Source organism: Musa acuminata, chromosome BXJ3-6, assembly GCF_036884655.1.
Source record: "Musa acuminata AAA Group cultivar baxijiao chromosome BXJ3-6, Cavendish_Baxijiao_AAA, whole genome shotgun sequence".
In the NCBI taxonomy this organism is placed as follows: domain Eukaryota; kingdom Viridiplantae; phylum Streptophyta; class Magnoliopsida; order Zingiberales; family Musaceae; genus Musa; species Musa acuminata.
Window position 1 is genome coordinate 12531274 of NC_088354.1, and position 68978 is coordinate 12600251.

Sequence of the window (68978 nt, forward strand, 5' to 3'; positions counted from 1 at the left end):
AACTAAGCTAATTGATATATAATGAGATCTCGTTGACTCGACCTAACACAAACGAGACAAATACATCAAATATTAATGTCTCTAATCCTCAATTCAAGCCAAATGATCAGGTTTATTAGCTGTGTGCCTTGCATGGGTGCAAAGGCTTCTATTCCACAAGAGATGACATGATCCAAGGATGACAAACTCATGGGACCAATCTAAACCAATCCATTTCAACAGCAACAATGCAAAGTGAATCTTGTCCCCCACCACAAAAGTATAGCATGTAACCACAACCATTATAGTTTATTTTATTTTGACTTCACTATTATCATAACTATTATCTTTTTACAATTGAAAAGATCATAACTACATCTGAGAGTACAAGATAACTCCAATTAAAATACATAATTTTATGTGTGCAGTCCTTTGCAGCTCGAAAATCTTGTGTCCCCGATGAATAATATAGATTGTATGAGATGACACCTAACATATGACTCGAAAAGATCTTAACTTTCCACTTATGAGGTTTTGATAAAATCATATTTGGTCCCATGTTGGTTGGAGAGTCAAGGCATAATAAAAGATCAAAAATAACCTCTCTTGGCCATTTCCAAATGATAATAAATTCATCTCATAATAGATAACCCTTAATGACTTCAAAGGTGGCAACCAATGATCAAACTTTACATCAGAATCTCCACTGATTAAACATAATGATCATATTAATATTTATCGAATAATAGTACATATATAGAATGTGGAAAGCATACAGATTGTAAATTAGATATGTTTATTTGATACCTAGAGTCTAAACATAAAGATCAATTTTCCCCCATATACCCCAAAAGTCATAAAGCATTATTGTAGGAGCAGTCTTTGCAACACCCTCAGCACAAGTCCCAGTAGTGATTACCTAATCCAAACCAGGATGTAGGCGTCACCCATAATGGATCCCACCACCCAAGCAGATGTAAGTGGATATTGGAAGTGCTATGCTTTGTAATCAATGGATACGAATGGGGACAATATATTTATATAGTATGAGCTTGGAATGAGAATCGCATGGTACGCAGATGTGAATATCATATAACTCTAAATCATTTTATCCGACATGAAAAATCTACAGTGGATGAGTTCAATTTTGATCGTTTGTTTGTCCAATGGGAAGACGATTCAGCCACTCATATCTATTTTCTTAAGCGTCCACATCTCGAACTCAAGAAAGAAACACCACTAATCACGCTAAAAGGTCATTTGTATTAAACAAAGAGGCATTAGGAGGTTTCCTGATGATTCTTATGTCACAACAGTTATACCTTTATATATAGAATGTGTGCAATGCCATGTATATACTCTTAAGTCATATTTTGATGTGTTTCGAGAATAAAGACACTGTTATATATGAGAAATAAAGGAAGGAAAACAAGTTTATAACTTTATTCCTGGGTTCCTTCGACCTCTAATGTAGTTTTCGATCACTTGTTTACTATAGTAATAACATTGGTGTGAGGAGAAATATAATATAGGATAAAAAAATTATATAATCAGATTATGACAGAGGAATATGATCATAAGAAAAACTTCGATACCATATTAAAAAAAATTATAATTTTATTGATATTAATTATTTGTTTATATAATCTAATCAATCTAAATTAAAGGAGATCAAATCCTTATTAGTCAGTAGAAATCAAGAAAAATATATGATGATTATATCAATAAATATGAGATCTCTTTTATATTATAACTTCAGCACAACACGTTGAAAGAGTATGTTTTCTGATATAGATCATATTTATGAAATACTCATGCTATTATTACACACATTCTATATATAAATAAAGGTAAAGTAAAAGAAAAGAATAACCCAAATTCCAAGTCGTCGAGTAAATGGAATCTGGTGGGTTGAAGATTGAAACATCCAAAAAGAGGAATACAGGAATCTGGATGAGGTTGAATGGCTCCAACATGGCGTCCGCCCATTTGCCCTCCTCTTTCTTCTCGGACCGCAGGAGTTGGGTCAATAAAGCTCCGAAAATGGTGGGTCTGCCGCCCAAAGAATAAAGCAAAACCATGTCAAATATTCTTGGAGACATTTTGAAGAAACCGCAGCTCTCACTCTCAGCCGACAAAGGCAGCAGCTTCTGCTACTGCTGCCCCTTTGCTTCCAGCTTCACGTGACGCCCCGCTCGATGCCTGCGAAAAAAGAAGCCTTTGCTGCTTTAGCTTTTATCCGAAGACCTGTTTGGGTGATGATCCATGGCTTCCTCGCAACGAGTGACTTGTAGCATCTGCTCAGCCATTTGTCCTGTGGAATCCATCCGGCCATCATTTCATCAAATATCTGGTGGGGAAGATTGCGTGACGTTTGGATCAACTCAACTGGTACTGCAATTTGCATCATACACGAACAAGGTCAACTCCAAAATCCTTTCAGATCATGGAATAAACCTTGAATGGAGTCTCTCGAGCCGAAAAGTACCAATATACTGCGGAATAAAGACGAGCGTACCTTCTCGAGGTCTCTGGATGGGGGCGTTGGCTTGTGAATGAGACACTGCGGTACAGTCGAAATGCAACTTGCAGTCGAAATAGACTGCCACTGGCTAAGCTTATAAAGCTTTATGGAATGGATGCGGATGCTTCATCCGGTAGCATAGATTCTGCTGATCTCAAGCCACTGGGGACAAGTCTTCAACTGTTGTTTGACTTCTGAGATCGTCAAATCATGAACATATCTCCACCAAATCTAGAATTCAACCTTTTTGTGTGGTTCACTGCATCTTCGCCAAGGATGTTGAAGATAGCATGTCAATCTTGATTTGATTCTGGCAATGAATCAAACACCTTCAATGTCGATATATTTACATTGGAAGCTGTACTCCAATGCCGACAGGAACAACAGGCCAAGGCCTAGTAGCTCATGGACTTCCAACGCCGCCACAAACACGGCATCTAAACATCAACAAGCTGCAGATGTGGCAAAGCAGCGGACTCTCTTAAATAACATTAATGAGAGATGCGAGTTGCATGGTCAAAAGATCATACAATCTAGAGGTGGCGGTATCGAGAGGGGAAAAGGAAGTGAAAGGAGAAACCATACAATGAATGAAAATGAGACAAACTTCTATCTGATCTTCCCATTTAGACATCATTATGAGGTGCAAGTCAACGGTGTTTTGGAGCAATGCAATATCCTGAATTCATTATATCCAAATGGACAAGCAGATCAGCTTGTTGTTGCTTTATTTCTGTTCTTGCTTTTCTTGTTCGAGGACGTAACTTCTCTTCATTTCTTCCAAGACACTGTCGTTGGTACTGCCAAGGACAAATGAATCAGTATATCTGTTCAAAATCTTTCAGCTCAAAATCATACTCTTTCGTCAAGTCTAAAGTACCAGAAAAGATAATTAAAGATTGGATGCAAGAGGATGTTTGGAATAAGAGATTAATTTAGAATATTCAACAATCTAAGTGATTAAAGAATGACGCTGCAAATTGACTAAAGCTTTCGTATACAACTTGACTTGCAAACTAAAACTTTTTGTTTTGGTGAAGCAGAAAGCATTCATCTGATTTGATACTTCATGTTGGGGGCGAGAGTTATACATCAACCATCCTTGACAACTCAAACATGAAGCACAGTTATATTGATAACTTCAAAGATTAGAAAGATGATTATACATCTGAAACTAGAAAATATGAAGCTAAAATCCCATCCCAGGACAAAAATGTAGAAGAATATACATCAACATTACAAGAAGAATCAAGCCCACAGAAATATAAAAAATAAAAAATAAGAAGAAGCCAGCATAATAGTGAAAGAAAATGCTCCATGCTGCTCCTCTAGAGAAATCATTTTTCAACATGTATTGATATATTTATGCTGAAAAGGCATGGATGTCCAACATTGATGTGAAAGAAAATAAAATTGTTGAAAATAAACTTACTATCGATGAAGGCATTCATTCAATTCTCTTGCTTGTTTTCGACAGCGCCAAACAACAGAAAAGGTTCTTCCTGTAGCACATTCAGCATACTTTGCACAGTATTTGTCACATTCTTTCAGTGCTTTTTGCTTCATTTTGCTGCGTAAAGCTGCAATTATTAAATTAGTAAATGGCAAAAGGTTGTTAGACAAGGTTAAAACAGCTTAACCAGAATCTGATATTACCTCACTGCATAATACACAAGTGCATATGCAACAAAAACAATCTTCAATAGATGATGTTATGACAAATTAGTAAGAATCTATAGATAAAATTCATAGTTTGGTTCAAAAGACCTAAGCAAGCCCTACCTACTCTCCTCCGTGTCATTTCCATTGCTCATCAAGTGTTTCATCTCTATGACATGTTTCTTTCTGCTTCCAAAGTTATTGGATATTGTGCTTTAGTAATCTATCAGATAATCACCTTTGTTATGATTCCACAAAATTTGTCATCGAGACTGAAAAATGTGTGACAAAAATGATTGCATGAACCTCAGCCTCCTCATGAAGGAAACTAGGATATTGTTGATTTTCTGGTCAAGACACGCAACGACTTGTATTTCCTTCTTCAACAAATAAAGTCATGCATGAGATGATATTGTAGAATAAATGTATTTTTATGAATGTAAATGACTAAGCAGCTTTTGATCACTTCGCAGAGTTCAAGTATAACTAGTGGGATCTGCTGATAATAGAATCCTACTATGATAAACATGCCATGACCATTGATAATGGATAAGTTCTATATCTCAGTATCCCTAGCTTGCTGCTACTGAACAAATGAACTGTTACTATCAGTAGGCCAGCTACATGAAGTAGTTGGAACAGGTTCCATATGTCCTTGCTTTATATTAATGCCCTTCCTTCAGACATGATATAGTTTTACATGCAATATTATAATACCATCCAGTCTTTCTTCAAGACTCGTTTGACATAACTATTCCACAAACTGATAAAATTACCGATATTACTATATTACCATCCCGAGCTATACCTTGAGTTAATTGAGACTGACATAAAACAAAACACATGCATCGGTTTGAATTTTACAAGAAGATAAATTTGTGCTTATTATTGGCAAGCCATAGTAATTGCACCTAAAGAATTAGTTAAAAAAATAAGATTTCCCTGGACACAGTGCTTCTAAATTGCATTGTTGAGTAAGGAAGAAAGGTAATTAGAACAAGGGATTGTAACTAGAACTGAATTTGTTTATCCTTCAGTAGTATTTTATTCTAAACTTGGCCCCTTTATTAAATCCATGATAATTTAGCACATGCTACTTCATAAACACACTTCCTTAACTCAAGGTATTATAGGTAATACCATCTGGGAAATAGAACAAATCAGTAGACAGATAAATGATCTGCATTAAGAGTTTACTTCTTGATGGATGATCTATAGAATTAGTGTAATTATTCCTAGGATTAGCAGATACTGCCAATGGGATATTTTGCTTCAGTAACAATTTAGTTAAATAGATTCCTAGTTTTCCAAGACAGAAATTAAAACATGGATAAATATATACTAAACTATAAACAAACAGAAGAAGAAATATTAGTGGAGAAAGAGATAATACACACCTTTCCACATAATCACTTAACCATGTATAATTGATTAGTGGAGAAAGAGATAATCTATACTATTCGACATAACATTCAACCATGACTAATTTATAAATGATAACCATTTACAACTCTTCCCTTGATTTAACTATTCATTTTTCTAGTTCCTTCAAGTGGATAGTAGGCCTTTAGCTAGGTCGAGCCATGACTTCTAATCTTTTGGCAATACTACTTGTGAATGTATGATACATGGAGAAATGCTTTTCTTGTGGCTTGCTTTCTAATCACGCTTCTATTGATATCCTTGATCATTCAGTCATTCACTAACTTCTACTAAATTAGTTGTATTCTCTCTCTCTCTCTCTCTCTCTCTCTCTCTCTCTCTCTCTCTCTATATGTATGTATGAAAATTAAAAAATTATTAGTCCTCCTATTCTATAATTAATAAGATCAGTGTAGCTGCATGAAACAAAATAGTGATAAAGAATTAAAAATAAAAGAGAAAAAAAAAGATTAGTCTCCCATTTGGTGCATTTATTTTCCCCACTACATATTTCCTGACTGCTTATCAGTGCAAAGTTACCTAGATGATAATGGATTAGGACAAAACATTGAAGGCAATATGGTAGCTTAAACACTACCTCCTCCAGATTAACATATCCCTGATAACTACTCTCAAAATATCTGGCCTTTTATCATCACCTCCAACAATGACCATACCCCAAGGCTCCTGTTCAATTGGATGCCTTAGTTAGATGGCCTTTGCCCCATTAGTCTGTTGGTAGAGACATTCTCTCTCGTATGGAGGTCCTTGGGTTGATCTCCATTCTAATACAAGCTGCAACTTACCTAACCTTCACGTCCAGAAAGTTGTGGGAGTAACATTTTCAGTAGTTCATGCATGATAAGGATTCTGAAGGTGCTGTGGGATTAAGGCTTCGAATGGTTCCACATATATAAAGGTGAGAAAGTCACAATTTGTGAACAGTGGGCATCATAACCAAGACCTTCTACAAAGGTATCTCTATCATCCAGGATGTCGACCAAGCCGATCAGTTTCTGTTATTCCACTATATGTTTCCTTAGTCACTTGCTACTGAAGAACAATTTTTTTTGTGATTATCACGGCATTACCAGAGCAGAAACACAGACCATCACAATGCTTAAAACTACAATGATAAATGCAAGAGAATGCACTCCAATCCTTCCAGTAGTTATGCTAGCAAAATCTGAGCCCATATGTCACCCCAACACATTTCCAAATTAAACATTGCAGCGGAAAGACGGAAATGTTAAGAGACAAATTGCACGATTGATCAGAAAACTAATTTAGGCAAAATAAACAGGAATCAAGATTCCAATTCCGATCCAAGAGAAGAAATCATAGGATTGGGAACTCGGGAGTGAGGAAGGAAGGAGCGCGCGTACCTTCTTCCACCTTCTTCTTGACATGGTTTTCTCTGGCCTCTTGGATGTATCCCATCTCACCGAAGTCAGCCAAACAGAATAGGGCTTTCGAATGCAAACCCTACGGCCGATGCGTAAGCGTGGCTGGAGGCTGTGTATTTGACGGCAGTTCGCCTGCGAACGCAACTTGTTCTGTGAGCTGTTTATCTATCGGATCCATGTGATCAACCCGAATCCGCTCAATTTATATTAGTATCAAGTGTTGCTGGCTTAAATATCTAATTCGCTTATTAGGATCTGATGGATGAACCCGGATCCGGATGCGCGAATAGAGCAAGTCTACTGCGACGGGATCTGTTTTCCAAGGAGACTACTAACCGATATCGCCACACCAAAAGCCTATAGCGAGGCGCCCTCCTCGGCTCCTCCGTCGCCGTGGTGACACACGAACCCAGCGCACGAAATGACGAGGATAGCAGCACCCGACGATGACGACGGCAGCGGCTCCCCTCCTCCTTCTACTCCTCCACCTCCGTCTGCTGCCTCCAAGAGAGATGCCTTTCTGTTGGTGACCCCCGGCAAGCACTCGGTCTCCTCATCTGCTTATGAGGGCGGCTGCCGCTACGCTTCTTTTCCTCCTACCCCTCCTTCAGTGGATTCCGCCAAGAGATCTCCCCTTCAGTGGGTGCCTCTCGACAAGCACCCGTTTTTCTCCTCTACCCAGAGCAGCGGCAAATCGCCCAGAGATAGCCGCAGAAATAGCAACCTCTTGGCTTGGGATGCCGCCTCTTCGCTGCTCTACGCGTGGGATCCCGTCGCACGTTGCGTTCTTCGTCTCTCCTTACGATTCCGGGACGCCGACCCTCATTTCTCGCCTTCCTCCTCCCCTTCTTCAGCGGTCTTGGAGGCAGCCATTCCCCCTGAGGTCGTCACTTCCCCTTTTCCTCCTACGTTTATTCGAATCCATCTCCCCCTTTATTCCTTTTGAGTCATGATGAGTGGAAGTCGAATTACTACTATTTTCCGACCGTGAGTTATGTTGTCCGATGTTGTCTTCGTTTAGATAATTTGTCGAACAATTTGAGTGCGACTACTTTGTTTGACTTACGTACTTGATTCTTCCATGATTGTTATGATATACTCCAAGTGTGCGTGTGTTGTTATTATTGTTACTTGTATAAATTATTTTGTAGTGGGTGCTTGCTTTGACTCTCTACATTGTCACGGAGCTCAGTTGTTTGTTTAACAATTGCTGGAACAATATTTTAATTAATACAATTTTTGATAAGACAATGAAAGCATTAAGTGAAATCTCTCAGACTTAAGCAGAAATCTCGTTGTTTATGTATCAAATAATTGCTTGGTTTGTCAAAATGAAATATTGCAATGTTATGATTTTTTTAGTATGTCTGGCACTACAGTTTAAGAAATAATCACACTTGTATAGATCGCAGCCCTCTTAGTTAGTCAATCTATTCAATTTGTGTGCTACTTTTCTAATCTTCTTGGATAACTTGCCATAATTCAGTAGTATTCTTGAATAAATTCCTTCTGATATCCATCATATCCGGTAATGTTTATCTATTGATGCTGTGTTTATTCCATTTTTTGTAAATAGTGAGCTTGATGAGACAAATAAATGACAGAAGCTCCAGAAAAAGTGAAGACATAAGCCATATCAGGATTAAGTTTCCAAATCTGAAGAGCCTGATTCAAATTGTAATTATTCTTTTTGACCTTTTCACTTTGTTAGGTGATATTTTGTTTCTTGGCTTCATTAGCTGACCAACTAGCCACTCGGACAAGTAATTAGCAAAATGGAATGCTTATACGGAATGGAGCTACAGACTCAGAAAAAATGATGACCAATCGGAACTAGTTGCCAATTGAGTCCCAACATTATGTGAATCCACTACTGGTGTATATATTTGTCTTTATTGTTCGGTTGATCAATCATTATGACATTGCAGCTATTGGCTTGTATTTGTTATCTATTGGGCTTTTGCTAAGGTGAAGACAGATAGAACATTGTTATTACAGCGGTGATATTTGTAGATACATAACCAAAAAGATATGTTTGTTGCTTTTGATTAATACCACTTTGATAAATCACTTTGGAACTATCAAAATCTATCTTTATAGCTGCATCTAAGAGATTGGCCTTGCACTCTATATATGTCTACTTATATCACAACCCCAGAATTGTGAAAGAGATGAGAAATAATTGTTGAAGTTGTCAATAGTCTTTCATGTAGATATGCTTCTCAAATTCCAGTATTGATTAATTGGGCCATCTATGCCGCTCATTTGTCAAAAGATGTCTTTTATTTGTTTGGTCATAAATAAATTTTGACATGGGCTTTCAAGAGTTGATATGCTTGGAAGATTCTATTTCTCAGCCATTTAATTTTCATGGAGCCATAATTCATATATCTTTCACTCATTCCTGTCAATAGACACTGACATCTCTTTCTTCTTTGTATTTCACATCTGTACAAATGTTTTCTATATTAATCAGCTGTAGTGTTGTTAGTACTGATTTTTTTTTTTAATGGCCAGGTTTTGATGCCAGATTTCCAGATGGAATCAGTGGTTGATCAAATTTCTCTCAATGTAGATGGATCATTATTGCTTCTTGTTGGATCTGACAGTCTGAGAGTCATGTATCTATCCAAAAAGACCTCTCCAACTGATCAAAGATCTTGCAAGTAGGTCAAGGGAACAGTATGTTAGATTTCTATGGTTTTTTTCATCTTATTTTTTTCTTTAACTCTGTTAGATTCTTAATGGTGGAAGTGACAATTCTACTATCTAAGAAAGGTGTTGATAGAGTGTGCAGCTTGAGATCTGTAATGTTTCTAACATGATAGTTTGAAATTATTCATGTTTGCCATTATTGTCCTATTCATGTTTGTCAATTCTCCTATTCAGTTTGACAATTCACCTATTCATGTTTGCCATTATTGTATACACTACTAAAACAAAAGCAATTTGTAATGTTTCTAACAGGACAGCTTCTGTTGCTTCTCAAATATTTTCTGGCAAAAACAATGGATTACAAACTTTACAAGCATCATGGCATCCATACAGCAGAAGTCATTTTGGCGTTTTGTCATCAGATTCTGTCTTCAGGTGTGTATTCGAAATCGTAAGTTACATGACTGTGGTTTTGTTGTATAATGAATTTTAAGTGCCAAAATATCCATGAGCTTTAGGTTTTTACATTTTGATGTCCCTGTTATTTGTTTTTCATATTCAGTACATCATCATGCTATATGTCATTGACTCCTGTATCTGTGTCCTTTATGTCCTGATTCTGAATTGGGCTACTATCCTCTTGTCAAGCAAAACATCATGTATCTAGTGGATTGAACTAGAAAGCTTGAGACCGACTGTTTATGTTGAAGTTTGCTTAAATTATCTCGATATGCCTAATACCATCATTACTACTTTTATTTGGATGGTTTGTTTCTATTTCTTGAAGCATTTTTTTAAGGAGTTTAATTGGTTTAGACTAATCCTAACACAAAAGCACCTTTCAGCTCTCCCATTCTTTTCCAGAAAATAAAAATAAAAACATCTTTAGCCTATTGAAAAAGTCCCATTGGCATTTTGTTTTTTCCAAGTTAAATTGAATTCTAAGAAACATGGAGTGTTTGTATTAGTTCGTCTCAAAGTTTCTCAATTCTGTAAGGATTCCATGTTATAGTTAAATCTATTTATGAAGGTTTTTCATTTGAAACTGAAGTATGTACGTGATTGAGTATCGATCTGTGGGATTGTCCCCTCATCCACATTTCCCATTGCAATCTATGCAGCCTCTTATACTGAATCTGAAAGGGGAGGAAAAGTAGTGGTGTCTGAATTCAACCAAGAGTAACAGACATGATATCATTAACAGAAAAGTTGCCTTTGTCAAAGCTGAGGCAAGAAGGAATACATATAATTGATCCACATAGTTTGATCCAGAAGCTGTGTTTATTTTGTTGTTAACAGTTAATTAGAACTTGGAAATATCTATTTTATGGATGCATGTCTTCTAATGATATTGATAGCTATTTGTTTGATTAGTTTTGCCTTCTTGCATAATACACTGGTTCGATTGTGAATATAGGTTATTAGCCTATGTGGTTGTGGAAATATCCTGAAATGCTTTTCTTTCAGAATGAGGCAAATTTACTAGCACTACAATTGTAATGCCATGAATATCATTCACTTTTGATATCTTATACATGTTCTATCAGTCTCATTAAAAGCTATCTAGTTATCTCATACTGTATCTTCCAAAGCCTCATTCTGCAGAGTTTGTTGATATAAAAAGTTCATGTTTCTGATATAGGAAGTGTTAATTTCTGTGTGCAGACTATTTGATTTGTCATCTGATGTTGAACGAGCAGAGCAGGAATATTATCTGCAGCCCGCTGAACCTGTAAGATGTAAAAAGGCTGCTTCATTCTGCCCTGTAGCGTTCTCATTCGGAGGCCAACATCTATGGGACACATTTTCAGTAAGTATATCTTTAGTACTCGTCTTCCATGCGTCTGTTTCCAAATGTATTTCTTTTGGTGGATTTATTTCGATATTACTTGCATTTTTCTTGTCAAGCATCTATTTTGCACAGTGCTGGTTCTTACTAAATTTTTCATGAACTGCTGTGTCATAATTTATAAGCACAATACTGATTGTTATCGAGTTCTTTATGAACTTCTTTGTCACTATTTGTTTGTTGGCATTAATGTAAGCTACACAAACTGTGCTGACAATTGAAATGGTCAGGTGCAAGAGCAGGGCCTCGTCATTGTTCTTAATTTTAATCTTTTTTTTCCATGATTTCTTCGTCAATTACCCCCTACTCATTAAGATCCTTTAACTTCTCTATTAATATCATGTGGTTGAATACCCAATGAAAATATCTCTTTTGCGCACTTGAATATCCAATGGAAATGTATTATTAAGAGATCCCAACAATCTAGTATTCTGGGACTAAATAACTTTAAGTTCTATTATAACTACAACTTGGAAAATGAGAACATAAATATTTCCTAGAAAAGTGAAAAACCAAAACTGGTTGCCCTTGGCATTTACTATGAACATAAGTGACCTAGGTTGCATGATCTCTCAAGCAAGGTTGATCTCTTAGGCTAGAATGATGTGTGCATCTTTAACTCTTATCCTTAATAGTAATCTCTTAAGCCAGGTTGAGCTTTTAGGCTAGAAAGATTTTTGCATCTTTAACTCTTCAAAAGTTTATTTTCAGATTTGCTGACAATCTACTTGTGATCGTTATAAAAATATCTTCATTAACACAACAGAAAATTGAATAGTTAGCATCTGTCCTTGGTTTAAGTTTGGCCATGCTGGGTTTATTGGACTTTCAGATTGCTTGAAACTGGATTCTGTGATAAAATCATGCTGTTTTCACTTTTTACTTACAAAAGGCATCTGAGGTAGAACTTGTTGATGATTTTGAAATTATTAACACATTCTAGCTATGTGGAATTTGCCCTTTTACATCTGCTTATCCAATATGTTTTATCTTTTACCTGCTTTGGGTGCAAAGCAATGCCAACTTAATATCTGTATTTTTTGTGCAGATTTTCATTGTTTTCAGTGATGGCTCGGTCTATATCCTCTGCCCAGTTGTTCCTTTTGGAAGGTTATTTCGACTCTTTCATACAAGTTCTTCATTGTGCTATATAATACCTAGTGAGATAGGAGATATCCACACCCATCAAAAGGGATGAGAATCAAATAAACCAAGAAATTAAAAACAAAGAGAGAAAGAATTCCATTAATTGAAATAAATGATTCTTCAAAATGCATAATTGCATTGTGGTCAAAAGATCCATGTCATTTATGTAACTGATTAAAAACATTCGATATTTGTTCCTTGCAGTATCTGCCGTCGGACACACATTGAAGAGATCTATGAAGATATTAATATGTTTGGCTTGAATTCATCAGATTTAAAAGCTGTTAGCAACTCCCGTTTGGCCATTGATTGGTTGGAAGCTACGTTTCCTGAGCTGGCAGATCAATCAGCTGAAGGAGGCAGCACACTAGTCTCGACAGCTCATCCTTATGCCCCAATCGATGCATCACTTTCATTGCAGGTATGCCTTTTGGAATAACTTCCCTGACATTATTGCACTTTGGCGCCATAACTCTGTTCTAATAGACATGAAACTCTTTAAATCTGTGGAGCATTCATAGTTTCTGTAGTCCAGTGAACCGTGAATTTCTTTTGCAAATAAACAGTATTCATTAACCTTTTCTGTAATTATCGCAAAACATTAACATATTAGATTGAACTAACATGGATCTTGAATGGTGATTGTATGTTGAATCCTGATAGCCAATTATTTGCTCATTAGAAGTTAATATGAGTTGAAATGTGCTCAATTGTTTTCATTTGCTTATGCTCTTAATCTTTCTAAGATGGCTTGGCTTGGCTTAATATTGTCTCTTATAAGTTGTAGCTTCCTTCTTTATCACCATATGTACACCTGTAAAAACTAGAAACAGAGTTGGCCTGAATTTTTTTTTTTTGTTTGCCGAAGCAAAGATATCAAGGACTATCAAGATCTTATTCTATTAAGGAAATTAATTAAAGATGGAATGTCATCATTAAAGATGTGGAACCTTTCATATTTGTTTGATAGAAATCGTCTAATTTAGATCTGCCTCCAACACTTGGGAATGAGGATGACAAACCAAGAAGTTGGGGCTTTTCCTTATCCTTTTTCTTTTAATGAGATTTCATATTTTTGATAATGCTTAATGATCATGTGCAGACAATATGTACCATGGTCTATTGCCTAGTTTAGATTTATACACTGCAAACTTGTTGTTGACATATATCCAAGATATAATATGTTGTTTGGAGCAGTAATTATCTATTATTTCCCAAAATCTATATCTTGTTGTTAGTTGGAGGATGCATCAACACAAAAAAAAAATTGTAATCTCAGTTATTTGGGGTTGGCAACTACTTGGATGACGGAACATTTTGTTGCTACTTTTCTGCTAGTTATGTGGCCTCATAGCAAAGGATGAGCAATCTGGAATATTTATGGAGTTTAAGATTGATTGGTCAACCAATTCATTTTTGTTTCTTATGTCTACATTTTCTAAAATTCCAGATTCTATAGATCTTTTGATTCCAGTTATGTGGGTAATTAGCACTAGGATGTCAAGGAAGCTATTTACTGGATCAACACAATTTGACTAGACTTTTGGCATTGGGGTTGTAAATTTAATATCATACATTGCTTGGGTGGAAAATAGATTAGCCTGTGAGTCAACGTGGACAGTTCAGTTATCCTCATACAGTCTAAGGATCTTTTAGTATTTCCTTTTTATTAATTATCAATATTTATTTGGCCGGATGATTATTTGGCCAGTTTGAAGCAGGCAATAACTAAAAACAATGTCACTCAGAAGTGGCTATATGATGATTTGTTCAAGTGCTATAATTATTAAGCATTGGAACAATTGGAGGTCTAGAAATTTTAAGACAATAGTACTTATGATCCATGACTATCTTGGTATCCCTAAGATACATTAAAGTTTAAAGGCTTTGTTCGCTTGCAATCATCATGAAACACTTCTAAAGTTGACACCTTTTTCTACAAGCATGACAGTTTGAGCTTGTGTAGGATATCATTTTCTTCCTTCACCAATGTAACAGTATTTGGCATCATAAATCCAGGGTCCTCTCACCAAAGTTTATCTCCGCGAGGGAAATAACAAATCTGAGGTTGAGAGCATTGCTGGTGGTGAAGGCAGGGTCGTTGATTTTCTTTACAGATCTATTGGCAAAGATTCAATTCTTGTGATTGCTTGGAGCAGTGGACAACTACAGATAGATGCTCTTGCAGATGAAGTCCAGCCTCAGTGGAATGTTGGTCCCTCTCCCCGTCTTCATCTTGATTCTTATGGTCATATAAAGGGTGTTGCAATGATTTGTGATTCAAGCTCAGAAGAAATTCCTATTTCAAAGTTTTGTCCTCCGGGATCAAATATCTCTATGGCAAATAGACCTAATCTGGGACATCCACCTCCTTTGCTACGATTGGCTATTGTAGATTTGGCACTATCAAAAAATGTGTTGGAGAGTTGCCCTTTGTCATTATTTCCTGATCCTCTTCTTGATCAGACATTTTACTGTCTCCATGGTGGCGGAATAGACTTAATTGCATTGCAGTTTCTGCCATTTACAAATCTGATACCTGACATAGATATGATAGGAAAGCCTCCTTCTGTATACCCTATTCTAAATACATGCAGTAGTGAATCTAGTGAATCTTGCTCGTCGGTGCTTTTTGGATTTGTTGCAATTGCTGACTTGTATGGTCACTCACAGATACTTAGCTTGTCAACATCATATGAGTTTATTGTGCTAGAAGTGAAGGCTTGGAATGAATTACTGCATTTACATTATGATAATGACAAAAGGTCTGCAGTTGATGTGGAAGCTTCTCTTCCTGAGGTCATAAGCAAAGATCTTCTCATTGGGCCAAAGGCCATTGCTATTCCTTCCTCAACAACTCTTCGTTCATTGACTGCTGATTCGATAGAGGGCCGATCAACTCTTCACCACTATATCAAGCTTTTCCGTGAGAACTATGTTGAATACGCACATAAGGTAACAAATAATGCATTTCCATCTGAGTTGGTACTGTCACTATAGTAAGGTTGATATTCTTCGTTCAAGATAAATTCTAGTCAGATGCTTTCTGTAGTTTCTATTAATTTTTTATTGTTGACCACAGAAAAATCCTGTGTCTTCCACATATACATCTATATTTGTACATAAACGTGTTCTGATGAGTATTTTTATCAACTCTTCTATATTATGAAGCTGGCATTTTTATCGTTATTTCTACTTTTTTTTTTGAATAATCTAGTTTTATTTATTCATTTGCTATATATTTGACCAGAGATGCTTTTGGACTACAGTAAATTTTGTGTATTTAGTCGTCTTAAATTTCACCTCTCTAAATCTACACATGCCTACTTATCCATGCTCTTCATCTCAACCCTTATTTCTCTGACTGGATTGTACTTCTGTTTAATGTATAGGAAAGTTATGTAATTCCATCCAATTGGTGATTTATGTTTCTAATTGAGCTATGAGAAATGTTGTAGTGACACCTGAACATTGTTGATTATTTTCTTTTTAAACTTGAGAATTGAGATTTGGCTGTCTGTTCATTTTTAGCTTATTCTCACATGTTTAGATGTTGGATTGCATTGTGATAACATCTTAAGACACTTCCCCTCTTTTGGGGTTTCCTGCAAACACAAAATTTGTAGTTAGTGCCAGTTCTTATATTTTTTGGCTTGTTTCTGGCTGCTCAGGTCTATGTGGAGCTCAAAGAACATGCTGGTTATCTGCAGACATTTCTCAACGACCAAAACAAACGCCTACGTGAAGCAAAACAGTCTATTTTGAACATTGAAGCCAAAGAAGCAGACATACGGAACCGGATCGACCGCTCCTTCAAAGTGTACGAGCTTCTGGATCAGCGTCTACAGAACTTCAGAAATCTGCCTGCCACAAACAAAAAACCATTGTCGAGAGCAGAACATGAATTCAAGGCCGAGCTCGGTATGTGAAACTCATTAAGCGAACACGCCAATCTATAATTCCATCAGCTAATATGTTTGATATCTCTGTTCATTTACAGACAGGTTTGCAGATGTCGAGTTGGATGCATTACATTCTGCTATTCAAGCTTTGAATGCAAGGCTAAAGAGATTCTACCAATCTTCTTCACCAGCTAGTGCGACACCGAGGAGTCGGAAGAATGTCTCAAACACTCAGTTGTCGCAGATAAAATCATCCCTCGAAATGCTCTCACTTCTGAACAAGGAGAATTCCAAGAAGGTGAAGCTTATCGAACACGGGTTGAAGAGCCACGAGAAATAGTGCAGTTGTGTACATATTCAACTTGCATTAAAGTTTTCTTATGATGTGCTTCCAGATCTCCTTCTATAAACCTTAGTTTAATTGCTGCATAATTATTCGTAAACTGTTTGGTAGTCGTAAATTGTCTGTCGAGTATGATTGATCCGGTTGGTCGCCGATCCAAGGTTCTAGTATCATTCAAGTGCTTTGATAAACGATAAAGATGGTATTTGATCCTAAGATCTAATTATCAACCGGTAAAGTTTTTATTAGTTAAGCTAGACAATATTATTTTTTTTATCATCGATATTATTGTTATTATTACAAAATATTATATTTGAAATAACTTTACGAAAATGAAAAAAATCTTGTATGGATGGAGACAATCAAAAAAGAAAGGCAAAAAAAAGGGAAATAGAAGCTGAAGGCCTACAAATTGACGACCTCGTCTCCACAAAGAAACTGCTCTAATGGATGAAGACGAGCGCAAACGAGCAGCTCGCTAAAAACTCAGGTGCTCGTTCATATGCCTCTCGAATATGACCATTACCGGATGCCATCTTATTCGATTGCATTATAGCAAGCAGTCGAATGAGCTACTTATCTCCAATGATTGATTGGAATCTCCTTGCCTTTTATCTCGACAAACAAGCTCCCAATTCCAAACAATGGCATCGATCATATTCGATTGCATTATAGCAAGCAGTCGAATGAAGTACGATGATTGATTGGAATCTCCTTTGCCTTTTATCTTGACGAACATGCTCCCAATTCCAAACAATGGCATCGATCCCCTCCAAGTGAATGCACCCGTGAATACCAACCAAGCGCAGGAGAAGCTACACTACCATGGTGTAGAGCACAGTAGAAGGTAGCATGTAGCGACACGTTAATGGCGGAAGGGCAGAGAACACAGCGACAACCATGACATCACCACCCCTTCCCCTCCATTTCCGTGTCTTCTTTCGCCTGCTCACACCGCGTTTTCTTCCGCTTGTCCACAACCACAATGCCCATAAGAGGCCACCTCTTCTTTCCGTCGCTCCACACAACCTCTCCTGCTCGTCTGTTGTAGGGGTGATGGCTCAGGGAAGGGGCAGTGCCGTGGCGATGGGGCTCGCTTTGCTCTGCCTCCTCGTCCACAGCGAGGTCGCCCGGGCCGCCACCTTCGTCGTGGGCGACAGCGGCGGCTGGACCTTCAGCACCGCCGGCTGGCCCAGCGGGAAGCGCTTTACGGCCGGCGACGTACTCGGTGAGTTCGAATCCGGTTTATTATCTTTAAAAAAATACTAACAAAATGGACGTAAATTATAATTTCTCCAAAAAGATATGAGCATAAAAAAAATAAAAATCATAAATAAATAAATAAAACTCATATTAAATATATTAAATATTATATATGATTACTTACAATCTCTCATTTTTATATCTTTTTTTTTTCAATTATACGTTTAAAATATTACATGAGTCTTTATTTATATAAATAGATAAATTTAAGATTTTTTTTTACTAATCCTGATAGTAATTCTTAAGGTTAATTACATATTACCTCGTATATTTACATCCTATTAATATCGTAATTTATATATTTAAAAAATTATATTAAGATCATTTTACTTTATTTATTCTAATATTATTAATTATATTAATAAAAAATATAAGATAACATAATATATAACATTATTCGCTAGATTGATACAAACATATGAGCTCAAAGATAATTTCAACATATGAGATATTAGAATTATTTTTTTACTAATAAAGTTATTAGAAATGGAATAAATATTAAAATTATTTTTTTATCCTTTATTTTTGTGTCGATGTAATCTATTATATTTTTTTATCAATGTGACCGATAATATTATAATAAATGAGATTATTTATTTTATTTTTAAAATTATAAGAAATTTAATATAATTTTTAAATACAAAGATCGTAATACTAATAGAGTTCAATTACAGAAGTTAATATATAATTAACCTTAATTCTTATCTTAATTAAAACTTAAGAATCAAAATCATAATAATATTTAACTTAATATTCCAATAATGATGCAGAGTTCAGGTACAACCCTTGGACACACAACGTGGTGGCAGTGAGCGCGGCGGGGTACAGGAGCTGCTCGGCTTCTCCGGCCGCGCGGGTCTTCACCTCCGGGAACGACCGCGTCACGCTGGCCCGGGGGACGAACCACTTCATCTGCAGCCTCGCCGGCCACTGCGAGTCCGGCATGAAGATTGCCGTCACCGCCGTGTAGCGTCCCCCTCTGTCATCATCGTTCACGTGTCTTCCTCTTCTTGACGCGATTCCAACACAGTGTTATGTTTGACTGTGACTGCATCGTTTGCCATTAAATGTAATATGACTCGTGGATTATAGCTTAAATTGCCACTGTAAGTCACAGCTTCAGCTAATCGTACCCATCGAACCAACTGCAGTGCTGCAGTTTAATGTCCGGACACACAATCTTCACCGATCATTCCCGACAATACAAAAGGTGTCTCCGCATATGGTATATAAAATTCGATCTCTTAAATGTTTTTCATTCTCTAGCTCATCTTTATCGTCAACTCGAACCTTATTTGACTTGAGTATTAGAGGAGGATTCTATCATATTATGTCAAAATATATCGGTACGATAGCATTCGTATTATCATTCATAATTTTAGATGATTGTATCATATGATATCGAAATATATCGGTACGAGAATATTTCATCTTAAAACGAGACAAATAAAACATAAACAAGAATGTCAAACATTAGTGAGTATCCAATCCCTTCACTCAATATGTAGATTAGGATTTATGTTTGTGTCGACAGAGATCTCATCCGTTTAGGCCCAAGAGAAAGAGGTGAAAGACATGTCTATAGCTACTTAGAGTGCTCAATATGAGTGTCCAATCTCGTTCCACAAGATTCACTTTGATCTTTTTTGAAAGTTTATGATATTTGTAAAAAGAAAAAAAAAGGAGATCCAATCAACTCTGATCATTCATCTTGGATTGATCGTTTTAATCTAAAATTGGATATAAATTGGATTGAGGCAAGAATGGATCCAATCATAATTTCAAGGCCTACATAAAGTAAATGATGTTTAATAAATGATCTCTAGCACTGTGATAATATATAATATATAAATGATCTCTACAGATTTACTGTGATGACATATAAATTTGATACACTCACCTTTCTGTCAACTCCAGCAAAGATACTGATCCAATCAACAACAGCTGATAGTATTACCCCACTCTCTTTCTGTTCTTGCTGAACCTGCACAATCTGCACACCAAGGTAGAAGAAGTTGGAAGATGTGTCTGTACTTGGAGTCAAAGGCTGCAAAAGCCAAAAGTGTGTGTGTCTACCATTGCAGACAAGTCCACCAACCTCCTCCTCTCTCATTTTTGTTGCTCTTGGAATGCTTCTGTAGGCTTCTAGTTGGTTGTCTACCATGACATGACAAGACAACCGATTACTCTCAGCTGGATGTTTTTGTATTGTGTGTGGATTGAAGCCGAGGAAGCTTCAAAATTGATCTCAAATTTAATGTATAATGCCAATCACTTGGCTGACATTTGATGGCCACATACTGCAGGTTTTCTGGCCAACATGAGAATGAGACATCAACTCCATGTTTTAGGGTTGTTGGGCCACATGTCCCTTCTTCCACTTTTGCAAACTACTACTAAGAAAGATTGATCAAAACCTAATCTTAAATCACACATCAACTCCACACCAGAAAGATATTTCCAACTGCAGTCCCTGTGACACTTACAGATGATGCCTTTAGGTAGGTCCATTCATAGGTAGTGTGTACCACAAGGAATGAGAGTGTTTTACTGATGCTTAAAGCAATCCCCAGTTCCCTTTTCCAGGCCACTCTGTAATCAAGTTGCATGTGCACATCTTGAAGGCCATACCCCACCTAGATTACCTGTTCTTCCTGATGGTCCCACCTTGGGATTAGGTATAAGTAACCAGCTGGACCTGTCCTCACTGAAAAAGCTAGCAAACATTATGGTGTTTCAGTGATATCAGCTTTTGTGTATAAAAATGGATGTGGAGAGCATCAAAGGCACATATCAAGGACCACTACAGTTCTTGAGGGGTCAAGAACATAATGTAATGACCAAACATACAGAACATATTGATTATATTCAAACACCATTACTCAAAGATCAGCATACAGCTATCATTTTCCCTCTATAGGAAAAGGAAGTGAAGAAAAAAAAATAAAAAAAAGAACACAAGGAAGTCCATTCACCCTACTTTCTCCTTTTAAACTTCTGTACAACTTTGAAAGCCATGATTCCTACTACAATGACATTATGAGTGGCTGGCCAACCACCCTCCCCTGCCTCATCCACCTTGCCCCACAGCAAAGGGGTTGGGCCCAAAAGAAAAGAAAAAAAAAAAAGGGAAAAGAAATGGAACAAAAGGAAGCCCCACAAAAAGCTGGGCCTGGGAAAGCAGCTTCCATCCATGGTCTGCTCCCACACACTGTAAAGCAACCAACAAAATACAGAACCAGGAGCTCAGTTCCACCCCTGGTATGACCAACCTGCATACCATGACTCATTCATTCATTTCTTGTATACCATGGTTACTGTTGCAACTAGATTTCAGATGTTCAATCAACTCCGATAAGGTAGCCTCCATCTGTCATAGAAATCCATTCAGTTCAAAGATTGCTGGGATAAGAATTTCAAAGCTTGTCTCTTCTCAATGGCCTTTGTAATAAAATCAGACAAGTAAATGCCCTGTAGGTGGGACATCTCTTTTATTATTTCTTTACGTTGGGTGTGTGTGCATGTGTGTTTGCTTGTCAGTTTATGCTGATATGTAGATATGTTAAACTTGTGACTAGTACATGCACTGAATTTTTGTGGAAATTGGATGTGGAAGACCCAACTGTAAAAATATAAAAGCAGTTTGAAACTGTAATGAGTAGCAAGCGGAATTATGATAAGCAGTATTTGCCTGCACCATAAATATGGCATCTAAAAAGATGAGAATCAAATTACCTTCATTTTGTGTGCACACTAGGCAGATAATGAAGCCAAAGCATCATAGGAGTTCATGGCTCGAAGTTCCACATCCCTCAGATCACGAAGATGTTCTAAAATCTCCTGAAGAAGATGTATTCCCTTGTCACCTTTCTTCAAGGAACCAATGCAATTCTTAAGAAACTCTCTATCAGCCTCAAGAGCATGTAGCCTCTCATTGATGTTATAAACCTCCTCTTCAATTGCAAGCTTTTTCTGCTCTTCTGCAATATTTGAGATTGTTTCAGGAGAAGCATCTGCTGCTCCTTCCTCGGTGCATATATCATCTTCATTTTCGTTACTAATGGCATCGAAGAGAGGAAGAAGCCGCTTTCCTTTAAAGCCCATGTTTCTTCTTTCACTAGGTTGCTTCCTGTTAGTTTCTAGTTCATCTGAGAAACCGTTCGCATAATCATGTAAATCATCACCTGGAGGTTCACGATGTCCATTTGAAACATGGCCATTTTGATCTGAAACGTGGTCTATGACTTTTGAATCATGAGAGTCCTCACCATCCAATGTAAAAAGTTTACTTTCCAATGCCCTCAGTTGCTCGAGTATGGATCGCCTCTCTTCCTCAAAATCAGCCAATGATTCCTCAAGTGTGATCAGATGCCTTTCAGTGCCTTGATCTGTCCCTGAAATTAACACAGCATCAGATGGAGTATTTTGATTGCTTTCATCGGGACTGTAGGTATGCTCATCTCCTTCCTGGAACTCAAAGGAGAGGTCATCACTGTCTTCAGCACTTGATGAAGCAGATGTTCTGGCCTTACCATTGATCTTATGCTTTGTCATTCGTCTCCTCTCCATGGCCTCATAATGTAGAACCTTATTTCGATAAACTTCGAGCTCCTTCTCCAAGTCTTGTTTCTCCCTCTCCCTTTTTATCATCAGTTCATTCAGGAGTTCTAAGGCTTCCTGGTCATACTCTGACTGTTCGTCCATCATCCGCTGATACTGCAATGCTTCCATCTGCATCGCAGCTTTCTCTTCTTGAAGCCTGGTAATCATTGCCATTGTTTGGTTAGCAGCAATGGCAGCGGCACTTCTCTCTTCCTCGAGCTCAGCATATAATGCACTCAGGGCCTTCCGTTCTGCTTTCAGAGCAGCTTTGAGCTGATCTACAGCCAATGTCTCACACCCTTCAAACTCACTAGCAACACTTCCATCAAGAGACTCTGTTCCTGATTCTCTCCTTCCGAATAAGAACCGCTTATGTAAACCATGAATGCCATCAACCGAAGTTGGTGTTTCAGGTGCCCTCTCCTCTTCAATCTCATTATTTTCTTGGGATACAACTACATCTACATGATCTGGGTTCTCCACTGTAATCATAATTGCTTCAGTTTCAGTGACTGATATTTCTTCAACAAACAAAAGAAATAATCAAGGCATAAGAAAAAAGCATAAGCAGTCGTATATAAATGACAAAAAGTTGACTGTCCATGAGATGGTTAAAAGGGCTGATGTGAAATAGTTACCTTTGTCTGTAGCAGTCGTCTCATTATAGCTCTCTGTTTGTTGATCCTGTGTGTTTTCTGACATTAGAATTGGCTCATGAAGATGTGCATGATCCATGTATTCCTGGTCACATATCTCACTCCCTATAGATATTTCACAATTGGTCTCCACATCGATCAATTTATTTTCTTCTTCATAAGCTGTTGTCATCAATATAAGTTATGTTTGATTTTGGGATGGAGCAATATTGATAAGCATACAAAATAATAACTGACTACTAAATTATTTCTCTAATCACAAATCATCTTACCATGTGTTCTAGGAAGATCTTCCTCGCCCATTAATGATTCCACTTGAATAACAACAGCATCCTTAAGTGTTATGATTGGTGTTGCTAGAGAAGCAACAACTTGATGATCAGATAAGCATTCACCAGTAGGCTCTGAAGCAGAAAGAACTACAGAATTCTGTTCGAGGATGTCATCCCCTTCCAATATATGCAAAGAAGAAACCTTTTCCTCCGCTGAAATGATTCCTAAATCAAGAGTCATGGAATTCTGTTGGGCTCTATCAACATCAGAAAAATTCTCTTCAATGGTATCATCACTCTCTTCGAAAGGAATCAATGTTATTTCCTCATCTGATATGCTTCTTTTATCAAGAGTCACAGCATGCTGTTGGCCTCCTTCCATCTCAGAATCAGCCCTCTCTCCAGCAGAAACCAATGTCTTTTCCTCCTCTGACATGCATATTGTATATTCAAGATCAACAACTTGATGTTCCGCTGAAACATCCTCAGAAGAATTCTTTTTGGTGACATCAGCACTCCCTACAGCCGATGCCAATGTTGTCTCCTCTATGATGCATCCAACATCAAGAACCATCACTTCTTGTTCCACTCCATCATTCCTTAAAGAATTCACTTCAACAATATCAGCCATCTCTGTAGCAGAAAGCAATTCTTTCTCCTCCTCTGCAATGCTCCCGATATCAAACGGCCTATCGTCTTGCTGCATTTCACCATATCCAGAAGAATTCACTTTGAAAACATCAGTCCCTCCTCCAAGAAAAGCTACTGCTTCTCTCTCCTCTCCGATGCTTCCGGTATCAAGAACTTTGATAGCTTCACCAGCATGCCCAAGCTCTCCCTGATCTTGTTTGCCAGACGCATATGCAACATGCCTATTTGTCATGGTCGCTGAGTCAATCAGCTCCACTGGAACCAACCTGTCCTCACCGTGTATGTTCTCTGGATACCGAATGAGGAGTTCCAAAGAAGCATCTTCCACCAATCGGCCGGCATCAGAGAATTCGATGAGGGTTTCTATTTCTTCCACCTCTCTCTCCGAAATGAGAGTGCCTATCGCTTCCATACCACCAAACTTTTCTCCAATTTCCTCCTCCTCCTCATGGCGTCCATCAGCTTGATCTTCAGATACCAACTCCCCGCTCTCCACCTTTTCTTGGCACAAGGCATCATCTTCCCTAAGAACTTTGCGATCGCCCACAACGAACTCATTCACCAAGTTCCCCTTCTGGTCATACTCCACGTTGCCCACGGAAGGTCTAACGAGGAGGTAAGGCGAGTAGAACCCGCTCTCAAGGACGACGTCGCAGCACGAGCACCTCAGATCCTTCTCCCCCTCCTCAATCCGCTTCATCCATGAAAGGACGGCGACCTCAACGGGTCGGGACGAGGAGGAGCAGTCCTCGCACATCTCCCCGGCCTCCGCCAGCCGCCGGTGATGGGAGCAGTAACCCAACTTGGCGACCTCAGCGGCGTGCTCGTCGCAGATGAGGTCACGGAGGGCGCACCGCCGCCGGCCCTCATCGGACTGGAAGAGGTGGTCCACCCGCGAACAGAAGATGCAGGGGGGCTTGAGGCCGAAGTAGTCGGCGAACCGGGCGATAAGGTAGGCGAAGAATCCGTTGAGCAGGAGGAGGATGATGAGGGCCCATTCCAGGATCGCGTATGCCAGTATCAACGCCATCCGGTGGCTGTTCCGGTGCAAAACAGTCGCGAATTTGTTGGCCGCCATGGGATATATATATGGATCGATGAGATCGGGCGATGGATCTAAGACCTTGAGGAGAGCGGACAGGTGATATTGACGGGGTATCTCTTGTCGACGAAGATGGCGATCGGAGACCGGGATAACGAGGTGCCGGCCAAAGGAGACGGAAGAAGAAGAAGAAGAAGAGGAAAGGTATGACCAGAGTAAGAATGAGGAGAAAGAATGGGAGGCATAAACCAAGCTTTGGGTTCTGCGTGATTGCTATTTTGCCCCCTGGCGTCCTGATTGGATCAGACGGTTGAGAGAGTCCCTGCCACGGCTAAGCCACCTTCCGCTTTCTCCCGCTCGGCAAAAGGTAACGTATAGTTGAAGTATAAAGTTCCCAGCTCACGGCCTCGTCTCATCATGGCCCACGAATTTTAAAGCATGGCAGTGTCTGTTCGCTCGGGGTTACGCAGCGGTGGGTTTCACGCGCCACCTGCGCGACTGCTGTGGTAGTTTCCTTCATCCCAGTGCGGGGAATGTGTTCGCTAAAATGTCTGTGAGGGAGTCTTTGGAAAGTTGGGAAAATTTCCTCTAGTCAATCTTCTTAAGGTTTCTTGGATGCTCAGATAAATGTGATTAAGAACAATTGGCATCTTGATGTTTCTATATCCATAAAACCTACTTGTTTTGATGTTTCCTGTGATAAATGCACATCAATAGGTATTCGATTTGTTATATAATGGGTATTGGAATTACGGTTTACTTAAACAATGTTTTCATACTAATATTCGCAAGCTTATCTATAACATGGACGTGCCACATTTCCCTTGTGATCATATAAATGGATATGGAGAGATGGCTTAATAAGACAATCTTGCTTATAAGTGTCCTATAGACATGGACAAATAAGATATGCCTTATGGTCTAAGCTTCGAGATAGACTTTCTACTTTCTGTGAGGTTAACTTGTTCAGGTGTCGGTCTTGCTCACGTCTTATATGTGGGATGAACAACAAAATATTGTATTTAAATATTCTTTTTGTTAATTTGATATTTCTTAAATAATAGATTGGGTGTAATGGGGATGAAGCATATTTGGAAATTTCAAGTGGTTTCGATCTTTCTTCTCGAACAAAAACTTCGGCTAAACCGTTAACCCATTTCGATTTCGATTTCAACTTCAACACATTTTTTTCCTTTTCTATTGGAGTTTAATAGCATATAACGAATGTTATGATGAACTTATATTGTAAAGGATAACAGCAGCATTGGATTCCTTCCTTTCCAATAGCAATATTTTTTTCTTCGGTCAAAATATTTTGACGTCACCAAATGCATAAAATAAGTAACACGCAACGTATTAAATATTAAGGTTGTTTTTATTTTAAAAAAAAGAAAATAATAGACAAAATTAAGGACATTATACCGAAAAAAATCTCTGCATCCATATTCGTTTTTACTTGAGATAATATTTTTTATTTAGATGAAAATATTGTTATATTTTTACTTAAATAACTTGATCATTGATACTATTTAAAAAATTCTTAGTTTTGATAATTAATTATCATAAAATTCTCAAAAAATAAAAACATAATAGTAATTATTTTAGAATCAGATAATTAATATTAAAATTTTATTTTGTAAAATTTTATGATAATTAATTATCGATTTTTTTAAATAACATATGTGATTAAATTATTTCGGTAAAGGATTGAGGATATTTTCGTCCAAAAAAAACTACCCTACGTAAAATTGATTTGAATTAAAAAACGAATGTGGGTCGTCGGTTGGAGCTTTTCGCGGTGAAATTGATTTGAATGAATGGTTGCGGTTAAAGTGAGGGGCCGGTGGACGGATAGATGGGCACACCTACATCTTCGTCGCTCCTTTTCCGAAGCCGAGTCTTCGCTCTCGTCCTCCTTGTGCTCCGGCTCTGTTGCGCGTCGCCGTGATCGAGAAGCCGACGTCGATGGACGTAATCGACCAGGTAATGATATCTCTGTGTGGCCGATTCTTCGTAGTTCCCCCGCGCTGCTTCTCTGTCGTTCCGCCACTCTATCCGGGAAGCGTTAGGGCTTCCAATTAATCATGCCATGCTGCATAATATCTTCGCGGGATTGCAATCGCGGAACCCTCATTAAGAATGCACGGCATGGGGTCGGTTGCTTTTGAGATTGGAAGGAAACTATGCTTGAGTTTGTATTTGTCGATAATTCGTCCGACACATTTCTTGGCTTGCATGCGAAGAAATTCAAGAACGGTATTGGCTTGCTTATTATTGTTTGGTTGATTGTGTCGCCAATTTCTGACGTTGATCAATAGCGTGAGTAATTTATCCATCTTATCTACCCATTGGACAAGTGCTCTTTGTAGACTGGGCTTCTATTTATCGATTTGCATCTTGAAATATTAGATGGTGGATTTACTCTGGTTGTTCATCACTTTGTGCAGGAGTTACACAGATTCAAGCAGATACAAGGATGATATCGATTAGAGTTTTTGAGCTCAACGCTTTGATCCATTTGGCTGGTAACAGTTTACTTCTGTTATTAAATTAAGTTATATCTATTCAGTATTATCTTATTCATAGATCATCTATCTATTCTGACTAATATCGACTGGTTTCTCCTGGAATATAATACTCTCTTTGTCCACTTACATCGATCTGAGGTTTGACAAAGACTATAATGTACAGGATGGTAGTGCTCTGTGAAAAGATCATGAAGTTGCACCTGGAGACCTGGCTGCAGTTGTTAGTTTTCTCATTTCTGGAGTCAGGTCAATTGAGCTACCATGAGTTTGCAAATAAACTTTTCATCAAATCTTTTGACACCTTTTAATCGGTATCTAAGCTATGCATCCATGCAAAGTTTCAATCGATACAAAGACTAGAATGTACAGGATGGTTTTTTTTTTCATAGGCTAATATATTTGGTAAAAGAAACTAATATATTAAAGTTTAAGCAATTTATTTTTTGATGCAGACCAAAATTACTATACAACACACAACAAAACAATCTCAAACTTCTCCAAAATGGCAGATGACCCTGATTTTCTTGTCAATGAATTGTTATTTTTCTTATATGATTTAGATAAAGAACGTTGAGAGGACCAAAAAATTTTGATAAGATATAAGATAAGAAGCTCATATAATCTAGGCTTAATAGCATCCCCGAGTCAGTAAATTATACAGATTTGGTATATGAATTGGTCCAGAGTATTTATAATTAATTATTAAATAATGTGAATTTTTTATCAATAATTATTAAATTCAGAAGTTGAGGTATATGGCTTAGTTTTGATTGTTACTTTCTTAAGGAAGCAACATTGAAGTGGGAAGATGAAGATTTTCCATAGGTTTCTTCTTTTTAAAGACAACACTCGGATGATATGGCAAATAAGGCAAGAAATTGGAGGTTGGGATATTTGAAGGAAGACTTTTGACCTCAGTTTTCTAGTTGTTAGTTTTAGAATTTGCAAGTTTCTTGATCTGGGGATATAGGGTGTGTAATCCTCTATTTCCCTTATCAGTTCTACACCCTTCCTGAGCAAAGATAGCCACATCTTGAATGTCAATTTAATCCACAGTATTTAATCCATTTCAAGGGGTCTGAAAAGTTGCTTTGATTTGTTAAATAACCAAAATAGCTCTAGCCAACAAACTTGTATGTGCCAGATCTTGATGATTGAGATCTAAAACATGAGGCATAATCACCATCTCTTCTATTTAAGTCTCTGATGTTTCTTCATAAATCTGCAAGTACATGGATGTGAGCTGGTCCATGGTGCACATGAAAAGACATACAGAGTTGATGATATCATTTCTACCGACCCACTATAATACTTTGTAACTCTGCAAATTTTACTCGTTGGTTTAGGTTATTGTGGAAACCTAGCATATTCCATTAGAAAGATAAAAAACCTTAAAATGCTAAATTACTTACACCGATGTCTCTTTATGAAAAGCTACTGCAAGGATCCCTATGGGATATTGCAAAGAGAATTAAATCCCTACAGACGAACCAAGTTGAATGGAGAGAAGAATCTGATAAGAGGTATCATCTAGAATCTTTATTTGCAAACTGTGCAGTTCTTATGGATGGTCACTGTACTTGATATTACTTAGTTCACATTGGTGGTTGGTTATTTGGTTTTCATTGTTTTGAAATTGTGTTATATTTTCCTCCACATTCAAAAAAGATATACTGATCCAAGATTTTAGAATGCAATTTCGATTACGAACCAGCTTCTGCAAGAATTAGGTGGATAAATTACAACCATATTTAATCTGCTCCGTAAATCACGTAGGAGTGAACCAAAGCCTGCAGGTCTCTGACTTGAAGACATAAAACCAAGTGATGTTGCTTTTTCCCTTGCTATTAATCTGATCTTATAACAACAGTCATTACAGTCGGGAAAAAAGATCAGAGTGGCAGTGTGCCAGCTGAATCGATCTCTCATGTTAGTGGCCTTCTTTTTTAACAGATTGATTATGGAGTTATTTGGAGGATTATGCCCAGTATGATGTTTATGCACTTCAAGATTCATCAGTAAGTATTGACCTCTAAATTATGTGAGCACGCTTTTTACTCTAGTCTACAAATTTCTGAAATTTGCATACTGTTCTTGCAATTATTTTTACTATTATGTTTGTACATTATATCTTGAATCATATGATGTATTAGTCTGTATGCTTGTTTTATTATGTTATTGGTGTAACATTACCTTGAAATTGATTTCTTACCTATATATTGTGTCGTAATATTAATACAAATTATTATAAAAAAAGAAAACATTTAGAATCAACATTTTGTTTCTATGTGGTGACCTATTTGAATTTCATGAGATCAGAAGTCTTTCCCCTCAGTCAATAATATGAGGTTTTTAATATTTTATTTGTAACAAAAATTTTAAATTACCCTAATTGGGTTGAATCAAATGATATAGTCAAATGATATCATTAGTGGATTTTCCTTATATATAAATTGTAACAAGAGCAATTAATATTGCCATCATTCATGATCTCATTTAAGATATATGTAACTAAGAAATTGTAATTAGCGATTAAAGATTAAAATTGAATAGAAAAATATAATTTAGGATTAACTATAAAATCAAGTTTATATTATAGAAATGCCTAGTAGTAGAAGGTGATTATTTAGAACTATAATATTCTTTTTTACTTTTATCAATTTTTTGTTTGGGACCAACCCAAGTCACAGATCATGTTTTTAGTTTGATAATCTCCTTTTGTTCTTGTCTATACATGTTCTTCTGAAAGGATATCATTAAGAATTTCTTTAAAAAAATATTATAAGTCGAGCTAGATAACTTGGAAGCTAAGTAATAATGGATATCACCATATTTTAAATATTGACTGAAACTGTTCGTTTTAGTCTGGATTCGAATGTTTTATAGTCAGATTGGCTTGTAAATTGTTGCAAATTAGCTAATCTAAAGACACTGAACTGCTTGTTAGAACAGGATAGGCAACAAAACATATCTTTAGGGCTTTAATTTAGTAAGACTTACTAAACGTAAAGCATGATTAAGATACTAGTTAGTAGAAATTTATGGTGGTTGCATTTGTTGTATCCTTCTTCTTTATGCAAATTGGTTTGTCAACTTAACATAATGGGTTGGGGTTGACATTGATCGTAAAGCTTAGAGCTTGAAAGAGACCCATTAGAAAAATATGGCTAGGCTGCCAGACTACGTCTTAGATATACTTGATTAATGCAGTTTCCTACTTTTGTGGCCTTTTCTTTTGTATATGCTGCGAATTACTGTGACAGCGGCAGGTGGCCATAGAACAGATTAGGAGCACCAACCACGCTTCTCTCCCATCTAACTTTCCCTCTAGTTTGTTATTGTTTGAGGTGTGGTAGGCTGCTCCTACTTTACTTGTTATTTTTTTTAAAGATAAGTAGTGTGGTAGGCTATTCCAACTTTATTTGCTAGTTTTTTTTAAGATAAATAATGAAAATAGTATTTGAATCCAGAACATTACGATGTTGCGATAAGATCTTTACCAGATAAATTAGTTAGCACATTCATAAGATGAAGGTAGATCATCGAGGAACTTAACTAAATTATGCTGTAATTTAAGTTAAAGAAAAGAATGAGGTGTGGATCTTGATCGCCTTCATCAGGGCCGCATTAGATGATCTAACCTAGAGGTTGGATCCAGTCTGTGGCCAACCTATCCTGTCCCGTGATTGAGAGTTAGAAGGAGAATATTAAAGAAAGCCAAAGATCAAATGCGCAGAGCCAAAAAGGCCAATTTGGGATGTCAATTCGGTCCTTGTGGATGACCAAATGGCAATTTCCATTAACTAAGTTGACCTCTCTTTTACACGTGAATACTTGGTTCTCGATTCCCTCTTCTACTCGAGCAATGCTCGTGTCATCAACATCGGCCATGACATGCTCGATGTCGATGCGATCAGTGCTGTAGATGAAATCGCTGCTGCTTGTGCCGCCGCTATCCCCTCTGTTTACTGATCGGTCGTCTTCGGTGATGGAACCCGTCGCCGGGAGGCTGTCCTCCCCGGCGTCGCTTCTCACCGTCACCCAACCGTCATTCCACGTCCAACTAGGAGCGCCGCCTCCGATCAAGCACTGCATCCTCTCGGATGGATCCTCCGATCGTTCTCCGACCGCCTCGTCGCCCTCGTCGGCGAGCGACTCCCAGAAGGCCTGATCGAGAGTGCTCCTGGGTGAAACGCGGTCGTAATTTGTGCCGGAGTCGGGTCGAGGGCACGCAAAGCAAGCGGCAACAAATGGGTGTCGGAGAAGTTGCTCCGCCGTCCACCGCTCCCGGGGATCCCTTCTCAAGCACCTGCTCAGGAAGTCCTTCCCCTCGGCGGAGATCCAGCTGGGGAACTCCGGTACGTCGGCGGAAAAGGCGATTCGGTGGAGGGCACTGACGGGGTCCGCCATGTGCGGCCATGGCGGCCGCCCCGTGGCCATCTCGATGGTTGTGCAGCCTAGGGCCCAGACGTCCGCCGGCGCGCTCTGCTCCTCCCCTCGCGCCACCTCCGGCGCCATGAACATGGGCGTGCCCCTCGGCTGATGGCGTTCTTCGTCACCATCAACCTTACGCGCGCACCCGAAATCGGCGATCTTCGCCCGCCCATCGGAGCAAATTAGAACGTTTTGGCTCTTCAGGTCGCAGTGGACGACGCCGTTGGAGTGGAGGTAAACCAGTCCGCTGAGGATGTCGTGAAGGTAGGACCGGATGGCGAGCTCGTCGAGCCGACCGCTCTGCCTCTTGATCTCATCGGATAGCGAGCCTCCGGGGGCGTACTCCATAAAGAGATTGTAGTGGAAACCAGCGCCGGGCGCGTGCGGGGGGGCGACATCGAACCCCAAGTAGGAGACGACGAAGGGGGAATCCAGCGCGGAGAGGAGCCTCTGCTCCCCGCGTAGGGAGCAAAGCTCCGAGGACTTGACCGCAAAGACCTGGCCGGAGGCCATCGAAGTGGCGAGGGAGACGGTAGCGGAGGCTCCGCGGCCGATGATCCGGCCACGGCGCCACTCACCAATCTCCATGGCTCAAGAGAAGGCGAATAGTCACCGAGGTGTTCGACGTGTGACCTCGTCTTGAGAAAGAACGGAACTCAGCGAGGACCTTCACATATATATATGTGGGTGGAAGTTTTCTGGGTTGGTTTCTGGCGTGCGCGCTTTGATTCTCTTCTTACTTGGGCGGCCACAGAAAGTCGCCGCTGGCCCAAGGCGGCCGTGCACGCGCCTGTTGAAGTCAATCAGTACATCGCTCCCTGACCACCTCCCAAACCGAGCAAAATAAATCTGCATGGAAAAGTAAAAGACACATGCTCCACGACATGCAGCAGAGCAGCTACCTTTCCAACACGCATGGCACGTGCAGCCAAAGCTGCTTGATGTGTTAAGTAGCTATTTCTCAATCCTATACTTATCTTCGTAGCGGTGATGCCAGTGCTGGCTTGAAGATAAAGGGTGGATATGCCGCCTATTAAAATTGTGTACAGAAGAGTGGAGTAAGTGGAGAGTGGTAGATGCTGTTAATTTATTCCCATATGTGAGCATATGCTTGATAGGTGATCTACCAAGACTTCAAGAGGTTGGCATTGCGTCTCGCAATTGTTGACGATTAGATTAGATAGATTCATGGCACCTAGCTATATTCTTGGATTGATCCATTAGGATTGGCTTTATTATGTACCGCCTTTAGGTGGCCCTGTTTGTATAGGTAGAGAAGTTCATCATGCACTTTGGAGTCTGATATGAGTGGGCACGGGAACTGTTGCAATGATGGGAGGGAGAAGTACTTTCTGGATGTCGAATTAATTGGACAAGTGAAACTTGAATGCGGACAGAAGAGATGGGAGGAAGAACGTTGGTATCTACAAGTAGCCGCCGGCTTATTCTTAATGGCCTTATGATTGGTCGTTATATCGAGTCATGTTGGTGTTACGTTCGAATCGAATTGGTGAACTACATTATGTGCAACCCAAAAGTTTAGGATCGGTATTAATTCAACTCAAAAGCTTAAGGTTATTGAATTATGAATAATTTTATTCTTTCAATTCTTACTAATATCATACTATCCTCTTAATTCCCCTTTTAATATTTTCTTAAGTTTGAAACTTTCTCATGAGAAATTCCAAGGGGTTTGTCAAAAGCTCGGAGTAGACCATATAAATGGCAATGGGGAATTTGGAAGGAGTCAAAACCATCTCATTGAACATGTCGTTTGTGACAACCGTTGAAGTCATCGCAATTTTTGTGATTTATTTAACATGCATGATCGTCAAAATCTTACTAATGGGGTAGACGGTGGGGAAGTAAGGCAGCAAATCAACAGAAAATTAATGTTGGCTAATAAATATACAAATCTTCGAATGAAACAGTTCGTTTTTATGAGTAATCAATCAGATGCAAATTCCATGTAGTATCTGTTTCGGTGAAGTAAAGAATTTAAGAAAGGCATGGGTGCGAATGATGGGGTCACACCAAACAAAACGCACGTTGCCGGCGGAATTAAACGGTCAAACTCGTTGCTCACGTGGTGGGAGATCGAGGTCGATGTTGGAGCTCGTCGCAGGTGCTCTGAATTCAACCCACCAAATAAAAGAGCGGTCAAAGCCTGGAGTACGAGGCATTGGATTTGACTGGGTTCGTTGTTGTTCTTGGTGTGATGCGACTCCACCGGCTCGGATTTTGACCACTGCTGGTTGCGAAATTGAACGTGGGGATTGACCCAAAGTACGACTCAGCGTCCCGTCAGGTAATGTAGTCTCGTGATGTAGGGTGTTCCATTTGTCGTTGTTCTTTTTCCAAATAAAAATTAAAATTATAAAAATGATCCCAGTACGTAAGGTTTTTACAAAAATAAGATTCGAGGATGCTCGATATGCACAGTTAATTACATATTATTTTTTATAATTAATTATTCTTAATATTTCGAATCGTATATTTTTAAAAATTATATTAAGATTTTTATACTTAGTAAAACATTGAGATTCTTATGTAGGATTAAAAAAGAATTTTATAAGATTAAAAAAATAGAAAAATTAAATTAAATATTTCACTTTTATAAGTATAGATATCTTAATGTAACTTTTGAAGGTATAAATAATGAGAAGCTAAAGATAACTAATTACATAAATAATCTATAATTAATCCTGAACAAAACTATGTTCATAGATAAACATACCATCATTGAGAACCAATCTAATAAATTTGCTCCTACATCTTATCCATTTCATTAGGTGTCCTCTAAAATAATTCAGATATATATATATATATATTTGAGGGTTTAAAACTTAATTCGATATAATTTCATGATGTATAAAATATACTTATTAAAAGTTATTATTTAAAATATTTTTAAAAATATTAACTAACTGAGAAAGATTTCGATAAATGATTGAAAGGTGTTCGAATTCATCTTTCATCATTTATCCTTAAAGTTTTTTCATAACATAAGACATTAACCCAATGCCCATTGAAGGCAACAACATCTGATCTCTAAAAACAATTTTTAGGATGACAAATATGCTAAGATTGATGCATTCATATCATTTAAGTTGACATCTGTCAGTTAATTCCCCTAAATTAATTGAGATGTACAAAGTGAAAAGTGACCTAATGATATCGACATGCAGAACATGTTCGTCCACCTCATATACCTATGTGGCCCTTCGTCATCATAATCTGATTTGATGAGATAATTAATGTATTAATTACTCTAAAATACATAATTAATTTGTCTACGCGATCATCTAACAACGAGGTTTTGCTTCGAACGCAAAAGGCTAAATGATGTGCTTAAGCTCGTAAACGAAACCAGCATGCACGTACCATAACCAAACACTGGCATCAAAGACTAAATGTGCTATAAGTTGGATGTTCCGGTGGTGTGTGTTGCTGCTCCTTGGTCTGTCTCTTCAAGTATTCTCTAATGGTCGATGATGCTATCTTCAAACGCAGTCGCCGGAGACTATCCAACTGTACCCTGTGGGCTTCTTTATCCCTGAGTTCTGCAGCGCTTTCTTCATTCCAGCAGCATCGTCCCATCGTCCGGCCCCTGCGTATATGTTCCTCAGAACCATGTAGAGGCCGGCAGGCCAAGGCTGAAGCTCAATCAACTGCTTCCCTACACCATCTCCAAGCTGCACGTTCTCATGGACTTTGCAAGCCCCCAGAAGAGCACCCCAAACCGAGGCGTCGGCTTCGAAAGGCATCCTCCTAATGAATTCCATCGCCTCCTTCAAGAAGCCAGCCCTTCCCAGGAGGTCGACGACGCACCCGTAGTGCTCCATCAGCGGCACCACCCCGAATTCGGTGGACATCGACTCAAACCACCTCAGACCCTGGTCTACAAGCTTTTGCATAGCGCAGGCTGTCAACACGGCCACGAACGTCACGTGGTTCGGCCGCAGCCCTGAGGCTGTCATTGCATCAAACAGTTGTAGGGCACTGACCGCCCTCCCGTTCCGGGCTAACGCCGAGATCATCGCATTCCAAGTGCACACTTCCTTCTCCCTGGTTGCTTGGAAGACATCTGTGCAATAATCCAAGTGACCGTGCTTGCTGTACATGTCGATCAATGCGGTCCCTACGAATCCCGTCAACGGTGCTTCGTTCCGCACGATGAATCCATGAATCTCCAAGCCTCTAAACAGAGCTCTGTGGTGATCCAAATTAGCACATGCGGAGAGGACGCTAACCAACATGGCTTCGTTGGGTATCAAGGGCACGTCCTTCTGTATGATCCATCTCCTGAAGAGGTCGATTGCCTCATGGAACTCGCCGTTTCTAGCGTACCCATTGATGAGGCTCGTCCAGGAGATGACATTCCCGTCGACCATGCTTTCAAAGAGCGCGATGGCAGACCCGAGATCTCCGTGGACGCAGAGCGCGTGGAGCATCGAGTTGCGGGAGGCCAAGTCCGGTTGAGGCAATTCGTCGAACGTCTTCCGAGCGGAACCGAGATCGCCGACTCGCGCGTAGAAATCGACGAGGGAGCAGTTGGTGAAGTCGTCGAGGAGGAGGCCTCGGCGGACGGCTTGCGCGTGAATGGCACGGCCGGAGGAGGGGGAGGAAGCGGCGTCACCGGCTTCGGCGGCGGCTTTGAGGAGAGAGGGGAAAGTGTGGCGGTTGGGCCGGACGCCATGGGCGAGCATCTGGGCGAAGAGCCGGAGAGAGGTATCGGGCCGGTCTCGGTGGCGTAGGCAAGCCCGTATTAGGCAGTTGTAGAAGAAGATGGCGCTGCTTCCCTGCCGTATGGGAAGGAGGCCGCGCGGTGGGGAAGCGAGGTGGAAGCCAGTGGTGATGAGAACGGCGTGGATTTGGTGCAGCCTCTGCGGGTGGCTGTGCAAGTTTTGAAGCAACAACTCGAAGCATGGCATGCAGCGACGACCAACCCACCGGCTTCTAACTCGCCAAGGAGACGAAATCGTGGCCGGTACGGAATATTCTAGATCTTTATATCACTTTTTTTTTTCCTTCATACCTGAAATATCTTATCCACCTATTGTTTTCCTCTTTTTCTTCTTTTTCCTATGGATCGATCCTTAAGATTAACTGTTCCAATTGCAATATTTTTATATTATACTATAATATTTTTAGTAATACTTTAAAAATACTATTAATAAAATTAAAAAAAATACTATATTTGTTTTACTAGTATTACTAAAAATATATCAGCATAGTATCAAAATGTAATGTAAAATTTATATAAAAATATTATAACATAGTCTAAAAATATTATAATTAAATATTTTCATCCTACAAATAGATCGATCCGAAAAGGAATCAAAAGGATATTCTATGGATTAGATAAAAAAAATATACTGAATTAGAGTTCTTTTTTCAAAAATTCGCCCATATTTTTTCATAATTTTTAATTACTTTATTTTGTCTATTTGATGTCATCAAATAGATAAATTCAAAAAAAATTAAAAATTCCATTAATTATCATTAATAAAATATTAAAAATGAGATTATATGTGATGACATAATAACCCTTCATTTTCATTTAATTATATGGAGCTCAACGAGCAGCGCTAATTACATGGACGCATTTATTGGCATTGGAACCAATAGATTAAGAGTCTAATCTGCCTGAGATTAAGAGTGGTGTGACTTAAGCGTAGTCACACAGCCCATATAAGCAGGTCTTGTTGCACCGGTTGAAGCAGCTCCCGCAGTGCTTCTTGTCGACGGCCAAGTTGACGCACTTGCCGCCGCAGCACGCCTGCGTGAACTTACACAGCCTGCCGCACTCGCCGCAGTTGAAGCGGTCGCTGCCCGTGTCGACGCACTGGTCGCCGCAGCAGCGCTGCCCCGGGCTCCCGGCGCTGTAACAGGCCGAAGGATCGATGCTACACTTCTTCTTGCCGTTCGCGTCCGTCGCCGCCAGGAATCGGCTCTTCCGGCCTCCGCCTATGTCTCCAATGGCTGTCGGAGCGAGAGCTACGGTTATGGCTATCGCCACGAGGATGACGGTGGCTTGCTTCATGGCAGGAAGACGCTACTATCGCAGTGTAGAAAGTTAGGGTTAGAGAGGGGGGAGGGGGAATACAGGGAATTATAAGAGAGGAGATAAGGGCGGGGGAAGTCAGATCTCTGTATCTGGATGAGTTGCAGTGCAGAAAGCTTAGAGAACATTGAAAGCAAAGGAAGGAGAGTCGTACTAAAGGGTGGGTTTCCACAGCAAGCTACGTAGCCGCAGCCAAGCGGCTCATATTTACACAAGCACATATATAACCTCTTCTCTCCGTGGTGGTGATGAGTGAAGAGTGTGGTTGCAGGCATTGTGTTCTCGTGCAATGCAAGGTTAAGGGTAAGACAATAGCTTGTGTTACACACGCAGACAAGATCTGAGAGTTGCGTTTAGTTCTTGTTATTAGAAATAATTAAGATCCTCATTATTGTTTTTTCTTATAAGAAGACTTGATATAATCCACATTTTGTTGCATATAGACAAATAATGCGTAGGTGATGAAAATTGGAGGACAGTAGTAGTAAGTAATAAAAAAATAAAAATAATGGCAAATGATAATTAGCCATGACTTTTAATGCTGGAGTTATGTGTCTTTAAATAAATTAGCAGTTTTTTTTACAGGAAGAAAAAGTCATTAGAAGATAATCAAGATTTTCAGACATAACATGTTAGATTATATAATTTATTTAATTAGATAAGATATATTATATATTTGATTGAATTTTTATTATAGCTATCGATAACAATAAGAAAGACTAATAGTAATGAGATGTTGACCCGAAGGATTCTCTTGATTATTTATTTTAGATCCTTTGCTATCACTTATAAATATACAAAACCTCCTACATACTAAATATGTGATATGACATTATATTATACATCGAGAGATTATAGATCTTTATCGCTTATAATGGTCGAGGAGAAGAGAAGTCAAGTATAGTTCTCCTTGTAGATCAACATAGCTGTTTCTTTTGGATCAGACGATAGTGCATTTGTAGATCATATAAAGATTTTCTGAATAGCATCAAAACGTATAGAATCATAATATTTGATCTATCATTATTTGATTTCAGTTTATAGTATTAAGATTTTATGTATAATAGCATAATTATAATTTTTTATACTTACAATTGGTATTAGTGTTTTGAAATTGAATACCATAAATCATTAAAGTATGTCATATCTATTTTTTGTTTACATATGTTTGCTTACACTCTTCGCTTGCGAAAGTGTTATCTAATTTTGATTGTACGATGATTGAACAAATTGTTTGTGTTGTTGATCTACATTTTTTATCTTGTACATCATGTCATCTACTTGCGAGCTATGTAAGATTTCTCATGTTTGATCAACGAACTATCATTGACAGCTTATTATTGGCAATAGCATTATTAAGGGTGGTATCCTCCGATGGTTGTCGGCCTAATCAGAGGCAATGATTGCATATAAGTGTTGATGTACACAGCGGAAGCGTGATGGGGTACGTAGCCAATGATGGTCGCATGCATGATTGCAGCAACCTGTGTGCAATTGCCTTACAGCAATGGACCTTCCTTGGTCACAAGCAACTACAAGTATCATTTACTGTGGATGCAATGCTACCTTTGATCGATGGTTGCAGTTAAGCCACTGCGATGGCATTTGTTGGCTACGATAGGAGATGATTGGACGTTGAAGCCACAGTTCCCAACGAATGTGCGATAGATACGTGAGCACAATCGCACATCACAATATCTATAGGGGTGGTTGATGCATGTGCACAGCTACGTAGTGGGACGATGGTTGACAATGCTCGGTCATTGGCTCATGGTCACAGAGGTGTTCTGTTGATAAGGAACTCATGCATACTGAGAACAGCCATGTGTGGGCGTGACAACATGGCGCATCGACTAGTGAGGTCTTGGTCAGTCACATAAACAGTCATGCAAGTGCAATGGTAGTAGGCAAGGCACAAGTGGCAGACAACCACGTACCATGGCATCTGAATGCCTCTCATTTGTCGTGGTCGATAAGAGAAAATAAAATAAAATAAAAATTAAGGGTTTCTTCATTTATATTATAGTTTTGTTCTTATAAATCCTTTAATTATAGTCTTTAGAGACAATTCGATAGAAATTATATATTTTCATTATATATCCCAATAAATTTATAGTTTTACCTTTTAGAAATTATATATTTATGACTTATTTTTAATCATACTTGATCGTAACTGCATTTTGATTACTTGATTGAATTTAGATTCGGTCAATCATAATTTGATCAAATTTGAAGAATATCATATTTTGATTATTTTTTTTTGTTTTGATCAATTTTAATTTTGATTGATCTAATTGGGTTGATGTTTAGCTTAATTTTAGGCCTACCCAATTAAATAGGGTTCACTAATCTAATTATACATATATATATATGTATATATATGTATATATGTATATATATGTATATATATATATACATATATATATATATATATACATATATATATATACATATATACATATATACATATATATATATATATATATATATGTATATATATATATATATACATATATATATATATATATACATGTATATATATATATACATGTATATATATATACATACATATATATATATATATACATATATATATATATATATATATATATATATACATACATATATATATATATATACATATATATATATATATTATAGAGATGAAAAGAGAATTAGGAGATTAATCTTACATTGATAAAATTGGATTGGCTCGCATATTTATAAGTTTAAAATTTTGAATTAGATCGATAGCAGATCTAATGTATGTTATCCCTAATCGATTTGATTTAAACTCATCCTACTGTTTTTTTGGTTCAAAGAAGAAAACATCTAGAACTTAGATTGCGTGTTTTTGGCTTGTCGGCAAATTCAACTTTGGTCTTAGTTCATAGATTCATTCGTGCACGTAATTACCTCGACAAGTCCACTTTGTGAGGATCTAAGGGGATCGAGTGTTAGCATTCATGCATTCCCCGACATAGGTTAGCTTTCGAGACATTTGATGGGACCTCAATTTGAATGGAGAAGATAATAGGATGATCCAGTAATCGTTCCAGAGCATAGATGAAACCAACGAGTTACACCATGCCACTCGATCTACCAATCGCAAGATCACAAAATGAACGTCCATTAATTAATTATTTTTGAATGGTTCCATATCGTAGATCGAGTCAGCTTCTCGTGCATCTTACTATGGATTTGTTTATCTTAGAATCACATGGTGAATGAGTGGAAGATGACGAGCACAGTTCTCGTCTCAGAATGATCCAAAGTTGTTAGGTTGAGAAGTTTGTCACACTTGTCGTCTTTCGAATCTATTGGCTCCTATTTGTCACATGGAATAGCTGGATCTTGCCGAGCAACTTCCTTGAGCTACGACTGGGGTGTTCGATCTAACAACGGAACCTGTCTTACTCATACTGACGCAATACTCATCCAAACCTTGGATTGCGACTATAAATGTCCTGGATGCTGGCCAATCCTGATGCACAGATCGGATAACAATGGCGAGTTCAGCTGAACAAGGAGACAAGTACCGGGATTTCATGTATGGCGAGGGTGAAAAGGACACCGTGTGGAGGTTCGGAGCTCCTCCGAACTATGATGTCGTCAACAAGCTTTTCGAAGAAGGTCGAACGCAGGTAAAACCATCGCCTCTTTCTTCGCCTGCTCTTGCCTTAGACCTCTCATCTCTGGGGATGGATACGTGGTAGGTGTGGCCGGTGGGTTCGCTGGAAGAGAGGGTGCAGCGGCTGGTGAAGACATGGGAAATGGAGTTGGTCCACAAGGTGCGGCCGGAGGACTACAAGTCCATCAATCCACAGAAGTTTCGGCTCAGCCTTAATGGTGATTCTTCACTCCGCCAGTAGCTGAAGTGACTACTTTGATCCGAACAAAGCATGTGAAGTAGTGTTAATTGCATGCAGGAAAGGAAGGACTCACTGTACAACAAATCCGGGACATGGGAGGAAGCTACAACGCCTTCCTGCAGACCAGCCTGCCTCCAGAGCTTCGGATCTACGACCCGTCGGTGGAGACGGCGGAGTCGTCTGGGAAGGAGTTCGCCACCACGTTTCCTCGTGGCTTCGCTGTGGAGATCCTCCAAGTCCTCAGCGGCCCGCCTGTAATCGTGTACAAGTTCCGCCACTGGGGCTACATGGAAGGCCCGTTCCACGGCCACGCCCCCACCGGCGAGGTGGTCCAGTTCATTGGAACCGGAATCTTTCACGTAATCTCTCTCTCTCTCTCTCTCTGCTGCTTCAATGCTTTCTGTGGTCTACTGTTTGAAGATGCTGACTGTTACTGTTCGGTAGGTGGATGACGGGATGAGGGTGGAGAAGGTGGAGTTCTTCTACGAGCGTGGAGACTTTCTTGCCGGCTTCCTGAAAGGTGGGCCACTGGAGAGCATCTTAGCCTCTGGTTCGCGCTGCCCTATCATGAACGCATAGTGGGACGGGCGACAAAGACCGAAACAAGCTTGTTGTTCTGAACCAGCAAGTCTTTAATGTTGCTTTTGCGTGTCAATAATTGCATTGGTCGTTTAACATCAGCTGTTTCGATCTTAAATAAAATTCAACGCTGTTATCCAACTGCTTTGTGGCCTTTCTTGATATCAAGATTCTCAATATCTTCCCCCCTTCCCGAATAGTCAAACTTTGTGCGTTAAACTTTATCAGCTGTGGCGTGTGTTCACCCGAGGACGAGTCTCATTTCCATCTTGATGTGTTGGTAAGTTGAAAGTGACCTGATGATGTTTGACTATATGCCAAGGAGACCGGTCCAAGCAAGATTGATCACTACCCAAAGCTTTTGGACTCTCCTCGTGTGGCAAACGACTTTTCCTGAACGCATTTTAAGATATTATTTGTGCACATACTCCGAGAACAGAGAAGATACTTCAATACTAAATATTCTAATTTATCGATCTTTCTTTCCCTTTGTCTCATCTCTTCTCTTAATTATCTAAAAATAATTCATGACAAATTTAAAATTCTAATTTTAATTATAATATTTTTTTATCTTAACTAAGTCTCATAAACTAAAATTTTATCTAATTATATATTTTTATTTAATATTCTAATATATATATATATAATTTATGTGTACGGAGGAAGAAGATAAACCATTATTGTTGGCCTCGGGGCGCGGGAAAAGAGCGGGTCTTTTTTGGGGTGGCGATGGGCAAGTTTCGTAGGCTGAGGGCAGGCCACATGTACCCCTAATAAAGAAGGCCATGGCGCTTCTCCCCTTGTCCTCGTCCTTGCGATAATGACCCCTCCTTCCACCATTACTGCACCCATTGCTACAGACGCTGGTTCTTCATATATGCACCAAACCCCTTCGCATTTCCTTCACCACCGCACAGTGGCTTTAGTGCATGGTTGATGTTTGTGGTTCGTTCCGGTTGTAGGGCACGATGAAGAGGCATCCACTTCCGTCTTTCGGATACTGGGATTACTGTGACGAGCTCCTTTCCGCCCATTACTTCGAGTCAGCAGTGCAGGCTGGAGTGATCCGAGGCCATTATTTTGGCGAAGATGGCGATCTCTTTTACCACAGAAAGGTCATCATTACTACTGATCTCATCCTCTAATCCGGAAACCTTCAACAACATCTCATGACTTACATCTATCTTGCTGTAGGTGATCAAAAAGGTCGGTAATGCAGGAGGAGAGAAGCAGCAGCATGGCAAAGAGCAGCAGAGGAAGCAAGTCAAGGTCAGTGACATGAAGCTCCAAACCACCCCAAGGAGGCCTCGAGCTCTCAAGGCTGTGGATGAAGACCTGTACAAGATCCCACCTGAGCTCCTCTACCAAAAGCCCAAGCGGGTATCTCCTGCTCCTGTTCTTCCACTTATACCAGCATCGATACAACCACAGTTCAATTTTTGGGTGTTGATGTGATCGTTTACAGAAGCGGTCGTTAAGGAAGCTGTGGTCGGGATGTATGGGAATCAACAGCGTTGCCTGAGAGGATGCAACGGTGATGGAGTGAGGAGGAGGACTGCACTGCATGCAGAAGCTTTAGCGTCAACAGGGGGTCTATTTTTGTACTTATTGCAGCTGCTGCTGTTGTCTATCGATGTGATGTGATATAACGTTGGAACAGTGAGTTGGTCAGAAGTGAATGGAAGCATTTAAATATGTTTTGGTGGTGTTATATGGTTGAACTCAATGGAAGATCATAGACTAGCTGTATAGTGTTAGCCATTATCAAGTAACAACGGGAGATCCAAATGCATATCAATGAATACAGCACTGCAATTTCCACAATGTTTGTTGAAAGATCCAAAAACTTTTGAGAAATGATGCTTACAATTAATATTATAATTTGACATATTTATAAGAGATAAATTTAGAGGATAGGATAGACTTTTTTCTCTTATGAGCACAATAACAAATAAATTTTAAAAAGAATATTTTTTTATAAAAAATATTTTATTAATATAATATGTCTAATAGACTCCTTTGTCATCTTCGAAGGCCAATATGACATCTTCTATTTCATATGTCGAGTTTCGATTAATTAAAAATAATAATTATATCATTAATTAAAAAATTATTTTTATTTATCAAATAATCAATACATATTTTAGTAGAGAAAATAAAAAATAAACAAATCATTATCATTCACAATCAACAAAAACTTCAAACGACGTATCAGACTTGATAGATATTTCTACCCAATACTCACACGCCCCTCAATACTTGTAGCATCATCAACATGGCACCTGGAATCCTTTCTCCCGTTCTCTCTGCCATCAAGTTCTCATCATTTTGAGACCTGCAAAGCTGCCAAGGAGTCAGTTTTCCATCAGCACTATCTGCATAAGAAAAGCTGGCTTACTGTGTCTCCCTGAAAGGCTGTCTCTGTCGTACCTCTTTTGGTTCCAACTCACCATATTCTCTATCCAGCTTAAGATTTGGACATGGTGAAAAGGCTGGTGATCGGATAAGTAATGGTGATGGCAAGGACCTACTTTATCTTAGTAGTTAAAGTTGGGGTGCTTCGTGTCCATGGAACTTGCTTGATGCTGCTGATAGATGAGGACAGTAACATAATGTTGGAGCATTGCTAAAGGTGTCAGTGATATCGATGAGGTTTTGTTGGGTGAGAGAGAGGAGAATTTAAAAAAAAAAAAATATATATATATATATATATATATATATATATATATATATATATATATATAATCAAAATATATAAAATGTCGATGTAAAATTTAACTTAATTTTATAACTTTTGTCTATATTTATGAAGAAAATTAAATTTTTTATCATGTACGATCGATTACAATACTAATCCTCGGATATACTCTTTTATATAAATTTTAAAAATCTAAAAATATCCAAAGTATTTTTTATATTTTATTTTTTAATAATCAAAATCTAGATATACATACAATATTTATAAAATAATCAAGCCATAATTGTTAAGATTTACTTGAGAATTTTTTTATAAAATTGTTTATACGATTGGGATATTGATTTTAAATTTTTTTAAATATTTATCAGTCCGAGCAAATTTAAGTCACATATAGAGATGTGGTTGAGCCTCTTTCCGGGACGTGGCATCCTATATTGGCTTTGACAAGGCTATTACTAATAACAGTGATAACAACAAATTGTGTTAAAATGAACTCTATGGCACTAATTTCAAGATAAATGCAGCTAGTATTTTATCATACAATCGTAAACTTTATTTTTTAGATTTCATATATTTGTTATTGTGTTGTGTATTCCACGTCAAGCTTGGGGGACTCGAGAAGTAGTACAGAGTAATCATGCAAACATTAAAAAAAAAAATATTGCCATCTTCTAACACCATAGTATAAGTTTGATATTTTTAAGATGAAAGATTTGGATATAAGCTCGTGAGGAATTTATTCACTTTGGATACTCGGTGTATTCATCGTTGTTTTACCTTTTCGAAGCTTGTGAGCTTTAAAAAAATATCTATGAGAGTAGCTTGTGAGCTTTAAAAAAATGTCTATGAAAGTAAGAAATCTAACGGACTTATGAGCCCTTAGTTTTCTTATTCCTTAACCAATGTGAGACTAAATAATCTTATCAGTGCTCCCCTTTTCGCTCCGGGAACCAAGAGCTCATGGTCATCCATCTAATGCCAAAAATATTTTACAGTTTTATGCCATGACCGAAGGGTCAATACGACTTGGCCCCATCCAAATGTACAAAGTCGTCCACATGCATCTTCGGGAAAAAGGAAGTCGAGAAGATGAGGTCACCCATGGATCAAGTCTCCAGCTTCTTTATGTTGACTTTAGGATTGTCCCTTAGAGTGACTCGATCGACCTCATCTCTTAAGGGTTCTTGCAAAACATATCAATGTCAAGAAGGAGATTCTTGACTCGACCCCTTCGATAGTTAAATTAGCAAGTGGTTTATAGTGTAAAAGTTCAACCCTCTCGTTCTGGGTTGAGGTTCAGAATATATACATACGGAGGTGGTTTGGAAGTACGTGGGTTGTTAATGCCTGCCATCATTCTCATTTGGCACGATCAAATGAGTTGGTGACCTGTATGCTCCTAACAGCACAGGTCGACCCGTCCTAAGCTTCGTTGTGCGATGTCGACCCATACGGTTCCGAACAATACCGAGTCAATCACACGTGATTTGCTTCATTCCTTATGGGACATATGTTGGGTCATCCCACATCAAATCCTCAATGGCTACCAATTATCGCTCCATGATTAGCTCATGTCATTTCCACCAAGATTACGACCACAACATTGAGTGTTGGGATTTAAAGTATCAGATCGAAGGACTTACTCGGAGGGGGCACCTAGGGCGATAACTCTATAAGCCCCGGGAGCCCTCCCCGTGCCCTCATGGTCCCATCGAGAAGTAGATAGATGTAATTGTTGGAGAGCCATCCTCGGGGGGAGACACCGCATTTGAGCGAAAAGCTTATGCCCAAGCCACGATGGAGCATGTGCTAGAGTCATGTACCTTGGGAGAAAGAAAAAGGCTCACCACGACGAAGATGTGCTAGAGTTATACATTTCATGAGGAAGAAGGCCCGCCATGGTGGAGCATGTGCATGAATCGTGTGATCGGGAAAAAGAAGAAGACTCACCATAGCAGAGAATGTGCTAGAGTCATACATTTCAAGAGGAAGAAGAAGGCCTACCATGATGAAGCATGTGCCCAAGTCGTGTACCTCGGGAGAAAGAAAAAGGCTCACCATGGTAGAGCATGTGCTTGAGTCAAACATTCTAAAAGGAAAAAGAAGGCCCATTACGATGGAGCATGTGCCTGAGTCGCATAATTGAAAAAAAGAAGCTCACCATGCTGGTGCATGTGCCGGAGTCATACATTTCAAGAGAAAGAAGAAGACCTACTATGATGGAGCATATTCCTAAGTCACATATCTTAGGAGAAAGAAGAAGACCCACTATGGTGGAGCATGTGCCCAAGTCATGTACCTCGAGAGAAAGATGAAGGCCTGCCATGACAAAATATGTGCTTGAGTCGACACATTACGGGAGGAAGAAGAAGGCCTGTCATGGCAGAGCATGTGCTTGAGTCATGTATCTCAAGAAAAAGAAGAATGCCCATCACGACGGAGCATGTGCCTAAGTTGTGTACCTCAGGAAAAAAAAGAAAGCTCACCATGATAGAGTATGTGCTCAAGTCATATATCTTGGGAAAAATAAAAAGGCCCTCGACGACAGAGCTAGCAAAAGATGTGCTTGAGTCATGTAGCTCGAAAAAAGAAGAATGCTCATCACAACGAGGGGCTAGAAAAAATTATGCCCAGGAAATATGGATCGAAAAAAGATGTCTCACCACGATAAAACCAAAAGAGGACACCTCGAGATGCGTAGGTCAGGAAAAGATAGCCCAAGAAAGCCATGTAAGGAAGGTGGAGTTCGAAATGCAAGGACCACGAGCGATGGACTCACATATGCAAATATGGGGCACTACCCAATGGGGCCTAACTCTAGCAATTCGCCTCGAAGGGCATCACATGGGTAACTGAGAAGCAAGGTCCCCGACTAATGAAAATGCTTGATGACATACCTCAGGCCCCTCTGTGAGGCCCCTCAAGTACACATTTAGGCGGGGACGAATGATAGTGGATACTCCTGCACTAGCGAAGCGACAGTTGGTAGCCATCAAGGATTTGACATGGGATGACCCGACATGTGTCCCGTAGGGAATAAAGTAGATAACGCACGACCGTCCCAGCACCGTTTGGAACCGTATGGGTCGATGCTGCATAAGCAGGTCACCCGCTTGTTCGACCACGCCGAATGAGAATGACAGCGGGCATTAATGGCCCACATACTTCCAAGTCGTCTCTGTAAGTATAAATTATGAACCTTAGCTCAAAACGAGAGGTCGAACTTTTACACCATAAATAACTTGCTAACTTAACCATCGGAGAGGTCGAGTCAAAAATCTCCCTCCCGATGTCGATTTGTCTCGCAGAAACCCTTCAGAGATGAGGTCGATCGAGTCGCTCCACGAGATAATCCCAAGGCTCGATTGACGGTCGACCTCACCTTCTTAGTCTCCTTTTTTTCCGAAGATCCACATGAACGACCTTGCACATTCGGATGAGGCCAAGTCATACTGACCCTTCAGCCACAACATAAAATTTTACAACAACATCCTAACTTGTATAGAAGAGTCATGGTGTGAAGATAATGGTGCCATCCCCTCTCTCATATTGACATGTGATTATCATCACAATTTATCGAAAATCATAAAATTTATTTATCATTATATAAAATTGGTATCGTTGCACCAAATCGACTACATTGATGATTATTGTGTCAGATTAGTTATGTCGATGATCGTTGTGCTAGATCAACCACGTCAACGAATATTTCGTAAGTACATCGGTGTCACTTCGAGAGCTTAGGAGTTCCATCTCAACGCATCATTTTAGTATCGATCATTTTCTTTCAATTCGGCTCCTCGACATCTCGATCGAATCGCGTTTTCGTGTCAGGCTCGAACTTGATAGTGGCATTCATAACTTGACTATGCATGCAATCGACTTTGAAGATAACAGAACTCAAATTCCTCCTCCGTCACCCCCTTCGGAAGGAGGGAATCAGATCTCGATCCTTTTGCATCGCGACAATGAATTGGACCTGCCAATCTGGTAACGCATGTAGATAAGCTGCAATCGGTTACTCCAATCAAGAGAAGCTTCTGGAAGGCGTGTATCGATGGGAGCGATTTACTATCCGAGCACCGGTTTACCACCCTCACATTTTACCCACTTCGGGATACCAATCGGGCCTTCTAATTATACCCGGGTCCAGCGGTCCAAAGCGCGTGCGAACGTCACTCGTACATCCCTCGCGTGCGTCTTAGCCCTCCCCCGTTCCCCCGGCGCGGCTCGGCCACCCATTCTAAATCGTTGCAGATATCCGGTGGAGGCTCTTCAGGAAGTTGGAAGAGGAAAAAGGAGAAGATGCTGACGGCGATGGACTCTGCCCTAGCGATCGGTTTGCGGCCCCGCGGCGGCGCGTGTCCCTCGCCTCTCCCGCCGCGGTCTCTGCTGTCGCTCGTGGTGGGGGCCTGTCGCCGGTGTTCTTGGCGGGGCAAGCGGAGGCTCTTCGGTCGAGGGTTTCGGGATCTTGAGCGCTCCCGGTACTTCTCGGCCGCTCCTTCCCGGTCTCCTCAGTTTGTATCTTCTTTTTCTTGTAATCCGTCGTCTTGGGAATGCTCGCCAGGACCAACATGGATGGCTGCTTTGGATCGTGCCCGAGTCATCCTCTTTCTGCTAGGGTTCGTGCCGCGCAAGGGGATGCGGATTCGCCGACGAGCAACTCCAGACGGCGGTACCACCCTTCCGAGGAAATCGAAGAGCTGGTTCCTCCCGTTGACGGCGAAGAGAGGCGCCTCACGGATGCCGAAACTGCAAGAACCATAGTTGAGGTAGCAACCGCACAACATTTAACCGAATAAGAGAGTATACGAGAATGTCCGTGTGTCAAATAAGATGGATCCTCGTTTTAGAAGAAGATAACCTGTACGCTATTCTTTGGGCATATACATTTGGTTGATTAACCATTCAGGCTCATTTCGGCCTTCGTCGGCTGATCCTACATCCAAGAGAAGCTATCTTCTCTATTTCACTAGGGGCTCGTTAGATCTGTAAAGCATGCATCTGGATTTTGTTTTTGGTTTCTGCATGTGGGTTCATTATAGGTTCTTAGATGTAGTTTGGTATTCCATTCGGCTACCTTAACAACTTACATGATTGTACATTCTATACAAAGTTCAACCATTAGAGGCTCTCTAGCTGCTTGATAAATCTGCACACCTATCTAACAATTGACTTCCAGGGTTTTAGGTGGCACAACCAGGTTAGCTTATGGGATACATTAGAGCGACCAACCCAACTAGTTCTTATTTCTCTTTGTTTATATGAAATGTCTTCTTTGGTCGTGTGTCCATTAGTCTTTGATTTTCTTCTTTCTTTTTCTTTGCACTATATATATTCAATCTTTCGTTATTTGCTATACACTTATGCTACCTCATAACTATTGCAAACTTAGCTTTGCAAGCTGTATCATAACTCTGTTTTTGAATTCAGTTACTTCTCTGTTGTATGTGGCTAGATATGGACGCCTTGCTTTAGCTTTAGTTAGGTTGTTTGTTAGTCACATTGAGACATCTGAATAAGGACCGAGTTTGGGGCCAGTAAATCTTTTATCAGTAAGTTCAGATTGAAACGTACGAGGTCCTCAGTCAACATATATATGTTCAATCTCCTTCACATTAGTGCTACTTTAGTCTTTTAGACCAGCCGGTGCCAACAAACTGTTGGGGAGTACCATTGTCTAATTATTATTTTCTCAAGTAGATATCTAAATGCGGAGCGCTACTTCGTACTTTACATACCTTTATTGCTTTGTGTAAAGCATCCTAACGTTTATACTACACTATTTTGTATTCTTTCCAAGGTTCGGAAATTCCAGTGAAGCTACGTTTTAGTTGGATAATTATCTTAAAATTGGATTCCTATGCTGAAGTCACTCAAATCCTAATATGAACCTAACTGAAGTTAATGCTATGTAATCTTACATGATATTTCTCTAGGATATGTCTAATGATGGTAGTAAGTTTAAAAATCCGTTCATGCTGTGGTGCTCGTGCCATGCACAGGTGAATAGCAAAGCAACTGTCATTTTCACGGGATTTATTGATGAAGAAGTCGATGAAAATATTATTTGGCCTTATGTACCATATTTAACTGATGAATATGGAGGTACACTTATATATTTGTATTCCTTTTTATGTCTTGATATTTATTCTTGGGGGCGGTGTCTTTTTTAATCTTCTTCTACCACTCTCATGAAGTTTCTGTTGCACAATTTGGACAGATATCTATTTTGAGGTGAATAATGAGAAAGAAATTCTGCAAACTCTGATTTCGGACGATAAATTAGTGGTACTCCAATTTTAATTTCTAATTTGGTACTGTTGCCCTTCTTTTACATTATTTAGTTTTAGATTTGAAACTTGCAATGCTTCAGCTAATATTGATCTTCAGTGCAGCAAGTTATAATTGGGTTGGACAATATAGAAATGCTATCAGAGATGGAAGTGCTAGGGCCAAGTGATCTTGATATTGAAGTAGAAGAAATCTCAAGTGATGTAGGTGATGTTAATGATGGATATGAAGAGGTGCGGAGACAAGATAACATGCTTTGTTTTGGCTTTTATGCTGTTTTGATAACAAAATGAGGTAGATGCCATTATCATCACTTCTTTGCAGGATGCAGTGGCCATCATCGAAGATGAATTAGATGAACTTCTCTCTTCTGATAATGTAAGTGATTGGACAAATTTGGAAACAATGCAGTCTTGTCATCCAATGTATTTTGCTAAGAAAATGGAAGAGGTATGCAGTAAATGCTTATTTCCTTAATTAACATGATAACTTTTTACTTCAAAGTTTTTTCTACTTCACTGAAATATTTATTTCATATGCATGTGCAAGTTGTCCTGAGCTGCAAGATATTCATGGTTCTGTCTTTTGCTCAGTCTGTATCGAATGTTGATTTGGACTGGATGGATCAACCTCCTGCTAGCATTGTCATCCAAGGTCAACTGAGACCTGCCTTCGCTGAAGAGAGCATAAATATCAAGAAGCTTCCATATAGTGGTATACAAAAGATATGCAACCTTTTTTTTTCAAAAATATTATGATATAAGGGCATTTCTTAATTTTAATTTCATGTACCTAGTTTCTCTAATGATTGACTTTTATTGTCATCGTGTAGGAGAATTAGATAAGGATCAAAGTCTACATAACGGAGCTTCATTCTACAAATTGGAGATGATTAATATTCAGATAGTTTCTTCGTATGGGAATCAGGCATGTTTTCTTTCAATAACCTAAAAAAGACTAATGTTCTAATAGACCAAAACAAATTGCCCAACCAACACAACCTGTCATTAAAATAAATGGTGTGAGCAACAAGCTGGCGGAAGCTCACAACACACTTTGCAATAGAGATTGAGAAAGATAGAGAGATGAGAGAGAGGGATGGTTTAATCAGTGCTAACCCTAAAAAGAAAAAACATGCTGGCCCATCCTAATAGGACGATTTATGTTCTCATGCATGTCCAAACTGGCAAATATCGTCCAATATATACCAGTATGAGCCAAATGTCAATCCTTGGTCAAATGTTCACATTTTGTTTCCATTTTTTAATTCTTATTGAATTTATTCTCATTCTGTTGCTTTACAGTTTGAAGTTAAGATTCAAGATTTTCGAGAAGCTCGACCAGATGTTCTTGCACATTCTGCTACCAATATCATATCTCATCTTAAATCTGGTGGGGAAAAGGTCTCACAAGCCCTTAAAATGCTGTGTATGAGGCAAAAGGGTATTCACGTAGAGGTAATGTGGTAGTCCATTTGCCTTCCCTTTATTACAACTGCATCGGCAAGGCCCTTTTCTTTATTACAACTGCATCAGCAATGCCTCCAAAGCTCTATCCAATGGAGTCTAAGACTTCTAAGTTGACAAAGAAAAGTGTCGTTGAATCTTTATTAGACCAACCAACACAATTGAGTCATATTTGGACTCTAATAGAAGTTGGCAGTCCTCAGCTGCTGGAATCCGTTTAACCAGCAGAAAAACCAGAAAAGGGCTTTGAACTGGAGCAAAAAGGAAAGGATGATTACGTGGTTAAGGATAATTAGCTTTTCGATTAGTTTAGTGTATAGTTTTAAGTTTAGGCAATAGAATCAAGGCATGGTCATCTTTCTTAAAAATTTGCACTTTCCTTGATTTGCTCTCTTTAGTAGACTTCTCCTTTTATTATCTTTGGATAATTGGCCTAAAGGTACTTAGATTTGTTGCTTGGTTAAGTTTTTCTATGCTGCAAAATCATAGTATATCAAGATAGAAGTTTGTAATCAAATGAGACAAGCCATATGTGAATCACTTGATTTGTTGCTGTTATCAAATTGTAAGCCTGGATATAGCCTTGTCAATTATGGCTCTATGTCTCTACTTGTTGACTGAAATATCTCAATAAGCATGTTCTTTCTACAACTTAGAAGCATGCTTGAAATATTTTATGTGGATTCATAGTACGAACATGTTCAAGTTTTAGAAGTTATGACCCTCTTAACTCTGAAAAGCATACCCAGGTTTCATATCGTTACAATGTTGTGCTGATGCAGGAATGTTAATTTCAATTATAAAGTGAAGGCCCAACTATGGAATCAGTGCAAAGATTAAATCTATTATTTTGATTATGTCCTTAAAAGGCATAATTTTATTATTACGAAGAATATAAAAGTTGCTTAATTTTCTATTATATACTGGTCCCAGTGTTCTGTTGCCGAATTGCTAATCCGCTGTACCTTAAGCCATTTGGTATAGTCAGATACCTGCTTATCATTATCTGCTGAAATACCACTTAATCCCATAGAACATCCTGAACAACTCTAGAATACGAATGCACATGTACTTCTTACCTTAAGTTAAATGAGCAGTAGTTATTATTGCTTAACATCAATGAGTGACAAATTTCAAAATTCTTATTTATTTCTGGATCGATGTTAATCTATTATGTGTTTCATACTGCTTATTTTAAGTTAAATGAACAGTAATTATTATTGCTTAACATCAATGGTTGACACATTCTGTAATTGTTATCCATTTCTGGAATTATCATTTAACTGACATTAATCTATTATGGGTTTTGTTAATTTATGAAATTTGATGCTCCATATTGTATGCTGCATTCAAATGTCACGGTTGAATTTTTTTTCTGGACTTGTACTTTTGTTATAGCCGACTTATCTCATGTGGAACCTCAGCTTTCCTGACTGCAGATAGTCTATACACTATATAGGGGTTGTAATGTTGAGTTAATGTACTTGTATTGATTCCATGGCATTAAGATTGTTATGAAATATATTGATTTAGCCACAGGTAGAGACCTAATACATTTTGTACTTCTGTAGTTCAGGAGGCTGTTGTCATTGGTGTTGACAGTCTTGGTTTCGACTTGAGAGTTTGTTCAGGAAGGCAAGTCCAAACTCTAAGATTTTCTTTTGCTACACAAGTAAGTCTATACTCAACTTGAGTATGTTTTTGCTTATTTAACACTCTTTTAAATACTTAAGTATACAAAACTACTGCATGACGATGGACTTGTGATTGTTCTGATTCCTCTGGTGGGAGTTGGTCACTTTTAAGAAAGAGTGAGTGTGATATATCTCTGTGAATACTACAGCTGTGGTCTGTAGTGTAAAACTTAGTTTGCAGGGTAAACTGTATATTCATATTTGAAAGTTATGCACGTTACATCATTTAACAGAATTTTGGAGTGTCTCAATTTGAAAGGGATGTGGATTCATTAATGAGATTTCGTCATATTGAGGTAACGAGTGTTAGCATGTTAATGACACTTTAGGAGGGTTAAATTAGTGCTATAGCAAATTTTAACCGACTTTAAAACTTGATGAGAAAAACACTTATTAGAAACATGACTAAACAAATATTAAATACAAGTAAGAGTTACGAGTAAAGTGAATGATAATAAATAAGCAATCACAATTGAAAGTTATAAGCAAGAGAAAGAATACAAACCAATTTATAATGATTCGGTTTTCCTGACCTACGTCTACTCTCGATTCCTCTTCCCTCGAGACCATTGACTTTCACTACTAACCTAGCTTCCAACAGCTGAATATGAACAACCCATTACAACCTTTCTTTTTCAAGCTTTTTTCTTTTCCCGGCTTATGAGAAAACCTTCACACTCAATATTTTATAAGAGACCTCCTACCTCCTATCATTTAATATCACAACTGAACTTAATAGAGAGGGAGAGACTCAAACAATGCTCAAAGAGAGCTACAACACTTTACAAACTCAGGAATAGATGCTACATCAACCAAGCATGTAAGGGGCATTTATAGCCCCAAAAGGCTTTGAAAATAGAGCCAAAAATTTAAATTCCTGAGATTTCATAGTACAGGTGGTACTATCGCTAACTTTGGATGATATTGCTGTCATAGTATTTGAAACAGAGCCGTAATTCTGGATTCCGGTGGTCCTAACATCACCATAGGCAGTATCACTGACGAAAACGTTGACAAAGCACAAACGGTGCTTGTCGGGTGACTTTGGCAATACTACCGCTTGGGCCTGGCGGAACCACTGCCCTTAAGAAGTTTAGGCCACGTGTTTGACCTTCTAACATACCTATTCCGACTCAACTCCAAGCCCAATGGTTGCTGTAAACCTAGAATCTATTTCAACTCGATATCGACTCAAATTGGCCAAAATGACCTCGACTAAGGCCTTGACTCATCAGACACTTGTTTGAAGCCTTCAGCATGTTGTTCGCTCTTCCGGCATATCATTCAATCTTCCGATAGATCGTTTGAACCTCTAGCACATCGTGTCATCCTCTGACATTGACTTCATTATGACATTCAATGTTTCGACACAGTTTGTGATCCTTTTGGCACGATGTTGAACCTCTAGTACGAAGTCCGTTCTCTGGCATGTCAACCAATCCTTCGACTTAACATCCAAATTTCAACACAACATTCGATTCTTCGGCTCAGCATTTAGCCCTTTGGTGGTCCGAACCTTTGATCGGAGTATTTCCTGTGTCACTTGTCTTAACAGCACATTAATTCATCAATTAATTTTATTATCAATATTTAGGATTCAACAACGAGAACAAAGGTACAATGTACATGTTCATGTTCTAAATTATTGAGATGGGAGCAATTTTCAATACTGGGGCAAGACAGCCCCGGATTCGTGGAAACAAGCAATACTGTTTTCCATTAATCTATCAATGACTAGATTATCCTTTTCTTTAATTTATAGTCATAGTTGTAATGGTATTCTCCCTTTTATATCTGGATTCCCTTTCACAGCCATCTTCACTGGTTCTTTGGCTACTTCAACTTTGGCTTGTTCAGACAACCCTGTTCTCTCCACGTTTGTTCATACAACCCTGGTTGTTGGAATTATGTTTCCCTCCATTCCCTTTGTTACATGTCAATATTTTGAGATTTATGGTTTACATTTTGGCATTATCACTCAAAGAAAAGGCCATTTAGTGCAACCAAAATAAATGCTAGATGTAAGTTACATCTAGCAATTAAGTGCAGGTTTGCATTCTAAAAACAGTGTTATACTAATTTTATCTTTATATAATTCTTAATTGATGAGATCGTTTTTCTTCAGGGCATCTGTGTTTCATTCTTGATAGGTTGTTCAATATTTTTCAACTTTACGTATCTACTCCACATTATGGTCTACTGCAGAAAGAGAATTCAACATTTGATTTTTTGTATTTCCAGGCAACATCCGAGTTTAGTGCAGAAAGACAACTCAATGATCTTCTATTTCCACTACTTAAGCAGAAACAGCAGCGATGGCAACAAGCTCATCAGGGAATTGACAGTTGACGCATTTGATTACTGCTGCATCTTCAGCTGAATCACGCATACAACATGCAACAGGATTTTGCATGGGTATCTGGTCATGGGCCATCGATGCATATAGCTTGCATTCGTATGCCTCACCGTCGAATTGCATGTTGACCGGATTCTTTTAACAGCGAGTCAAACGAACGATAGATTGTTGATGGTATGATAAAGGATGCTCATGCTCAACTTGTCCGAGGTTTGTCTTGTATTATCATTTACATTAGGGCAATATCATGATGAAAAAAATTCGCTCGAGTATAAACGAAGAGCGGGCTTGTGAATTGTGGTTGGAGCAGGCTTTTCTACTTTTAGTATGATATTACTGCGATGTTGGGACAGTTTGTTGATAGAAAGTCTCATCCATTTGTCTGCCTGTGTTTATGTGTGATCGACAGAAAAGGTGTCTTTTGTATTGGGTGCAAACGTACATGAGGATCAAAAACTCTCTATCTTCTAAGTGCTTGATAAGGCTTCAATATCCTACCTTTCTGTCTGCATGTTTATCATAGCAACCAATTTTGCTCATGCTGTAGAAATTTAATGTCCAAATCCTTTTCGAATGAAATAATATACATGGAAAGTTCATAGTTTTTTAAAAGATAAATGGTCAAGACAGAATTTGAACTCATGACTTTACAATGCAATAAACTATCAAGGTTTTTACCTCGTTTGCTTATACGCATCAATCAAAAGAAATATATTAGCTAATTTGGTTAGTAAAGATCTTAATAGATTATCATAAAATTTTGTACTTAAATTTTGTTTTAATCATTTATCTTTTAAATAGGAAATTAATGCTGGTTGTTTACTACCTTATATTAATTGATGTGCATATTCAATAATTTGTTATAATGAGTCTAGGGTTCGGTTGCCTAGAGTTAGTGAGTCTTGAGTTCAAACTGTTAGTTTGGCAAATCCCACATAGTCCCACATCAGGAAAATCAAGCTTGTTATCTTCTATTGAAACTATAAATAAGGGCCTTAGCTTTGAAGTCAGATGCACCACAAGAAAACCTAATTGTTTGCTTTAGGCTTTTCTTATTTAGTATTTTCGTATTTTATGGCCTAGGAACATCTTCCCAAGGCATTTATAATAGTCCATCTTTTATAGTAGTGATTTGCTCCTCCTTCGTTTATGGATGTAGGTCAATTGATTGAACCACGTAAATCTAGTGTTCTTGTCGCTTTTATTATTTATGCTTTCTTGTCTTTTTTGGGTTGCCAAATTATCCATTGGTAAATTTCCTGGGGTTAGCTCTAATAAACTGGTATCTGGTTTCGGAATCTTTTGGCAACGATGACAATAACAAAGATCGTTGTCGAGAAATTTGACAGAAATGTCAACTTCGGTATGTGGCAACTCAAGATGGAGGTCATTCTGGTTCAAGACGGAGTTGATTTGGTACTACAGGGAGCTGAGAATATTCCAAATGGTACATCAAAGGAAGATCTTGCGGGTATGGATAAGAAGGCCCGATCAAGTATTATTCTAAATCTCTCTAACGAGGTTTTACGGGAGGTAGTTACGGAGACTACGGCTAAGAGCATGTGGGACAAACTTAAAGCCTTGTATATGAAGAGGACAGTGGAGAATCGTCTCTACTTGAAGCAGAGTTTGTATATGCTTCGGATGACTAAAGGTATATCTATGCTCTCATATCTTGATAAATTTGATTCCTTAGTTATGGATTTGGAGAATATAGATGTGAAAATTGATGACGAGGATAAGGTTATGTTACTTTTGTGTTCTCTTCCTCAATCATTTAAGTATTTCCGTGATACTATGATTTATAGAAAAGAAATAATTTCGTATCAGGAAATTAAATCTACACTAAAATCTAAGGAGCAGATAGGCAGGGATATCACTGGGGAGAGTAGAGGAAATCAGGCTGAAGGTCTGATTGTCAAGGGTAGAACAGATAAAAGGGAATTTGATAGTAGTAGATCTAAATCTAGATCTAAATCCAGACATAGAAATTTGGAGTGCAGATATTGTCATAAAATGAGGCATATTAAGATTGATTTCTTTAAATTAAAAAATAAATTAAAGTAAAAAGAAAAAATTATTGAGAAAACTACTAAGTCCGTTGAAGCTAGTGTAGTAGCTGATGAGAATGTTGGAAATATTTTCTTTGCTACTGATGACAGGAGAGGTCTAAAAATGAATGGATTTTAGATTCGGGTTGTTCTTATCACATGTGTCCTAATAGAGATTTGTTTTTCACATATGAATCTTGTAATGGTGGAATTGTTTTGATGGGTAATAATGTCACGTGTGATGTTGTTGGTAGAGGCACAATCCGAATTAAAATGCATGATGGTATTGTGAGGACGTTCACTAATGTTAGATATGTTTCTGATTTAAAAAAGAATCTCATCTCTTTAGACACCCTAGAGGCTCTTGGGTGTAAATACGCAGCTGAAGGTGGAGTTATGAAAGTTTCTAGAAGTGCCCTTGTTGTTATGAAAGCTTGTAGGTCTGGTAGCTTATATATTTTATAGGGAACTACTGTCACAGGCTTAATTGCAGTCTCGTCATTATCATTGTCTAATTCTGACATCACCAAATTATGGCATATGCGTTTGGGTCATATGAGTGAAAAAGGTTTGAGCATATTGAGTAAAAGGGGTCTTTTTTGCGGACAGAGTACTAGGCCACTGGATTTTTGTGAACACTGCATTGTTAGAAAGCAGAAAAGAGTCAGCTTCAATTCTCCGGCAGTTTACAAAACAAAAGGTACTCTTGACTATATTCATTCAAACCTTTGGGGTCCCAGCTCATGTTCAGTCTAAGGGTGGTGTCAGGTATATGTTGACTTTCATTGATGATTATTCTAGGAAAGTTTGTGTTTATTTTTTAAAATATAAAAATGATATTTTTATAACATTTAAACAATGGAAGGCTTTGATTGAGAAGTAAACAGGTAAACAGATTAAGCGGTTTCGAATAGATAATGGTATGAAATTTTGTGAATGTGACTTTGATGAATTCTATAAAAATGAAGGAATTGTTCAGCATCACACTATTAGGATGACGCCTCAGCAAAATGATATGGCCGAACGTATGAACAGAACACTTTTGGAGAAATCAAGGTGTATGATCTCAAATGCAGGGTTGACAAAGGACTTTTGGGCAGAGGCGATTAATATGGCCTGTTACGTTATCAATCGCGCTCCTTCTGCAGCACTTAACTTTAAAACTCCGGAGGAAGTTTGGTCAGGTACTCCTTCTGATTACTCTGATTTAAAATTTTTTGGGTGTCCAACATACATGCATGTAAATGAAAGAAAATTAGAGCATCGAGTGAAAAAGTATATTTTCCTTAGGTATGCTTCTGGGGTGAAAGGATACAGATTATGGTGTTCTAATCCCAAATCCCCAAAATTTATAATCAGTAGATATGTTACTTTTGATGAATTATCTACGTTATCTTCCAAAGAGGAATATACTAGTTGTACAAATGATATTGCGTAGAAGCAGGTGGAGCTTGAGATTGGTAGTTTAGATTCTTTTAAGTCGAACTCCTCTACTCAAAGAATGCCAGTAGATGGTCCCGAGTCTTCTGACGAAGATGATCTAGAGAAAGAGTAATATTCCATAGCTAAGAATAAACCACGGAGAGATATTCGACCACCACAAAGATATGCAAATTTAGTTATATATGCTTTGTCTGTTGCAGAAGAAACTAATGAAGTTGGTGAGCCTACTACCTACTCAGATACAGTTTATTGTGATAATTCCGTTAAGTGGTTGATTGCGATGAATGAAGAAATTGAATCTCTCCATCAGAATAGAACTTGGGATCTTGTGAAGCCGCCTTCGGGTAAGAAAATTCATACGAAGGACAATCCAGCTAATATGCTTACGAAGCCTCTTCCGGTTTACAAGTTCAAGCAATGCTTGGACTTTGTTGGTGTTTATTGTTATTGATTGTCCGTTGGGGCTTTTGTGAAGAAGGTGGAGCAAGTTTTGTTGGGACATGCCAATGTGGAGATTTGTTAGTTTGACAAGTCCAATATAGTCCCACATTAGGAAAATCAAGCTTGTTATCTCCTACTGGAACTATAAATAAGGGCCTGGGCTTTAAAGCTAGTTGCACCACAAGAAAACCTAATTGTTTGTTTTAGGCTTTTCTTGTTTAGTAGTTTCATATTTTATGGCCTAGGAACATCTTCCTAAGGCATTTGTAATAGTCCCTCTTTTATAGTAATGATTTGTTCCTCTTTCGGATGTAGGTATGGTGTTGTTGTCACTTTTATTATTTCTGCTTTATTATTATTTTTTTATTACCAAATTACCCATTGATAAATTTCCTGGGATTAACTCTAAGACAAACAAATAGTGGTCCAAGCTCGTGTTAGGCTTACTTACACTAGTGCTAATGAGAGTTGAATTTAGAATGAGGATATGCTCTTCCATACGTGGAACGTTTAATTCTTTTCTTTTGAGCCACACTCTTCCCACCACGGAGTGGACAGTGAGATTAATTTCTTACAAAAGCCGGTAGAGCAGAGCCAGAGCCAGAGCCAGCAGTGTTATGTTACTCAGGTAGGTTATCATACGTGCACTACATTCATAAACAAGCGACGCACTAAGAGAGTCAAATATTAGAGTGTGTGTGTGTGTGTGTGTGTGTCTCTCTCTCTCTCTCTCTCTCTCTCTCTCTATATATATATATATATATATATATATATATATATATATATATATATATATATATATATATATATATAAACGAAATCAACCAACCAAAAGTCATCGTGTTGATCATTCTTGGCCATTGAAAACAAGCTGACCTCCATGGGTTCTCTTCTTCCCTGATAGGATGTGGTTCTGATCCAGCCAACATCTACTGGCAATTTTGAAGACTGGAACAACTTGAAGAACCAAATCAAAGGTGTTCTCATAACTTCAACAATACCTGAGCAAAATAATATGCCTCGCCCACAGCATTTACTCGCAATCGTTGTCCAATTTAGCATCAACTTATGTAGACTGCAACTTTCAATTTATCAGACTAACAATTGATTGATAACCATGCTCTATTAATAGTTCTACGAGCAGACTCTTTCCATTGGTCCAGATCTCACAATACCACTCTTTCCATCGGTCCAGATCTCACAATACCATATGTATTGTCGAGCAAAGTTTTCACAAAAAAATGCCAAATTTACACATCCTAAAAAAAACAAAACAAAAACTCATTTACCTGATTTTATGTGCACATAATATGAGATAGCATCAGATATAGTAGCAGATTACAGAGCACCGAGAAAAACCAGCCTCGACAGGCGCAGACGAATAGGTCCCCACTAAAAGCATTACAGCTATTGTCATGCATCGGAGTCTCTTGGAACAATTAACTCTCATATGTCTGTCTAAAGTCAGTTTAGTTTATAAACTCTTCTTCCCATGTCTCAATCCACTTGGTATGATCGATATAGAGTCTACACAGAGCCCCCCTTTAGAATGCGTGCAGTCGATTTGCTTCATCGAAAATCTCAACTCCACTGTGTCAGAACTAGTGACCACAAAGTCGCCCACATGGTAATCTATCCAGCAACCACGCTTATGGTTTCCCATATCATCTTTTTCGGGCTCATCCAAGCAATATTCACATGAAACTTGCTGACCATCAGAAGTCGAAAGCTCAAATCGTACCGGTTTTATATCCCAACCATGAGTCTGGCCATAATTACATAGACGCCGCCCCAGCCTTTTAAAGAATCTTCCGAGGTGCAGTCTAAATGATAGGCTGTACACTCCAGCAGGGAATGGAAATTTTATTAAGCCATCGACCTCAAACCACCATATTTGTTGAAGATATGCCACCACCTGGAACCTGCAAACCGAGAGTCGAACATATTTATATCAATCATGCCAAAATTATCAGGTCATCTCGTCTCTGGTCAACGCAACAGTTATTTGCATGCTCAGCAACACAATTGTTATCCTGCAGGAACTCAGTCCAGTTTATTCACTTCTAAAGCTACAGAATGTTTTTTTTTTGTTTGATGAGGGGGGAATTAGGAATATTACTATGTTGACCAATACTCATAGCAACATTGTGAAAAATCTGAATAGAATTATCTAATGCAAATTCAGAATTCAGAGATAATTTCTCAAATGTACACATGGTTGCATATAGAGGTAAGCTTCCATTGGCTATATTTTCTCATGTACAAATGGTTAGGAAGGATTGTCAGTGTTACAATATTACCAAAAGAACAGGAAACTAGTAGCAAAATTGGTTCAAATTGAATCATGGATCAAAATATCAAATCATCTGTTGAGTAGGTTCGAGATCATTTAGTTTCGGTAGCCACCTTGTCAACCTCAAATTCAAGTTTGTAACTAGTTGAACAAAAGGTCAGTGTCAAGTAAAACTGGTGCCCACAAACCCAGAGTTGTTGAGTACCCAGTAACTTATTTTTACCATTAGTCAATGTCAACCACCAAAACTCAGTAACAATGGATGCAAGTTCCTACCTGGTCAGCGAAGTGGGCACTTCAAGGAAGGTTGGTGTGATCATAGGCCACAAACGAGATAAACACTGTCAAGAAATTCTCCTTAATTTAGCCACCATTTACAACTAATTGTTGCTACATCCCCAGCTAGGAATTGAAAATTGACATTTATAGCATCCATTTTTAAGTTGAGGTTCTTATAAAAAGCATACATTCTCAGTGACATCCAGACAATGATACTTGCAATTGGTCACAAGCTTTTCTTTTTTTTTTTGTGTTCCTAGCGATGGGTGATCAGACCACACCTGGGGGAAGTAGCTCATCATGGAGGACTAAAGGATAATGGGAGAACAACAGGCCACACCAAAGGTTCGAACAGTCGACCTATGGAAAGGGACTCGGGTACACACCACCAGACTAGCTGGTTGGGTATCACTTACAAGCTTTTCAGACTAAGTCCTTCATGGAAAAACATAGATGGTTCACGCCTTAAACAAGATAAAACAAAGAAGTGATGTCTTGTCCCCCAAAATACACATTTTTTTTTACGATTAAACAAATCAGAACTGTTTAAATTTAACACATTCTTCTGTATGGCAGATGAACTATCATCTTTTCCTGCTCTGCCACAGTGCCACATCAAGCTGTAGACTTCCAAACTAAAATTGGCATAACCTAACAATATCTCAGCATAACCCTTCAAAGTTGGACACCAGGCAGGCCTAACCAAATGCTGTACCAATTTCGCAGCCTTCGAACTTGAATCCACAGCGCTACTATCATGCCCACCACACCACCATCTTATATAACTGCTACAGCAGCTGCGGGCAAGGCATTTCATATATTACCACTGCTGATCGCATGATACATCCAAAACAAAATTACTTGGCTCTTAGAAAGAAAGAAGGCATTGCTACGGCCAACAGGAAGTGTAACCACATAAGTCATTGCATGAGTAAGATGAGAGAAAGGATTACATCCTAAGACGAGAGAAGCTATTGTCCATTAGAAAATTTTCCCCAAGCAGCTTGATTCAACTTCTATCATTTCCCTTTCATAAAATCTTGCATTCTTCTGGTTTCCTTCATGTCTTGGAGAAAAATCTAATCAGCTATTTCTACAGCTTTCTACTTCAACAAGCAAAGGTAAAAATGCCAGCATTAGAAATTATGTTCAGGGATGCAGTGAAGTAAAAAGGTTTCAGACATTAGAGGAGAGAATACGTACAAGGCTCTCAAGTATTCGGATTTATATCTAGGATTCAAGCTAACCAAGCAAAGTCAGACAGCTACCGACAACATCTACTGATAAAGAAGAGATGTTAGTTTCTAGAAGAAATTTGATAAGCACCGGTCCTCTTGTTATTTTTATTCACCAAACAAGCTTCCCAATGAGGTTTTCGAGGTTCAATTCCTAGATATTAGGGAGAAAAATAGCTGGTGCTCACCGCTCTTTACCTTTTAAAGAAAAAAAATCATGTACATTTTTCAGTTTTTACAACTAATTCTCATTCAAGTCAACCATCATGATAACCAACTGAAACAGACATATTTCCAATTTTTCTCTTCAAATGTGAACAAAATCATTGTGGAAGGAAGGCTACATGTCTAAAAATTCCATTCATTATGATATATATATATATATATATATATATATATATATATGTATATATGTATATATATATATATATATGTATATATGTATATATATATATATATGTATATATATATATATATGTATATATATATATATATATGTATATATATATATTTGTATATATATATATATGTATATATATATATATGTATATATGTATATATGTATACATGTATATATGTACATATATATATGTATGTATACATATATATATGTACATATATATATGTATACATATATACATATACATATATATATATATATACATATATATATAAAGGTGTAAGCACCTATCGAGCAATTCAACAAAGTATTAAGCCAATGAATTATATATGTGTGCATTAGGAGCGCAGATAGAAAGAAGGCCACGATTTTAAGGAGATAAAAAAACTGGAACAATATAGATTCTACTTTGCCCTAGATTTATCACTGGACAATTCGAGGTTTAAATCACACCTTGATTCTTCGGTGGGAATCCAGCTCCAGTATCGCCGGTCCTCAATCCCGGTAATGGTCATGCCCTTGGCGGAGACCGACAAGCACACTCCACCGGTGGCTCTGTCTAGCCAGAGCACCTACGGGAACAGGGCAGGGGCACCATCAAGGCCAAGCGATCAAGAAAGGCATCCGGGGCAACAAACAATGCCATACCTTGGTGCCCTCGTCGAAGGGGATAGGGCGCGATAGGAAGGCGAAAATGTCCTTCTTCTTGGACAGGGGACTCCGGTTGCTGACGGTCTCGGGCGGGAGCAGAGACAGCAGCTGGGGGTAGGTAGAGGGCAGCTTGGGCTCCCACACAGAGTCAGAGGAAGCGGCGCCACGAAACGCGCGGTTGAGGCGTGCCAGGTTGCAGATCTCGGGCGGGGTCAGGTACGTAAACACACAGGCCACGCAGCTCTCCGGGATGTCACCCAGCCCCGGCCCGCCGGACCCGTCGCTCCCGGCCTCCGTCAAATTCGAGAGCGACGCTCCCATCTCTCCCCTCCCAACCTCTCCCAATCTTATCAATCGACCCTCCGCCACGCGCCTCCTCCCGCCCCACTGGGGATGGGGGTGAGGCAAGGAGAAGACGGTAATTCGCAGGGACGTCTCTCTCGCTCTCTACGTAGAAGGCGATCAATCAACCTGGTCGGAGGAGGAGGCCCTCCGCGCGGCTCGCCCGCCCCGCTGCCCGACTGCTATGGCTGTTCCACGCGGTGAGATGATGGTGCTCTTAGCTCTTATAGCGCGGGTTTCGTAGAACCGCCGCTCCGCATAGATGACGAAGTGCGTGCTCTTCTTGGGAGCCGTAACTGTCACACCGCCATTGGGTGGCACCCTTTCACACACAGATCAACGAATTGTTCCTTCTCTCTCTCTTTCTCTCTCTCTCTCTCTCTATATATATATAATTGACGAGTTGAGGTAGTCGATACAGTCGTGTCTTGTGGTCTCCCCACGGGACGTTGATTGATTGATTGATGAGGGGAGGAAACAAAGTTAATGAGCACACGAGAGGAGATAAAAGTCGTTGGTGCTCGTCGAGATGTTAAGCCACCAAGAGAGTTAGCTTAGGAGATCACGTAGAGTTACCGACTGTAGGATAGAATCTCTGCAACCTTGATGTTTGTGATGAAAAGAATGAAAAATAAAAATAATTATTAAAAAAATTATTGAAGAATAAATAAAGAAACTTAAATACATTAACAGGATTTTTCTCGACAGAATAAAGGATTTTTCTTGAGATTTCCTCGTATAGTTGAAGAAATCTTATCTTCTATCAGTTTTCATATTAAATAAAATAATAATTTATTTTTCTACCCCTTATGTTAGGAAGGATTAAATCCTATGTTAGGAATCTCTAATCCAAAAGGAGATTCCTTATCCAAGAAAAAGAAAAAAATAAAATCTTATTTAAGAATCATGATATCACGTTAAGTAAAATCTATTAAATATCCCTAAAATGTAGCTGCAATGTTTCTCTTGAATTCTGAATCTACATAGTCACTCGCTTTGCTTGTATTGTATAATGCTAATAGAAAGCCAACTCATTCACAACTCCTTATATGCAATTTTTAACTCCTAATATGAAACTAATAATATAGATAAGTTGATACGTCAAAATCCAAAGTCAATCTCAATTCATCGACGTCCACAGTGGCGATCACATCACCAACCGCTTTAAATTAAATCTATTCCACTATAAATATTTGGAGTCTTTTACTGGGGAATTAGACTTATTAATTACCTAAGTTATAATTTATAGTTAATTTGAGGGTCATGAAGTTCGTATTGGCAACAACCCGATTTTGCAGATCGAGCATTATATTCAAGAAATTTGCTTCCTTAAATTCAACTCTAAAGTATGGTTTTCTGTACAATTGACCAGATTGAACCCATTTTATCATATATGAGTAGGAAAAAAAAAGAATTATATATAAATAAATAAGATTCCTATAAATGTGTACATCCTCTAAGGTTTTTCCTACACCTGTATCGTTTCTATACCAATTTGGTTTTGTGTTAGCGTCTTCCATTATTTAGAGTTTTTTTATTTATTTTATAATATATTTTTCTATTTTTTTAAAGTATTATTCATAATCTCTTTAATTTTATTTTTATCTTTTTTTTTCTCTATAGTCTTCCCTTATGTATATTATTGCCAACGTCGCTCTTAGATAGATGATGATATTTTTTGGATTTTTATAGAATATACATAATAAAAAATATTAATTTATTATTTATTATTTTATATCACCTCTGATAATTATGAAGAGGAGGAAGATGAGATTATATAAGATAAGGAAGATGAAAAAAAAGAAAGAAAAAAAGATTATAAATAATGAGTAAATTTTTTTAATTAAAATTAAGTTATAAATTATGGATATATATATATATATTTATTTATAAAAAGATAATTTAGAAATATTTAAATATTTTGATATAGAATTATAAATAACAAAAAATATAAATAATAATCGCCTCCTTTTGTAGGAAACCCACCGCTGCACGTGGACGGCCGGCGTCAGTCACGGGTGTTTCCCCACCTTCCGTCGCTTGGGTCGGGCTCTTTCCCGGTGGCGACGATTTTTCTAAGCCCAACTAGTTCGGCTGCGCTTTGAACTCCGATCCACGTCCAGTCTGTCACAGCATTTATAATTGAAGGAACCAATAACTGTGTCACTCCGAGCCGACCCGCCCGAAAACGTGGTCTGCTCCTCGTTCCGCTCACACGCATCAAGTGTCGGTGACCCCTGGAATGCACGCTTCGTGGCTCCTCGCGCTTAGGCTGTCGGCCGTGCTCTGAGCTGGCGTCGCCCCCACCATCTTCTTCTCGTAGCCTGATGTAAACAGCCGAGGCGATCATCAAAAATTGTCCAGGTAGTACGTGCTTCACTGGCAGTCACAACAGCAATTTCAATGTTTCACCAAAATTAATATCACTTTTTTCCTGGCACGATTTCTCTAAATAAAAAAAATATTTTCGAGCTTTTTTTTTTC

General features: G+C 38.7%; 10 protein-coding genes and 2 long non-coding RNA genes across 16 annotated transcripts; 6 read left to right on the plus strand and 6 right to left on the minus strand.

The window, feature by feature from the left end:
- Positions 1–1695: 1695 nt before the first annotated feature.
- LOC135641026 (uncharacterized) lies at positions 1696–3227 on the minus strand. The gene is made up of 3 exons (XR_010497542.1): positions 3089–3227; positions 2498–2955; positions 1696–2373 (listed from the first exon to the last, which is right to left on the minus strand). It is a non-coding gene; the product is annotated as an uncharacterized LOC135641026 (long non-coding RNA).
- A 4079-nt stretch (positions 3228–7306) lies between these two features.
- LOC135641024 (nuclear pore complex protein NUP88-like) lies at positions 7307–17003 on the plus strand. Its single transcript, XM_065156013.1, has 9 exons — positions 7307–7873; positions 9508–9656; positions 9958–10080; positions 11311–11455; positions 12543–12604; positions 12845–13061; positions 14660–15595; positions 16312–16561; positions 16641–17003. Exons 1-9 carry the CDS (start codon positions 7412–7414, stop codon positions 16880–16882), a joined length of 2586 nt encoding a protein of 861 aa, XP_065012085.1. The 5' UTR covers positions 7307–7411; the 3' UTR covers positions 16883–17003.
- A 664-nt stretch (positions 17004–17667) lies between these two features.
- LOC103988025 (chemocyanin) lies at positions 17668–19275 on the plus strand. Its single transcript, XM_009406516.3, has 2 exons — positions 17668–18113; positions 18919–19275. The coding sequence occupies exons 1-2, from the start codon at positions 17786–17788 to the stop codon at positions 19116–19118; spliced, it is 528 nt and encodes a 175-aa protein (XP_009404791.2). The 5' UTR covers positions 17668–17785; the 3' UTR covers positions 19119–19275.
- Positions 19276–20982: 1707 nt separating this feature from the next.
- Positions 20983–25712, minus strand: LOC135585780 (myosin-binding protein 2-like). 3 transcript variants are annotated; one of them, XM_065156535.1, is made up of 4 exons: positions 23679–25712; positions 23389–23568; positions 21884–23232; positions 20983–21518 (listed from the first exon to the last, which is right to left on the minus strand). In XM_065156535.1, the coding sequence occupies exons 1-3, from the start codon at positions 25405–25407 to the stop codon at positions 21902–21904; spliced, it is 3240 nt and encodes a 1079-aa protein (XP_065012607.1). In that variant the 5' UTR covers positions 25408–25712; the 3' UTR covers positions 20983–21518; positions 21884–21901. The 3 variants fall into 3 exon arrangements, with proteins under 3 accessions (XP_065012607.1, XP_065012605.1, XP_065012606.1); XM_065156533.1 differs by having other exon boundaries at positions 21884–23271; positions 23679–25711; XM_065156534.1 differs by having other exon boundaries at positions 21508–21619; positions 21884–23271; positions 23679–25711.
- A 1517-nt stretch (positions 25713–27229) lies between these two features.
- Positions 27230–30173, plus strand: LOC135640345 (uncharacterized). 2 transcript variants are annotated; one of them, XR_010497278.1, is made up of 4 exons: positions 27230–27354; positions 27819–27896; positions 28063–28145; positions 29853–30173. It is a non-coding gene; the product is annotated as an uncharacterized LOC135640345 (long non-coding RNA). The 2 variants fall into 2 exon arrangements; XR_010497279.1 differs by lacking the exon at positions 28063–28145.
- Positions 30174–31577: 1404 nt separating this feature from the next.
- LOC135640667 (mitogen-activated protein kinase kinase kinase 17-like) lies at positions 31578–33035 on the minus strand. The gene has a single exon (XM_065155350.1). The coding sequence runs from the start codon at positions 32919–32921 to the stop codon at positions 31593–31595; it is 1329 nt and encodes a 442-aa protein (XP_065011422.1). The 5' UTR covers positions 32922–33035; the 3' UTR covers positions 31578–31592.
- A 2525-nt stretch (positions 33036–35560) lies between these two features.
- LOC103988029 (putative pentatricopeptide repeat-containing protein At1g10330) lies at positions 35561–37332 on the minus strand. The gene has a single exon (XM_009406522.3). It carries the CDS (start codon positions 37265–37267, stop codon positions 35837–35839), a length of 1431 nt encoding a protein of 476 aa, XP_009404797.2. The 5' UTR covers positions 37268–37332; the 3' UTR covers positions 35561–35836.
- Positions 37333–38004: 672 nt separating this feature from the next.
- Positions 38005–38379, minus strand: LOC135641347 (stigma-specific STIG1-like protein 3). The gene has a single exon (XM_065156707.1). The coding sequence runs from the start codon at positions 38377–38379 to the stop codon at positions 38005–38007; it is 375 nt and encodes a 124-aa protein (XP_065012779.1).
- Positions 38380–41823: 3444 nt separating this feature from the next.
- On the plus strand, positions 41824–42992 carry LOC135640001 (pathogen-related protein-like). The gene is made up of 4 exons (XM_065154073.1): positions 41824–42044; positions 42117–42249; positions 42330–42631; positions 42717–42992. Exons 1-4 carry the CDS (start codon positions 41907–41909, stop codon positions 42849–42851), a joined length of 708 nt encoding a protein of 235 aa, XP_065010145.1. The 5' UTR covers positions 41824–41906; the 3' UTR covers positions 42852–42992.
- Positions 42993–43722: 730 nt separating this feature from the next.
- On the plus strand, positions 43723–44562 carry LOC135640302 (uncharacterized). Its single transcript, XM_065154610.1, has 3 exons — positions 43723–43966; positions 44046–44231; positions 44317–44562. The coding sequence occupies exons 1-3, from the start codon at positions 43820–43822 to the stop codon at positions 44371–44373; spliced, it is 390 nt and encodes a 129-aa protein (XP_065010682.1). The 5' UTR covers positions 43723–43819; the 3' UTR covers positions 44374–44562.
- Positions 44563–49626: 5064 nt separating this feature from the next.
- LOC103988032 (uncharacterized protein At3g49140-like) lies at positions 49627–57711 on the plus strand. 2 transcript variants are annotated; one of them, XM_009406526.3, is made up of 11 exons: positions 49627–50033; positions 50117–50321; positions 51555–51657; positions 51773–51840; positions 51948–52076; positions 52168–52293; positions 52437–52557; positions 52676–52770; positions 53148–53300; positions 54886–54981; positions 57245–57711. In XM_009406526.3, exons 1-11 carry the CDS (start codon positions 49855–49857, stop codon positions 57350–57352), a joined length of 1383 nt encoding a protein of 460 aa, XP_009404801.2. In that variant the 5' UTR covers positions 49627–49854; the 3' UTR covers positions 57353–57711. The 2 variants fall into 2 exon arrangements, 1 of the variants encoding a protein (XP_009404801.2); XR_001978300.2 differs by having other exon boundaries at positions 49785–50033; positions 54881–54981.
- A 4777-nt stretch (positions 57712–62488) lies between these two features.
- LOC135640399 (F-box protein PP2-A15-like) lies at positions 62489–66806 on the minus strand. The gene is made up of 3 exons (XM_065154790.1): positions 66150–66806; positions 65955–66073; positions 62489–63216 (listed from the first exon to the last, which is right to left on the minus strand). The coding sequence occupies exons 1-3, from the start codon at positions 66471–66473 to the stop codon at positions 62769–62771; spliced, it is 891 nt and encodes a 296-aa protein (XP_065010862.1). The 5' UTR covers positions 66474–66806; the 3' UTR covers positions 62489–62768.
- Between the last annotated feature and the right edge of the window lie 2172 nt (positions 66807–68978).

Excerpts from the sequence above, each read along its gene's own strand:
- LOC103988025 (XM_009406516.3), top strand. The coding sequence starts at position 17,786 with ATGACATCACCACCCCTTCCCCTCCATTTCCGTGTCTTCTTTCGCCTG. Across the intron at positions 18,114-18,918 it reads TACGGCCGGCGACGTACTCG|AGTTCAGGTACAACCCTTGG; the intron begins GTGAGTTCGAAT and ends ATAATGATGCAG.
- LOC135585780 (XM_065156533.1), bottom strand. The coding sequence starts at position 25,407 with ATGGCGGCCAACAAATTCGCGACTGTTTTGCACCGGAACAGCCACCGG. Across the intron at positions 23,569-23,678 it reads AGATCTTCCTAGAACACATG|CTTATGAAGAAGAAAATAAA; the intron begins GTAAGATGATTT and ends TGATGACAACAG. Across the intron at positions 23,272-23,388 it reads GACGACTGCTACAGACAAAG|AAATATCAGTCACTGAAACT; the intron begins GTAACTATTTCA and ends TGTTTGTTGAAG.
- LOC135640302 (XM_065154610.1), top strand. The coding sequence starts at position 43,820 with ATGAAGAGGCATCCACTTCCGTCTTTCGGATACTGGGATTACTGTGAC. Across the intron at positions 43,967-44,045 it reads ATCTCTTTTACCACAGAAAG|GTGATCAAAAAGGTCGGTAA; the intron begins GTCATCATTACT and ends ATCTTGCTGTAG. Across the intron at positions 44,232-44,316 it reads TCTACCAAAAGCCCAAGCGG|AAGCGGTCGTTAAGGAAGCT; the intron begins GTATCTCCTGCT and ends GATCGTTTACAG.
- LOC135640001 (XM_065154073.1), top strand. The coding sequence starts at position 41,907 with ATGGCGAGTTCAGCTGAACAAGGAGACAAGTACCGGGATTTCATGTAT. Across the intron at positions 42,045-42,116 it reads TCGAAGAAGGTCGAACGCAG|GTGTGGCCGGTGGGTTCGCT; the intron begins GTAAAACCATCG and ends GATACGTGGTAG. Across the intron at positions 42,632-42,716 it reads TTGGAACCGGAATCTTTCAC|GTGGATGACGGGATGAGGGT; the intron begins GTAATCTCTCTC and ends ACTGTTCGGTAG.
- LOC135641347 (XM_065156707.1), bottom strand. The coding sequence starts at position 38,379 with ATGAAGCAAGCCACCGTCATCCTCGTGGCGATAGCCATAACCGTAGCT.
- LOC103988032 (XM_009406526.3), top strand. The coding sequence starts at position 49,855 with ATGCTGACGGCGATGGACTCTGCCCTAGCGATCGGTTTGCGGCCCCGC. Across the intron at positions 51,658-51,772 it reads TTTAACTGATGAATATGGAG|ATATCTATTTTGAGGTGAAT; the intron begins GTACACTTATAT and ends CAATTTGGACAG. Across the intron at positions 52,077-52,167 it reads TTAATGATGGATATGAAGAG|GATGCAGTGGCCATCATCGA; the intron begins GTGCGGAGACAA and ends ACTTCTTTGCAG.
- LOC103988029 (XM_009406522.3), bottom strand. The coding sequence starts at position 37,267 with ATGCCATGCTTCGAGTTGTTGCTTCAAAACTTGCACAGCCACCCGCAG.
- LOC135641024 (XM_065156013.1), top strand. The coding sequence starts at position 7,412 with ATGACGAGGATAGCAGCACCCGACGATGACGACGGCAGCGGCTCCCCT. Across the intron at positions 7,874-9,507 it reads AGGCAGCCATTCCCCCTGAG|GTTTTGATGCCAGATTTCCA; the intron begins GTCGTCACTTCC and ends TTTAATGGCCAG. Across the intron at positions 12,605-12,844 it reads CCAGTTGTTCCTTTTGGAAG|TATCTGCCGTCGGACACACA; the intron begins GTTATTTCGACT and ends TGTTCCTTGCAG.
- LOC135640667 (XM_065155350.1), bottom strand. The coding sequence starts at position 32,921 with ATGGAGATTGGTGAGTGGCGCCGTGGCCGGATCATCGGCCGCGGAGCC.
- LOC135640399 (XM_065154790.1), bottom strand. The coding sequence starts at position 66,473 with ATGGGAGCGTCGCTCTCGAATTTGACGGAGGCCGGGAGCGACGGGTCC. Across the intron at positions 66,074-66,149 it reads CCTTCGACGAGGGCACCAAG|GTGCTCTGGCTAGACAGAGC; the intron begins GTATGGCATTGT and ends CTGTTCCCGTAG. Across the intron at positions 63,217-65,954 it reads ATTCCCACCGAAGAATCAAG|GTTCCAGGTGGTGGCATATC; the intron begins GTGTGATTTAAA and ends CTCGGTTTGCAG.